Below are 63,909 nucleotides of genomic sequence, written 5' to 3'. Positions count from 1 at the left end.
GATAGATAGATAGATAGATAGATAGATAGATAGATAGATAGATAGATAGATAGATAGGTCTTGGAATTAAAAGGTGTGTGTGTGTGTGTCTCAAAATTAAAAATCCCTCTTGGAAGTGGGAATGAAATGTGTGGATGCAGCCTGGGTTCGTAGCTCAGCTCAGATGTTGGAATACAGTGTCTCAAAGCATGAGCAGAGTGCCTCTGAGCATGAACAGAGTGGCTGCCGCTCATTGCTTGAGCAGCTGCACTTTGCTTTATCGAGCTGAATTTATCTGATGTAAACACCTTCAGAGGAAGGACTGTTTGCATCTGCACTGAAAAAATAATCCAGTTTGATGCCACTTTAATTGCCCTTGGCTCCATGTTGTGAAATGCTGGGATTTGTAGTTTGTTGTGGCACCTGACAGATGACTCAACTACAGTTCCCAAGATTCAATTGCACGAAGCCATAATGGAAGTTAAAGTGGTGCCATCGAGGTGTCGCGGGTAAACGCTCGACCCTGTTTTTGTGTCTTGGGGGGGACTCTTAGCCTCTCAAAATGGTGGCACTTAGTCTTGACCCCCCCCTTCCCAAAATCCTGGCTACGTCCTTGTACAGAGCAATGTGAAATGTCAGATTTTAATCAAATTTCATCTGCTACGCTTATCTCAACACTGGTGTTGTCAACTGGCCTTGAGTCAACCCCAACTTATGGCAACCCTGTGTATGAGATATCTCCAGGACCCCCATCTTCCACTGCTCTGCTTAGGCCTTGCAGATTCATGCTCATGGTCTAGCCATCTGGCATATGGTCTTCCTCTTTCTAGTATCTTCTACCTTTCCTATCATTATTGTCTTTTCATGCCTTCTCATGATGACAAAAGTACAACAGTCTGAGTTTCATCATCTTGACTTCCAGGGACTTTAGGCTTGATCTGTTCTAGCATCCATTTGTTTGTCTTTTTGGCCATCCACGGTATCCTCAGCACTCTTATCCAGCACCACATTTCAGAGGGGTGGATTTTCTTTCTGTCTGCTATCTTCACTGTCCAGCTCTCACATCCTTATATGGTGATGGGGAATACAATGACTTGGATTATTCTTACTTTAGTGCTCAATTGTATAGTTTTACAATTTAAGAATTTTTCTAGTTTTTTCATATTGTCCTTCCTATTCCTAGTCTTTTCCTGATTACTTGACTGCAGTCTCAGTACTACTATTTGTTTGGTACAGCCAAATTGACACAGAAATCTATGTTGGTTGTGTTCGTTTAAGGATGCTAAATGTTAAGAACGAGTTTCTTCTTCTTGTTCACAGAGTGGTTAAGGGAAAACAGTGAACCTGTATATAAGACTATTAATATGGTCTTAATTCAGACAATGCTTTCAAATAAACAAAGCACAGAATAAGTCTGGACTCATGGCTGGAAAATGTGATCATCAATTCAATTGCCAGGAACAAAACCATAGGCCAAAGTGGCCCCTGAGCCCTTTACTGCAGTTTCTCATTGTCCCAAGACTTGTTGAGACTGCATTTAGTTGGTGACATCTGGCAGCAAACAAAGTGCTACAGGCAGTGAGACAATCAATATAATTGATTGAACTAAAAGGACAATTTAGGTCCTTTTAGTTCAGTATCAATGATCAATATAGGTCATAATACATTAAAAGTATGTTTAAATAGGTAATTTATATATCAAATACATTTAATAATAATAAGGTGTGACATGGGATTTTACTTGTTAATAATGAGTGGACAGAATTGTAATGCAATATTTAAATAACTGTTGTCAGCTATTTTAAAATACGTTTTATATATTTGTTGTTAGTTTTTTGAATATCTAAAAATTCTTTAAAAACAAATTAAACCAAAACAATGTGCCCCAAAACATCTGGATCTGATTTGTTGTCATGTGCATTCAAGTTCTTTCTGACCTATGATGACCCCAGGGCAAACCTATCATTGGGTTTTCTTGGCAAGTTTTTTCACAGGGGGTTTGCCATTGCCATACTAAAGCTGAGAGTGTAACCCAGTGGGTTTACATGGGCGTGTCTGGTTTTGAACCCTGGTCTCCAGAGTTCTAGTCCTACGCTCAAACCACTATACTACAATGACTCTTTACTGGATCTGATGTTGTCCCTCAATTTTCCTGATTCACTTTGTAATCTTGAAAATCTTGGCCTGATGGCAAACCTCCTTATGTAATTTCTTCTTCACTGGATCACCTTCTGGAGACTGCATCTTTGCCATCCTTCTACTAAACAGGATGATAGTATATAAAGAATTAATACCTTTTCTTCCAGAGCGGCTCATAACTTTGTGGGCAAACTCTGCATTCCCCACTACTCCAGGGAGAGAATCATCTATTAGAACTTGCCTTGAAACCAGTGATTTTTCCCCCCCTCTACAGCTCTCTTTCACCAAGTCCTATGAAGAGATATCAGCTGGCCATTGCCATACTCAGAAGTCTGCATGTATGACTATGTACTGGAAGAATAAGTTTTACTTGTGCTTTCCTGAATTCATGTTCATACAAAACAGGAGTGTTAGTGCCACAAAAGCTTGTTATGAACAATATATGGGGATGTCTTAAACTCAGAAGACAAAAAAGGGGCTAGAAAGTACGGGCTTCCCCCACATTTAATACACTCCTTATTTTGAGTTTTTCAGAGAAACTAAAGAAAAAGCAACACAGGGAGAAGGCAAAACTACAGCATACTATACTTTACCTAGTCTCTGAAGAGATGTTTCTGGAAATGCACCCTCTCAGAAAGAATGTGTTACATTAAATAAGCATGTCTATAAACCATGAAAAGATGGAAATAATTGCTCGTCACTGGAAAGTCTGGTTTGGGAATGGGAATTACAGTAATATGTTCTGGAAGAGGCTATGTATGAATCCTGGTCTCCAGAGTCCTAGTCCAACACACAAACCACTCCACAACGCTGGCTCTCTGAAAGAGGCTATGCTCAACCCTAAAGTGTCAAGACTGTAATCTGTTACTTAATTCTGCAAGTGGCAGTAGTGATGAAGAATGTTCTGCTCTTCCCAGAGCTGATCTGACCTGGCAACATAATCCGTGCCTTAATTACACAGTGTCTTGAGTATATGAGGTTACCTCTGAAGAGTGGTTAAGAGTTTCAGGTGGTGCAAAATATGGCATTTGAGTTACTAAATGGTGCAGGATCATATCATATTATCATATTAGTCTGATACTAAAATATCTGCAGTTAGGTACCAACTTCTCTCTGGACCTTAAGCTCTTTAAGAGTTTGAGGCCACCTTGTTATGAACTTAGCTCACCTTGCTATGAATTTTGGGGCTGTACAAACGGGCAGCAGAACACCACCCCTTTTTGCCCAGGATTGGAGCTGCGGCAACTACATGCCGCAGCTTCCGCAGGGAGCAAAAAGAAGACGTGAAAAGCGGGTTCCTTCTGCTCCCTGGAAGGGGCGTCATAGGCGTCATGATGATGCCCCTTCTGCACTGTGCCGTTTGGGCAATGCGCCACAGTGGTGACATCATGGCATGCACCGTATAAACAGGTGCGCACCAAAATGGCTCCATGGGGGCAGCATCATGGCATCAAGCATGCGGATGCTACGCCGTGACTCTGCCCACGGGCTGGCGCTTTTTGTCTTGGTCACAAGTTCTTCAGGAGAGGCTCACTTGAACACTTGGGAGAGCTGTTTCTCCCAGATTATTGAATGCACTCTCCACAGTTCAGTTCTTACTCTTTCATGTTTTAAGAATGTTGCAAAGATCCTCTTCAAACTGCTCTGATGTTTTTGATGGGGCTTTATTATTTCTTTTACTGTTTTATAGGTTTTTTGTGATCATTTTGTTTATGGTATTTAATGAATTTGGTAGCTAGCTTAAGCACTTTTTTTGAGTGGAAGAAAAAAATTCAATTTAAAAGAAGCTGGCTTTTACATGTGAGGAGTTCTTTATAGACAGAAAGTGTTTAAACTCTATTGGCAACACATTTAGATATATGCTAGAAGATACATTCAGACTTTTTTCACTTCATTCCAGAACCAAGCTTACTGTAAGGTATATTTGGATCCCATTCCTAGTTCACTGCATTTTACAGAAGAAGTGATCAGCCTATTCATGGATTTATATTTGCCACTGAAAATGCTGTTAAGTTCAGAATTTGCATTTCTACTGATAACTGTGTAATAATGTACGAAGTATTAGAGCTACGGACAAAAAACAACAACAAAGGCATGTTGAAACATTCACCCTAAGGTGGGTGAGGAAAACTATTACTGAGATTTGTCTTAGACAGAACTCAGTACAGAAAAATCCTGCTGCAGATAAATAGCACATTATCTATGGAATAGGGAAAAATATTTAGGAAAACTAGTCCCAAAGTGGTGCTGAAGTATTTGTTGGCTGGCAAACTTCAGTAATGCTGCATTTCAACACTGTTTAAATTAACCAGGATGTACAACTGCAGCAAACTGCAGAGTCTTGAATGATATTTACACTAAGAAATAAAAAGAAATACATTATGTACTGTGTGTTTGGAACCAAGCTTGATTCAGTGTTCAAACAATTGATATTTTATTGACTAATTGATAAGAGTGATTTTAGTATATAATAGATGGCAATTAACATAGCTGAAACAACCAAGATGATACTGTATCTATCTTGGGATTGAACCTGAAAGTTTAACAAAATTCATTAGTGCAAATGTTAACCAAGACAGAAAACTTTTTTCTAATGTTTATTATTTTTTTCCACCTGCAAACTGTAGCAAAACATGATCAGCTTTATTATGCAGACAGGTATCCCTCTACATTATAGAGAATTTAGGCATGTATAAATAGAAGAGCTCTTTAGGAAAGGGAAAAAAAACACTTCAAGAAATGAATAAAACCTTCAATTTTGAACTCATAACTCCCAACAGCAATGGTTAAAATAATGTAGGCCATTCATTCCAAGAGATATGACAGCACCTTAAAGTGGCTGATCTATTTCCCTCATTAACATTTTTCACATAACAATGTGCTAAAAGTTACAAATACTGATATGCACAAAGAACTAATTTCTAAGAAAAAATATGTACAGTACGGCAGCATAATGAATGTGGTATCTGCAATAACTTAATATTAGCCAATTTTAATATACATGATACCTTTAACATTCTCCTGCCAATGCACAGATTAAAAGATGTTATCACAGCCCCCTGTTTTGCACATTACCTGGTGTTCCTCGGTTTTAATACACAATGCAGGCTTTTTTTTTTTTCTTGAAAAACTTGTGTTTAAAGCTAAGGTCAGTGAAACAAGACAACAGTGCAAGAGGCGCAGAGATGTTATGTGATCACATAAGAGTTCTTTTGGGTAAAGTGTCTATAAGGCTATAAGAAAGGATTGGTTGATGAACTTCCTGATGGAAATTGCCCTGCTGGTGCACCTGCCTAGTGGAAGAAGAAAAATTTTTTTACCAAAACAATCACATAAAGCCATTATACAGAGCATAATATCTCAACAGACAGAAATCAGTAGAAGCTGAGGTGATACCACTATGTGAGAAATATCAATTTGCAAAACAGAAAGCACCTTTTACATCATATGTTTTTCTTTCTGCTATGCTTCAAAAAGTACTCAATATGATATCTGGATCAAATAGTCTAATGTTCATTTTAAATTAAAGACAGTTTTAATACCCTGTTGATAACTGAGGGATAATCATTAAAATATCATTTCTAGCAACCTCCTGTTCAATGTAGACAAAAGTAAAGAACAACCATCCATAAGAGCAAAATACTTTGTAGCACAAGCTTTTGTAGACTTGGCTTTCTTCCTCAGATGCATGCAATGAACTACTACAATGTCTTTTGCTCAGTTAGTCTCAAAGCTGTTACAAGATCTCTCTGCACATTGGTACTCCAGACTAACACAGTTATGTCTGTGAACTGAACCAACCCATCAAAAACCATCCCTGGGTTCCTACCCCCTGAAGCTGTTTTCTAGGCTGCAACTGCAGGGGAGGGAACTGGAATGGGTGGGAATCAGTTGCTTCCCTGTTCTGTTGATGAAAGGAGATCTGCCAGGAGAAACACTACCATTCTGGATTTGGCCTACAGAAGACAGAACATACAATACCAAGCAAAAGTTCCATAAATCAGGGGAACAAATGGCAGTGAAACTGCAAAGGGAGGAAAAGGTAAACTTTTTAGTATCCCTTTTGGGACCTGACATGACCTCCAATATGCAGAGTGCTGCTTCCAAGAGCACAGTCATTAATCATTTCTCTATTTCTTGCTGAGTAATCTTAGGGATCTAAGTCAGTTCTTTAATAAAGCAACAAAGAACTCTCTAAATTTAAAGACTACCAGGCCATATGGGATCACTTACCATGAAAGGATTACTAGATACTCCAACAGCTGTAACTTGCCCAAAAGGGGTTGCTACTGGTTTTGTCTGTCCAAATGCAGCAAAGCCTGCACCTGTGTAGCAAATTATTTAAATTTATAACTTTAAACAGACAGTAAAGTATTGTATTAGGATTTGTTCCCAAAAATTAATTTCTCCATCAATTAAAGTTTTTATCCCAATCAAAACAATGGAATCAGATCACATAACACTGGTGGCGCAGTGGTTAAATGCCTGTACTGCAGCCATTCACTCAAAACCACAAAGTTGCGAGTTCAAGACCAGCAAAAGGGCCCAAGCTCGACTCAGGCTTGCATCCTTCCGAGGTCACTAAAATGAGTACCCAGACTGTTGGGGGCAAATTAGCTTACTTGCTGTTCACCGCTATGATTTTTGGAATAGCGGTATATAAATAAAACAAATTATTATTATTATTATTATTATTATTATTATTATTATTATTATTATGCCCAGCAAACATCACTTTTTTGATTCACCTTCCAGTTTAGTTTTTTTTCTTGTCCCAACAAAATAATACAGTGGTCCCTTCCCATCTGTGAAGGTTTGTGGACAGTCATGCCCTATATTGTTCAGTGGTGGCAATGCGCATACCCATGTGTCAGCACACCTGTGTGCATATACTGCCACAGAATAATATGTGGCAATCCATGAGCAGTCAAATCCATAAATTTGCCAGCCTGCCAATATGAAGGATCCATGTATAAATAAAAACAAAACTCAGAAATGTCCTGTATACTCAAAGGACTATTAATATAAATCATACCTAGTAAAGTCTAAGAAATGTAAATATTTGATCTTAGTAAAGTTTAAGAAATTAGTAAACCATACGATAAAAATGTATGCAGAAACTAAGTCTTTATTTCATTATTTAGGGCATGTACAGACCAGTACTAAATTCCGCTTTGCGGGCGGTGTGGGACCGTGTCATGTGCATGACACATGCCCCGATGCCGTCCAGAAGCCACCCGCCTGCCCACATGTGGGCTGGCTTCACGGCACTCCAGTGGTATGGTATTTAGATACTTCACACCACCTGAGCACTGCAAAGCCCCAGCAGCAGGGGAAAGGGCATCCTTTTGCTGGCTCCAAAAGGAGTGGTATTTTGCCGCCTCTTTTTGAGCTGGCAAATAGCCAGATTAGGGCTGTGGTGTGCAGTTGCCACAGCCCCAATCTAATGCTCAGAGGGGAGGCATGAAGCCACCCCTTTATGGCCGTCTGTTTCAGCCATACATTTGTAGATTGTTTTCACTTAACTAGATGTATAACTAGATGATAAAATAAGTAGTTTCCGCATAACTTGATATCATGACATTTATTGGTGATTAATGCTATAAATTAATTCAAATAAATTCCTGGTATTTGTCAAGTCAAAATTTACCTAGGATTACCAGGTTTTTCTAAGCCCTATACTGTACTAGGGTTGCCATAATTGTCCCCTAAAACCCTGGACAAAATGTGGAACAAAATCTAGACCAAATTGTAGGACAACTGCAGGACAAAACTCAGCCCAAAATGTAGGACATTTAAGAAAAATGGAGGACCTTAAATGTCCTACATTTTGGGCTGAGTTTTGTCCTGCAGTTGTCCTACAGTTTGGTCTAGAATTTGTTCTACATTTTGTCCCAGGTTTTAGTGGACAATTATGGCAACCCTATTATTACTCATATCAACAGTCTCCTGTGCAACAGCATTTCTGTGTTCCAAGGGAGGGAATGCGGGAATATAAAATATGCAAATAGCTGGACAGGGTGCATTCCCCTTTATCAGTTAAATCCTGAAGCTACAATATAACATTTAACTGATTAATGAATGAAAACATGGGACAGGATAGGCAAACTATCTCAAGATTAAATGACAAGCAGCCAAAATGTGCAACACAGTATTGTACTACCATGAAACAAAATGTAGCATACAAGTATTTACCATTAGGCTGTTGAGTGAATGCAGCCTGAGGAAAAGCTGCCTGGGCTGGGAACGCAGGTTGCTGGAAGTTACCACTAAAGCTAGTAGGAAGACTGTATGAGGCAGTTGTTCCAAATCCTGCAGGCATACTCATGGATCCTGTGCCAAATGTTGCTGCTGGTAAGGGAAATATAATGTTCAATTACTTTGAAATGTGTTCTACTGCTACTGTGAAGTCATACAAGCAGCATTTCCACAGAATCCATTATGAAGAAGCAGCCACATGGCTAGCCTTTAAGCCTTAAATTTCTGGTTATTATAGGAACTTAGCCAAAATGTGTTTAGTCTGCTCCTTTTGCTAAATGTAACATTTGTCAGTATCTCTTCCTAGATATTTTCCACTTTAAGCCCCCGCCAAAACAACAAAAACAAAAACAAAAAACAGTGTATAGATGTCAGAAACAACAGCTAACTAATTTCCAGTGTTTTTCAGCAGACAATAATACAGTGAACTAAGAAGTGGGAAACACAGCTAATTTCAATAGTGCCATGGAAGCATCTGATGTAATAGTTCAAGAGTACTTTCAGAAACAGACAAGAGAGAAAAAATGAGAAAGTGTTTGCATGCCAGTAACTATTACTGACCGCTCCAGGAACAAACTTCCAAGAAATTTTGTCCAATTCACAGCTGCACCCAAGAGCTGGCTATCCAATGGAATTTTAATTTGACAAGTGACTCACAGTTCAGTCATCTAATTTTTTTAAGAAGGGTGCTGTTCAAGAAAAATTGCTAAATTCCCCACCCTGCCTCTCATGGATTCTGGCTGGGCTGGTAAAGAAATATTGTTCCACAGCATCACTGGGTAGGAAGCAGTCCAATAATTAAAACATCTTAAATGTCACATGATGTTACTAGATACATTAATAATCTTTTGACTAGATTGTCCAGAGAATAATTTTACTTAGCTAATTATTTTGTTTGTTTATAGAATATATCCACGCTATGTTTTATAGAACTGGCACTACTTTAATTCTATGTCTCCACATTTCTCAAACAATAATTATGGCTAGCCAGGAAAGACATGGCATAAGAACATGTAAAGGAAATTGTGGAATAAAGAAGCACATATGAATATAGAAATAGACAAGATACAGACAGTGCACCAACAGAACTTACACAAGCTTCTATTAGCAGGGAGGATAGTTGAACACTGAAGCTTGCAAAAATAGCAAATCCAAACACATTGTAAAAGTACACAATGGTTTGGTATCATTAGTTTCACTTGAGCTACTATGAGTGCAAGCTTCAAACCCCATTTTTAAGCATCTACTAACATGACCATGGAGGTACAACATAACATTTTAACTCACAATCTTAAGCATACTTACTTTATAGCAAGTCCAATGGAACTAATGGCATATATTTTCAATACATGTGTTTAGGACTAAGGTGTAAGTTTTAAATTTACACCCAGTAATGTCAACACATATTTGAAGTGAACCACCTTCCATGCCCACTCCATTTCAAAATATGGAAGAAGGATTGAAAAAGTTGTACATGCAAAGGAACCACTAAGTGTCAATAAGCTTTCACAAGCAACATTTTAGCCACATGAAACTTTACATAAAATGTGGCCACCTACCAAAGTGAGCCTGAGGAAACATGTGAGTATGCATTGCTCCTGAGAGGCCTTTTGAGAAGTCACAAAGAGACCAGACAGTGTCAAATGATTTGAACACATTTTCTTAAAGAAATATTTTTGCTTGATAAAATATTCAATATTTAAATACTTTTTTTAAAACCTCATAACACTGTTTGGGAGTTATTTTGCTGATCTGAACAGAAATTGACAGATTAAATTATTTTAACAAAAGTCATATTCATTTGTTTTAATACAGACACTGTAAGTTTTTATTAAGTATAAGGGCTAAAGAAGCATGATAATAAAATACATTAATTTTATTATATATATTGGATGCATTAAAGGATATTCAAATATGATATCATACACAACAGAAGTATTCTGTGAGCATCTAAAGCACAGATATGTTATTGAATAGATTTACCAAAGTAGTAAGCAGAGGATTTGTATATGAATGTGAGCATACTAGTTGTTTTTAATTGCCTGATTCAGCTGGAACAACTAATAATCACAATAAAATAATCACAACAAAATCACAAAAATGTGATTTTATAAGAGCACATTTAGCACGTTGGTCAATTCAGAAATTACCAATCAATAAAAACAGAAGATTAAATCAAGTATAGCTACTAAACATAACTGCATTGTATAGTTTTACCACTCACCTGGTGCTCCTCTGTTATTTGTTTGGAATGGGTTTGTTGAAGGTGCTACTGCTGCTACAGGGGCAGCTACAAATGGATTTGTGGATGGGGCTGCTGAAAAATGAAACATTAACATTATTAAAACACTATACATCTTCAAAAGGTCAATCAAAAGAGCACTATATGACAACCCAGTTGAAAATATGTTTTGCCTGTGCATGCAGACACTTTGTGCAACCCACAATTAAAATGGAAAGTTTTCTAACAGCCAGTTTCCCATTCCATAAGAATTAGAAAAATATGGTTACCAAATTTCAAATGAATCATGATTTGGCTTGTTTGCCTACACCTTAAAGGGAGGAGCAAAGGGACTCTACATGCAGGCAGAAGTTCACATGTATCTCATTTCATTAAGCTTACTTGCTAGAATAAAGAGGAGATCTGCTTGGAATATAAAAGAGTACAATTTGTGTTCAGGAGTAAGGTATAACTATGGCTACCGGTTAAAAAGAGAAACCTCTTTATCCACGGACTGGGGACTGCACACATCCTTCACCAGACCCGAGACAATAGCATGGTCTACCATTGCATCTCCTTATAACCACTCCAAATATTTATTATTACACTAAGCACCTCTCTGCATCATCTAGGATCTGGACAGAATTTGTGCCATGTTTCTATATCCCTGAGCTGTTTAAGGCCCATGAGAGACCTTTTTAAATCTAGAAAGTGCAATCATCCCTCCTTATCTGCTGATTTTTTATCCATGGATTCAAGCATTCACAGTTTGAAAATATTCAAAAAAAAGTAAAATTTCCAAATAGCAAACCTTGATTTTCTATTTTATATATGGGACAACATTTTGCTTTGCCATTATATTTAATGGGACTTAAGCACCCACCGATTTTGTTATCCATGGGGAATCCTGGAATCAAACCCCAGCAGATAACAAGGACCCACTGTACACTGAGGTAGGGGTAGTGTTTTGTCCCAAGAGCGATGCTATGGACTTTGGGTGTAGTAAGGTCTCTGGCTCCTAGGAACACAGCCTGAACAAAAGACTTGTCCACAAATTTCTTAAGTTTTCAAAGCTTTACTGGTTATAACACAAAAACATGAAACTGATCTCCTTTTTCTCAATAGTCCTTCTTAAATACCTTGCTCTTTCTTCTTGGTGGTTTTATCTTTCTTCTTCTGTGGACTTATCTTTGTCAAAGAAAAATACTCTCTCCAGATCTGACTTGGCTGAAATCTTACTACACAACTGAAACTAGCTAGAGGGACAGTATAAGACCCTGGAATTTCCCACAATCCTTGTCTTTCTTAAAGCTGTAGATCTCTATTTTCCCTCCCGAACTGATATACAGAAAGCCTAATATAATCTCACCTAAATATATGTCTCAAGAGCATCAAAGATGCTCTGGAGGCATGACAGGTAGAAACATGACAAATTACTCCCACATGCTTGATGGTCCAGGAGGCTTTTAAATATAATTCTCAATTTGGGGGAAAACAATTGCAGCCCCCAGAACAACTCTGGGGTGTGCATGCAGCTGACACAGGCAATGCTTTCCCCAGCCACTAGATCTTGCAAATACCAGCTAACATGATTTTGAAATGTTTTACAGTACCTCCAAATGGAGCAGGAACACTTGAGGGTGCTGGTTGTGTCTGTGTATTAGCACCTACTGGTACTGTTCCAAAAGCATTACTGAAAATAATTAACATTATTCAACATCAGAACCAGTTATTTGACAATTATAAATCTTCAAATTATTTTACTGGAAAATACAGAAGGATTCTTAACTGGTTTAATTTAACTCCAATATTCTTAAAAGCACATTCTTAAAATATACCTAAATCAGAAACCATCAGTAAGCAAAAGTTTGCCCACATAAGTTTAGATATGGTACAGCAACCTATGCTTCCAGATATTTACATTATATTCAATTTTTTCTAAACTAAATTGTACCTAGCTTTGCAAATATCTCATGAGTAACAGATTTAAGCTAGCTGTGGTATAAGAGTCAATGTAAAATATTAATACAAATAATTTATCAATGAAATAATATAAACATTTATTAGACTGAAACCTTCCATTTGATACATTTTATTCTACCAACCTCTTGTTGACAAAATTTGTGGAAAGTTTTTATCCTACTGTTCTGGTAAACCATACTGTCTTCACATGCACCCTATATGTCCCACTGATGCATGAGGAAAGGTGGTTTTCCATACACTGCTGGAGTACAACTCACATCATCCCTAAACACTGGCCATTTTTGCCAGAGACTATGTGAGCTGAAGTCCAGTCATATTTTGGAAGACCAGTTTTCCAACCACATCATAACTGAATCAACTTTTAAACTGTGATCTTTTGAAAGTTCTGTACTTCTTCAAAAGTGTATCACTTTATTTTGCTGTTTGTAAACACAACTGGTTTACATTAACTTCATTCAAGATGGAGTACCTGCTAACATTACTGGTGGAAGTATATGCATTACTAGAAGTTGCTGTGGAGCTGAACACACTGTCTAATTCTGCTAGAGCTGCATACTTGTCTGAAGATGCACTTGATTGACTTGGGGCCGACACAGTAGGACCTGCTGGTGTTGGATTGGCAGAAAAGCCACTTCCTTGTTCACTACCACCTAGGAAAAAGGACAGTGGATTCAAAGTTCAAACAAGATTCTAAAAAACACATCCTAACAAACTGAGCAAAATGAAATCTTCATGTGCAATCTACTACTGTATAAGAAAAATTCAACCATGTGCTGTTGTTTTCTGAATATTATTTTCTGTCAAACATACACACCCATACTCCCAATAAATGTTATTACCTTCAAGGAACAAGTTGGGGGGGGGATTGCATTTCCAACATTTTATCAAATTGAGTAATTTATTCTCCTTTTCAGAAGTATGAATCCTGTAGAGAGACTCTGGAGTCTAGAGTTTTCTAGTTTCTTTCCTTAATGCCATTGTATTATAACCAGTCCTATAAAACTACAGACATAATGTATCTAGGCGAACAAGGGCATGCAATCCACCTATACCTAAGTGCATCAAGGTGTATAGGTACATTCAATCAAATTCATACCTTCTGTATCCCTTTGAGAGGTAAAATCAAAGTCTGTGGTAGAATGAAGAGATGATGTGAACAAAATGAAGAACTGCTGTATATGAATGACTCATCATATATCAGCAGCCATTTGAAGCAAACCTCACATGGTGAACCACCCAACAAGTGTCTTAAGTGTCTAGAAGGAACAGGCCACTGAGTATTGACAAAACATGGACTAAGATGTTGGCGTTTCAGGGGAAAGTCCCTCTACTGTAATTTATATAGTCTTTGAAGAAATAATTTTCCAGACTATTCTTTCAGGCTACAAGAAGACATATTGCATGCTTAATGTGATTCTGATTATCTATTATTATATAGCTAGAAGTGTAAATGTAACAGCATCTAACCAGGAATATAACTTCAGTATTGAGGATAGCAATCTAAGGTGGGTTACAGACCGCCCGTTTGGGGCGGCCTGCACCCACCCCTTTCCCCGCTGTATCGGGTACTCAGCTGCCAGACCGGCAGCCTTTGAGGCCCCGATCCGCTGCTTTCCAGGCCGCGGGGAAGCGGCAAAAGGCCGCTTCCCCGTGGCCTGGAAAGGGGTGTCCTTTGGGCTTCAAGCCCCAAGGACACCCCGCGGCAGCAAAGAGGAGGAGAAAGGGGCTGCTTGGCCCCTTTTTCCTCTGCGCCGCTGGCGCAGCTGTCTGAAAGCTACGCCAGCGACGCAAACTCCAGAAGGAGCTCCGTTTCAGAGCTCCTTCTTACGCTGGGTAAAGTGCGTTTGGAGGCGGCGCGGTCGTGACGTCGTAATGGCGTTGGCTGTATGGAACAGCCGCCGCCATTTTGTGCGTGCTCCATGCGTGCTAGGGTTGGGAGCATCTGGAAAGGACACTCCTTTCTAACCCTAGCACGCGCGGAGCACACACTTTTAGGCCCATCTGTAATGGGCCTAAATTGCTTAAACCCCAAGCAGATCAACATAATTGTTTTTATGCAGGGTTAAACTTAGCATAACACCATCAAAATCTTTAGTAAGGAGTGCAGTAATAATTATCAGTTTCTGCTTAATAAACTATTTTCTTATTTTAAAAAATATCCCACTGTCATGAGCCTCCACAATCCTTACACTCAGCAGGAGGTAATTTCTAAGAACTATTGCCTGAATACCCAAGATGACAGCAAGATTATTAAATGAGTCTACATTGCTATTTCCCCTATTATTAAAGAGTTTTTCTCTCAACTTAGTTGCAGATGTTAAGTCCTTTTTGATAAGGAAGGATTTTATTGATAAGAGTAAAGATCTTATCCACAAAATTTGGATGCAAGTTTAAGACTGAACATATGCAATTTCTATTTTTAGGTGAATTATTATTTACCAACTATCTCAGTTTCTATACTAATATATGGTAATTTATGCATACTGAAAAGAATGCTACTGGCACTGACCCAAAAGGTACTGTAATATTGCTGATGTAAAAAAGACCCTCAGTTATAAGAAAAAGAACAATGTGTCATACAGAAACTATGGCCCGGTACAGACAGGCCCTGAATGACACCCTCATCACGTGCCAAGGTTGCCTCGGGGCGGAGTGCTGACTAGGGCATTATTGCTGCGCAGTGCCATATAGATGGCGGGCACAGTGATGATGTCGTTGCTGTGCTGCGTCCAAATGGAGCAGTGCAACAGTGATGTGTCTGCGCTGCCACAGGCTGCTTGTGGCGGCGCAAAAAGGAGCCACTTTTTAGCGCTCCTTTTTTGCTGCACAGCAGCGCCACACAATTTGGTTGCTGCAGTGTGGCAACGAAAGGCAGCCTTCAGCCCGCCCTTTCGGACCCATCTGTACTGGGCCTTTGGCTTTATTTTGAATCTCTGCATTCCTAAATCTTCATTTGCTACAGAAAAATATGGCCTGAATTCTACTGACTGTTACAACTACAGTACACCCATTGAATCAATGGGATACCTACAGGTGATGACTCACAATTCAACAATTGGTCCAATAGGACTACAATAACTGAGACTACCAATTAGATTCAGGTCACAATTCTAATTCTAAATCCAAATCCTAATACACTTATGCTTGACCTGAATATAGTTAAATTTTATTATCCTCCCTGTCAGCATTTAAAAATCAGATTACAAATTCCAGCAGACATTCAACACTGGGTATATACTGTTACCTTTCTTTTTATAGTTATGAGTAAAGACTCTTTAGTATTTTAATTCTTAAATATTTGTGCAATGGATATTAAAATTGATTTTAATTTTAACTTATTTTTAAATTGGATTTTAAAATTAAAATTGATTTAATTGCATAATTTATGATTTTTGTGATTTTACTTATTTTGTTGTTTCATTTGCATAATAAACTGTCCAGAGAGCAGAGCTAAATATAAACACCTGAAAAAATATGTAATTGGAGTAACAGAGTTAAGAAACCTGATGATATAGCTGTTATTATTATTAAACAAGGGCTAGGAAAATGTAGGTTCATACTACACTGTCTTGGATTTATTGTTTATTTGTGTATTTGATATATATCCCACCTTTTAACAAGTTTACAAAGCAGGTTAAAATGTTAAATTTACAATAAAATAAATTAAAATAACCTCAAGGCAGCAATGGAAGGAGCTGAGGAAAAGCTTTGTAAATTACCTTGAGCTATTTGAAGGAATTATGGCACTGAAATATAAAGACTTTGAAGATAATCACAAATTCAGCTTATCTGTGACACTATCTCATTCTGCCCTACAGCTGGTCCCTCTGAGAATATCCATTATGAAGAGTGATCCACAAATATAATTTAGAACTGTACATCTTTAACCAATGTGAAGGACAAGCAAATTATTTTTCCCACTGTGCCAGGAACTGGTGCCATATTCATGCCCATTGGCTATAACTGTTTCTTTTCCTTCCTGCAAGCTCTCCAGGGACCAGCAGCAGATGGCCTGGGGACTAGCACCAGTCCATGGACCACCACTTTGAGAAGCACTGAACTAAACATTACACTACATAAAACCAGCTGCTCCTCCACTTATGAACATTACAGACTTAGAATGATAATACTTCACAGAATTTGCTGTCAATTTTATTTCCCTGACTTTTAGAGGGATAGGAGTGCATAAGCCCTTCTGGCTTTTTCAGATTATTTTGTCTTTCTACAGTTTGAGATAGAGACAGTTATATCAGCTCCCAAATCAGTGTCAATGATGAGATAATTCGAATACCTATAAGTGTTTTTTGTGCCATGGATCATAAACACATTGTAAAATACACCAAAATATGTACAAGATAAAATTATCTGGAGAATTAGTCATTCTAAGGCCACTATTTCTAGCATCACCACTATATGTCTCTCATGAAATTAGCTACATTAAAAAGATGTTTCCTTGGAAGCTTCATCCTCAGTAAGATTAAATAATCCACTACACTTTCTGACAAGATTCAATAAAATATACTTGCATCACTGCCAGTGTACCAGATCTGTACACAAAATACCATTGGTATTAGCATTTTATCCAGCAGAAAGCATTAAGTACTTTACTTATATCTATGAGAACATCACAGAACACCACTATTGCCATGGTATATAGTGTAAGAGAACAGGTCAAAGAATAAGAATTAGTACCTTGCCCTGTGCTGAAGATATTATCTAAATTAGCAAGAGCTGCATATTTATCTGCTGACTGGAGATTCGGTTTATTCACTGCAGCTTTACTGGCTGCAGTTGTGTTGCTCTGAGAAGCACTGAAGGCTCCAAAATCAGCACTGGAAGATTTGGGGAAGTTATCAAAGTGTGCAAAGTTAGCATTCACTGATCCAGCGCTCCCACCTGCAAGAAGATAAGTAAACATGATGGATACTTCCATGTTCAATGAATGTTTTTTCAAATGTTACTGGTGACCATGTGTGTGGATATTTTTAAGGGTCACGTATATTAAGAAACTTCCCATATTCTCAAGTACTGATCAGCTAAAATAGATGTATTCTACTTCCCAAATCTGCAGGTCCTAGCTTACTAACATAACAACAGAGCACTACAAGAGTCAGTGTTGCAGCCAAGCAAACATCAGTAATTCACATTATAGGGCATTCCATTTTAAGCCTCCTCCTACTGTAAATTTAAATAGGGATTAAATAGGAATCCCTTTTCTAAAACAATCTTTGCCCATTTCTGATAGCAATGAACTATCTTTAAAGAACATAAGGTTGGGAAGTTAAGTTAAAATTAAGGTTCCTGAGGATTTAGTGTTACTTTTAAACTTTTTTATTCCATGGATTCTTACTGTGTACACATGAAGCATTGAAGAACAGCTTCTTTTCAGTACCTGTGGTAGAGCGGTATTTAATATTTGAAAATTTAAAACACAAAGTTCCAGTCAGTTATAGCTGTGCGTCAGTTAAAGAAAACAATGTGTTCCACTGGTGGAAATTTTAAGATGACCAGCCTCCTTCTTCACAGAACTGGCATTCACCTTCGCCTGACTTGGGACATTTTGTAATGCTTATTTATATGGTTTCTACACAAGACTATGAGACTAAAAATTTCTTGGCTCTAGCACCTAAGCCAGGGGTCGGCAACCTACGGCCTGTGGGCCGCATGCAGCCCGCCAAGGCCTAGGGACCGGCCCCAGCCAGGCCCTGCCACAGATTGCCGCCGGGGCCTTTGGCCTCCGGTACAGGTGCGCAGGGCCTTTGGCCTCTGGTGCAAGCGCGCGGGGCATTTGCGCGCGGGCAAGGGGGACAAGGAGGAGCAAGTGGGGGCAAGGAGGAGCAAGTGGGGGCAAGCGGCGGACAAGGGGGGCAAGGAGGAGCAAGTGGGGGCAAGCGGCGGGCAAGGAGGGCAAGGAGGAGCAAGTGGGGGCAAGCGGTGGGCAAGGGGGGACAATTGTCTATAGAAGCCTCAGAAACATGCATTTATATTAACATTTTTGTAAAATTCAGCAGATTTTTTTTTGCATGTCCTCCATTTTTTTATTAAAAAAGTGTCCTCCGTTTTAAATTTTTGCCCTGCATTTGTCCCGGTTTATTTATTTATTTAATTTTTTTAAAAATTTATTTATTTATTTATCCCCCCCCCCCCAAGTTTTATGAGGGACAGCAACCTGGACCCCGGGTCAAAAAGGTTGCCTACCCCTGACCTAAGCTATTAGATGGACAGGTTTGATACAGATAACCTGGTATTATGAGATTCTCCTAAATGCTGATAATTCAGTTACATTTTTAATTTACTTGCACAATTTGCTTGACTCTCTCTCTCTCTGTGTGTGTGTGTGTGTGTGTGTATAGGAATGACTTTTAATCAGTTACAAACAAATTAATAAATTATGAGCTAATACTTTTAAAGGAGGGGCTAATATAAGAAAACTTGGATATGATAATGGAAACAAAATATGGCATTGTAAATGAAGTGAGCTAAATTTCCCACTTCGGTGGAACTTACTGCGCATAGCCTGGAGAGGAAAAGCGGAAGTAGTAAATTCACCAAAACTGCAGCTAGATGAAAGCGTTCTGAACGCTGGACAGCCAGAAATTGTGTGAGGGGTTAAAGTTAACAAAAGGGAAAAACGAAATTTTAAAAGGAAGCCTTAAGACAACACACTTAAAAAAGGAAAAGGGAAAAAGAAAATAAGTCAGCCATAGATCAAGACAAGCAGCCTGTCATTCCAAGCAAACATTATTACAACATAACCAAATGAAAGAGCAAAGCAATAACCCTTACACATGAGATTTCTTTTACTTCTAAAATATTCCTGCTGGGTTAAGTAAATTTATTCTGTAATTGAAATGCATTTACTGTTATTTTAGAAGATGAAAAATAGTCTCCTTTTAACATAGATATGATCCAATATGCAACAGTGCCAACAAATATGACACAAATTATTTCATGTGTAGGGAGAATTAAGAAGATACAGTGCAAAACATTCATGCGAGAAAAAAACAACCCACACCAAATATAGCAAAGAAAAAGAAGCATTCATTTCAGGTTTCCCCAGAGCTTCAGAATGTGTGTGTATGTCACAAAAAGTAGATGCAGAAAGGAGTTAAGATATAGTCTAAGCTATGCATCCAGATTAACTGATATCAGAAAAGCTAACAATGTTAGAGCATTTCTACCTGTATTTTGGTGCTGAAAAGCAGACTGACTTGCTGTGGGGAAACCACCAAAATTACTCGAACCACTAGACTGTCCAAATGCATCAAAGTTTGCAAAACCTGCATTTGCAGAGTTCTGCGCTGTAAATTGCAAATGAACAAAATATGTTAATGGTATGAAAACAAAAGCAGATCATAAACGGAAATCAGATTATGGCAGCTTTGAGGGTAGCTTTACCTCAAATATGCCACTGACATAAATTGTCTATCATGAAATTATAGAATATGGGGCAAAAGTTCTCTTAAACATAGCCTCCAATCCTACCTGTCCTTTATGGGGAATATCACTTATTTCAATAGTATATACATATGCTGAAGTCTGTCTTTCTCAAATGATCACAGTACATCCAAATATTTTTCTTTAGCTAAAAACTCATAAGGAAGATGCTAATCTTTTCCTGAAAGCAACCCCCTCCCCAACATTAAGAAAAACTAAATATGGCAAATTTTAGTTCACAAAACTAGCTTAAAGTGTCTTCTATGCCCTGGAAATCTAGAATATCAACAAAATGTTTTGTTCTACTTACTAAACTGCTGGTCACTGTCAGGGAGCAATAAACCACCACAGATTTATGTTTATTGCTACTATGTCCTTAGTGTAAGACTCATTTTTTCAATGACAAGTAATTTTTCAATTTTAAAGCATTTTGGTCAAAGTCCACAGCAGCCTGCAAGTTCTGCGTTGTGCTTCTTAAACAGCAATGCCCACATACATGGCAAGCAGTTTTTGAAACCAAGGAATTGCACAATACATCAGGAAAAGTCAATAACACTACTAAGCATACACACACTTGTGAGCTCACCTAAGGTAGCTCTCTTGATCTTGGCCTTTAAGAAGGCTCTCTGTCATACAAAAGGGACAACACAGCCAACAAAAAATTTAAGCAACTAATCCATAAAAGGGCAATTAATACCTGAAATATTCTGCCAAAATCAAAAGAGAATCTTTACGATTTTAGCTGATTTACATGGTTGCAAATTTTAAAAGGCAGATAGCAAGCCACAAACAACTACAGAGAGTTTGATTATGGAACATATACAAAGCTCAAACATGTATTCTGGATTAAGATACCTCAGAATCACTTTCCTGTCACTGCTGCATTGTGACTACCAGATCACATCTGCACATTCTACTACATAAGTCACATTTCATAGAATTCCCAACAGGACCCAAATTTAGCAAGTCTGTACCTTTTTCTGGCATCCTAGTATCCAGCCTCTTCTCCAGACTTTCATCTTTCTACAGCTATCCTTTCCATCCAACTACAGCACTAACTTCACCTTTCACTTTCTTTTTATCAATGCCTGATTTTCATCAATGTCACCATCTATTATTTCCATTCATATCTTCTTTCTTGCCAGTGCTTTTCTCCTACTCCTTGCTCTAACTTCTGGATGCCTACAGCATCTGATATTTGTTGGTGGTTTCTCATCCAAGTACTAACCCAGGCTGTCCCTGCTATGGTGCCTTTAGGGTATTTAGGCCCTACATATGTATTATATTCCTTGTATAAAATTTTCATCTTAAGACCTTATAATGAATCGGGAATGTTTTTTTTAATAAAAGCATCTAACAGATAGTATACAAACAATACTAATACACAAAACTACTGGGGACTGCCATCCCTCTCCCTCTACAATACATTATGATGCAAAACCACGCCAAGCAAGGCTTTATGGAGGAGCAGGGACATGGCAGGCTAAAGGAGAGATGATGGTAATCACATTGTTAAAAAGAAAAAATATATGTCTCAGGAATTTGTCACAAAAAGCATCCACCCTTGAAAATATTCACCTTTTTTCCTTTGATGAAATCATCACAGATGATACCCCTCTTCTACTGCATGTGATGGAACAATGGAAATTGGGAAATCATTTTCCATTACCATTGGTTTAAATGGGTACAAAGGCCTAAAGGTAAGTTTTACTTCTAATTTAGACTGGGGTTGGGGTGGGGGGCATTCTCTCTTCTGAAGGTAAATTTCCTTCATGGATAATCAGTCAGAGGCTGCATTCCAGCAGAGGACAGGATAAAACCCATGGCTTTCTGACCAAAAGTATTATTGTTGCTAGTACCATTTCTCATTCTAACATTTATTCAGTGTCACCTTCTTTCCCATCAGGCGGCCCTGAAAAAGATAGATGATTCTTACCAGAGGTAATGATTGCCAACAGAGGGCTTCTGAAATTAGGCCAATTCTCCAAAAATACATTTTATCCACTTTTAACCTACAGAATCAACTCACAAACTAAGGATATTTTATGATTATTTATTAATTGTACTTATATCGCACTTTCCCCCCAAAATGGGATACAGACTATATGACTATCCAGAGTATCCAGGCAAAATTAAAGTTCTTCAAGATAAGAATGCAGAAATATTAAATTGATTCTGCATCAATCAAATGCATTATGACACATCTCAACTAGGTTATTGCAGCACACTCAACATAGGTTGCCTTTGAAATATCTTCAGAAATTACAGCTGTTCCAGATTGCAAAAGCAAGAATACTGGTGAATGCTTACTATGCTTCTCTTACATCTATCAGATACCTATTTGTTTCTGAGCATAATTTAAAGTGCTAATTATGATCTTTAAAGCCTTAAATGGCTTTGGCCCAGGATATGTGAATGACCCTGTCCTTCCATACCAGTCAGCCTAGGTCCTTATATATCTGATGGAAGATATCTGATATCTTTGTATCCAATCTATGATAAAAGGACAAGTGGTGAGAATAAGAGAAAGGACCAGGGCCAACAAAAATTATGGAATTCTTTGCTTCAGCAGGCTAAATTGGCATCCTCTCCAGAAGCATTTGTCCATATGGCAAATACCTTGCTACACAGGTAGTTCTTCCTTTAGACAACTAACCTTTATAGTACTTTTAAAAAAATTACATCTCCGTTTTTCAATTTTACCATATTATATATAATTCTATTGTTGTGTTTTAACTGTTATTAGTCTCTCTGAGTGGTGTGAAAACAATATACGGGTAGGACAGAAGCTTCTGTATAAATAAACTACAACTATCTTTGGTGGGATATAGACCGCCCTTTTGGGGCGGCCTGCACCCACCCCTTTCCCTGACAGATCAGGGCCTCAACGGCCACAGCAGCATCCCCGGAGGCCCTGATCCACTGCTTTTCCAGGACTCGGGGAAGTGGCAAAACCCAAGGCCTGGAAAGGGATGTCCACAACAGTGGCGGGGAGAGAGAGAAAGAGGCCACTTGGCCCCTTTCTCTTCCGTATCACTGGTGTGGCCGTTTAAAGGCTGCACCAGCGATACGCACAGCAAAAGGAGCTCTGCTTTGAAGCTCCTTTTGGTGCTGCTGAAAGGGCGCCACAAGCACCCTGCAGTGGCGTGCGCATGTCACGCCCGTGATGCACTGTTTGGCTGCAGCGCGGCCGTGACGTCGTAATGGCAGTGCCCATGTGGACAGGGTACCGCCATATTGATGCCATGGTTACGTGCTAGGGTTATGAGGCATCTGTAAAGGACTCCCCGAGGCAACCTTAGCACGTATCCAGGCCAGCACAAAGCACCGGTCTGGATACCGCCTTTGTCATGTAAAGCAGTGGGCTCCAAACCATGTGGGATTTCTCACTGCTGTTTTTTAAATGTTAGTTCAGCCACATGCTTGGCCAACATTAACTGTACTCCACAATAATCTCTATAAATAACAACTACATCTTCTTTCCTTTAACTCTGTCAAATCTTACTAATTATTTTAGAACTAAGAGGGACAAAATCACTCCAGTCTACTTTTTCACAGACCAAATTTCCTGCTTTCTTTACATACTCTGATAAATTCATATTGTTACTTGTTCTATAATGACTAACTCCAAAATGATAATGCTATAATCTAACAATTCTTATTGAAACAAATTACTTAAACAAACTACTATATTTTCAACCCAGAGGTATTCTATTTATATTCCAAAATGCTGGATTTCAGGGGGTTTTATCAGTAAGAGAACAGAATATTGTTCAGAACAGAACAAATATTGTTACCTGTATGACTATTGAAATGTGCAAAATTAGCAAAATTTGCTGTAGCCGTGGAATGAGGAGCAGGAGCAGCAAATATGTCTGAACCAAGGTCACTGAGAAGATCAAACTGTTTCTTTTCTTGGGACTGTCCTTGAGACCGAATTACAACAGGAGACTGTAAACAAGAAGTTATAGTTGTCTAAACAAGCATGAATACAAACCAATCCAGTTTTTCTTCTAACGTGGAGGGACACACCACTTTTATAAACCAAAGTACTTTTCACCCAGATTGTACTGTGTAATAAATTAAGGGATTTGTGACAACAGTAGCATTAACAATGTCCCTCACTTACTAATTTGATGTGTATAACATTCAATCATTTTTTTTCAGAAAAGACATTGTTACAGTCAACTTTTGTGCATTGTAGATTTAACCAAGAAAAATTTTCAATCAGGAAGGTTCCTAAATACAGACATACCTCTGTGAACATGTTAGGCAGATTAAAAATTAGGAACTTGAACTTGGAAACATACCAGAATTCAAAAAACATAATGCTGAGAGTCTACAGACAAGTTGTACAACTGAGCTGAGTCACATATAGGTAGAAAACACAACATCTTAAGGGCAGATGTACCGTATATACTTGACTATAAATTGAGAAATTTGTGCCCCAAGAAACCTGAGTCAATTTATACACAGGTCAATACAGGGCTGGGCTGAGGAGGAGTGTGGGGAAGAGCAGGCACTTATCCCTCAAGCCTTCTTTTCCAGCCTGACTGTCTTCCTAAGTTTTATCTTTGACATCCACGGGTCATGTCAAAATCCATAATTTTGGCCCCAAAACCTGACCTCAACTTATACATGAGGTTGACATACTCAAGTATATACGGTAGTTCAGGAAATGAGGGGATAATGAAAGTATGAGTGGCTATGGAAAAGCTACACTGTAGTTAAGGATTTATGCGGTAGACAGAAAAGACAGGAGTGCTTAGCAGGCAGTTAGGATGACTGAAATTAACTGTAAATGGAAGGAGCAAGACAGATCAGGGAAGAACAGAACAAAATGAAATTAAAGGAAAGTCTGAAATTGGCATGGAGCTGAAGAAAAGGCTGGTCAATGAGGAAGTGGAAATGTGACCTACATCTCAGAGGCTGAGAGACAGAACACACTGTGAGCTGAAAACCACCACTAGATATGTTTAACATGTCAAATTCACATTAAGTAGGATTGTTGCCATATTACTCACTTGGGTAGGTGTGCCTTTGTTTAAGTGCAACGCTGGTGCAGACTCTCCCAGGAGAGATTTAAGTGGCTTGACTTCAGGTGTACTGCTTGTACTACTGGCAGAGGACCCAGATATCGATGCATGGACAGATGCCACAACTTTTGCTTGTTCTGGTGGAACATACCTAATGCAAATATATGCACTGCATATTTAACAGACTGTATTTCCAAAATCTATTGTTAGCAAATGATAACTATTCCAAACATTATATTGTTGGCAGCTTCCAATAACCACTAAAATCCAAATGCTGTTTCTGCTAACCTTCACCTCTGAACAATATTATGACAAGAGGCACCAAAGTCCAAAGTCTTCAACAGTTATGTTCAAGACTAGTCCACTGTAATAAAACTCCAAACAGGTTACTACAGTTGCCAAGTATGCAATTTGTTATAAATCATTTGAAAACCTGCACCAATCCTGGTTTTAGGGTATCAGGTAAACAGTAAATGGAAGCAAGATCAGTTGTGTTCAGTATGTTTACAACTCTGAAATGCTACACTCGTCCCTTGGTACCCATGTACCCATGTAATCCATGCCGGCTGCATGAAAACTCAGGGCGAATACAGACTGACACTTTATGCCAGTCTGTACATGGACTAGGCCAAGATAAGGGTTTACACACTCAGAAACCCTAGTCTGCCGCCCGGGCACCATCCTGGTGTGCGTCCACTCAAACAGTGCAAAGCATGACAACGTTCATTGTGCGCAGCATCCAAACGGAGTTGCGCCCATTCTAGGGCACAAATAGGAGCTGCATTTTGCGGCTTCTATTTGCACCAGGTCGGGGGCGTAGTGTGTGGCTGTCATGCCCCCAACACAGTGTTTCCAGGGGCAGCACAGAGCTGCACCTGAATGGGCTATTTGTACGACCCCTCACTTTACCAGAAGCATTCGGGGGGCCAGCATGCTCACAGCCTGGCCCGCCCACTCTGTTGCAGCCAATGAGTGCACAATACGTCAATTGGCTATGGCAGAGGGGGTGGGGCATGTACACACCGGGTCCCGAGTGCTGCTGGGAAAGCGAGTCCTCATGTGGCCAGTGTGGATTACAGGCCCCAGCAGCCTTGGCACCAGGGAGAAGGAGGGAGGGAAAAGGGAGGTAAGAAAGGAGAGAAAGAAGGGAGGGAGGAGTCCCACTGTACCCAATGGTGGCCCACCATTGGGGACAATGGGACTTGAATATTTGCAAAATTTTGGATTGATGGGGGGGTAGGAACATATCCCGCGCGAATCCAGAGGGACATGTTTATGTCAGTGGTTAATTACACTTGCTCCAAGGTGATCAAACAGAACACATTTGAAAAAGGTTACAAAAGTGGATGGTTCTGAGACAAAATTTTAAGGTATATATTTAACAGCATACTAAATTAAAATCATAAAAGAATTCTACAGGAACTTTTCTATTTCATTAGAAGCATCCCTATGGATTTCTCCATCAAATTCTCTCTCATATCAATATCAATTTCACAGAGGAAAAACCATGGTATATTGCACAAAATAAGATATGTACTAACCATCTTTTCTTTTCATATTTTTCTTGTAGAAATTCCTTGACCTTTTGAGGATCCCTGAAGTCTGGAATTGCTGATGATCTATCATCAAATAAGCCTAGCCAAATTTGTTTACATACCTTTTGAAGGAAAAACAACTCACTATTAGGTTAAACAGATTTCAACCCGATAATATAAACAGCTCATCCCCCTCCTAAACAAAAACAAAAACAAAACCTTTGACTGACATTCAGTTGCCAGGGCTTCCCTGCAAGGCTATGTATTTTCTCAACAGCAACAACTATTTCTACCAAGACAGTTACATTAGTTGGATTTGAGAATGTGCTAATATTGCTCATCAATACCTCTGGTCAATCTTCTGTGTCTTGACAGCAGAGGTTTGAATAACTGTTTGAGACTACTACACCAGACCAGTTTCTTTACAGTTTATATAATTTTAATTAATATTTCAATGCTAAAAAGGTCCCCCAAAGACATTTAAAGCATATATATGGGAAGATCACCAGATTTTTTTTCTTTTATTTCAAATGCTGAAATAAAGATCTGTTAAAGTGAGTTTAATCTGTTACTTATTATCCAAGACCGCATTAAAAACTTCTATATGAACACAAATGCTAGGAGGACGATATATTCTAACTCAATACAGAGGGGCTAAATCTAATGTTTACTCTCAGCCACAATAGGCCCACTAAATCAATGGAAATTAAGTTTATTTAATAATCCTCATAAATCATACCATGCATTCTACTGTACTTGAGACTAACAACTGGATTTAGACCAGATTCTTTATTGCAAAAAGGTATCATAAACAACAGTTTTTCAAACTGATCATGACTTTGCAGAACACATAAAATATGTTTACTAAACTAGCCTTAACAGCTGGAAGCAACAGAAAGGATCCAGTTCAACTACAAAGAGGAAGTCTATGCCTGTTGTATTTCTGTTCCCAAGTTGAAGCCCAACATTATGTCTTTAAAAATAATTCCTAATTATATTTTGATCTGCCTGTTCACTCCCTCATAATTGTTTGTTTTCACAGGACACAAGTATCAAACATATACCTTGTTACCCTAAATATATAGTTCAAAATAAATCCCCATCACATTTTTTGATCCACTTAATTGTATGGGCTAATATTTTTAGATTTCTAGTTATACCCCCCTCCCCGTTTTTGGCATGTTATGCAATTTTAATGAGGAGTCAAATGCTTTTTTAAATTTTGTAATGTGAACAACAGAACTAGGATTGAGAAACTGAGTACCAATTTATCAAAGTTCTCATTCTTCACTAGTCTTGCCTATAGAAAAGTAAGATCTGGATGCTGAATATTAACATTTAACCCCAATGCCCAACTTGTTATCTGAACAGTCAAGCTGCCACTTTTATTTTTTAAAAAAGCATTTCAAAAGCCAGTGAGAGAACAGTCTCATCTCATTAACAAAATAATAACATAGATAGTAAATGGGTTTAAGTTAGTGAAACAAAATGAAGCTTATAATTTACCCTTATTTATTTTTAAAATAAATCTTTTCTAAGTACTGCCTTCATTTTTGCCATCACAGTAAAGGTACTGTTTGAAGCTCTTTATGTATATGCCAGATTCACTGAAGTGAGTACATGTACAGCATACTGACTTCACCCACAGCTCTACCTCTGCATATGCTTTCATTTTAAGGCCTTGTATGGTTTCCTCTCCAGTAAACATCAAAAACTACTGCTACCACAATAACTTGCATGTACATTGAATTTACAGTAGTGTTTTTATTATGGCACAAGGTAGACTTTTGGCATGATTTACACATTTATTCTTTCTTTACATCTGACCTCTGGGGATAAATAAATAAGAGCATTTGGGAGCACTCTAATGAGGAGGGGGGGTTAGAGCAGATATGTGCTGTGGAACTAAGGAAAACCAACAGTGGTAGAAAATCAGGCTGTTGGTACATCTAATGCAGGGGTAGGCAACCTTTTTGAGCCGGGGGCCGGGTTGCTGTCCCTCAGACAACTGGGGGGCCGAAGCCAATAAATAAATAAGTAAATAATTTTAAAAATAAATAAATAAACCGGGACAAATGTAGGACAAAATTTTCAAATGGTAGACTTTTTTTAAAAAGTGGAGGACACGCGAAAAAATGTGCTGATTTTTAAAAAAATATTAATATAAATGCATGTTTCTGAGGCTTCTATAGACAATTGCCCCTGTGCGCGAGAGGCCAAAGGCCCCGGCGGCAATTGGTGGCAGGACCGGGCTGGGGCCGGTCCCAAGGTCTCGCCGGGCCGCTGGTTGCCTACCCCTGATCTAATGTGAAATCACAGTTACTGGCTATAACTTTACAAACACGTAGAGTAAGGAGGCAGACCTCATCATGCCTGAAGAAGGCAGTTGTAAGACCATTGCTGAAAAAGCCCTGTATTGATCCCACCATATTGGATAACTACTGGTCATTTTCTAGCATTCCATTTCTGAGCAAGGCACTGGACATGGAGTAACCTCCAATCTCCAGGGATTCCTGGATGAGGCTATTTAGATAAATTTGATTCTTTTTCAGGCCTGGCTAAAGGACACTTTTTAGGGTCCCCTCAGAACTCAGTTCATCACCTCCCCCATGTTAAATATGCTGTTTAACATATGGTGAGTCTGCGCCATACATGGGCTTCACTTAAGTGGCTTTCAACATTATTTTCAATGGGACATGAACATACGCAATTTCCCCCTTACGTGGGGTGTGTGTGTATGTCCAGAACAGATCCCCTGTGTAAGGGAAGGAAGGACTGTACATGAAACTACGAGAGGTATTCTGGTGGTATGGAGTCTGGTGTCACTGGAATGCAGGTGACACTCAATTCTATTACTCCTTTCCATCCCAACCAAAGGAAGCTGTTCTACTTCTAGCCCAGTGACTGTCATCAGTAATGGACTAGATGAGAGCAAACAAACTGAAACTTTATCCAGAGAAGATAGATGTTTCTGATCAGTCAAAAACAGGGAACAGGGTTTCAGCCTGTGCTGGATGGATTTACACTCTTTTTGAAGGCATGAGTTTACAGGCTGAGAGTATACCTGAACTAGAACCTCAGGTTTCTGCAGTGATCAGGAGTGCATTTCCACAATTAAGGCTTGTGTGTCAGCTTTACCTGTTCTTTGAGTTGTCAGATCAGGCTACATTGTCATACGTCTTAGTTGTATTCCATTTGAAAGATCATCTAATGGGTTTCTATGGCTGAGCAGGGATTCAAATCCTGATCTCCAGAATCATAGTCCTACACTCAGACCACTTTATCATGTTGGCTCCACACTATAATTCTATTTACAGTTTAATTATAATTTAACTTTTGTATGTTTTAATGATATAGGATTAACTGTGTACCCGATTTAACTTTATAAATCATCCTGAATCCCAGCGCTGGGGAAAAGGTGGAATATGCATACATACATACATACATACATACAAAAAGGAAGGGATTTTGCTCACAATTATTGTTGTCATTCAGCAATGAAGAAAACAAAAATTCCCCAGGGCTCATACTGACTAATGTAAACTAGGAAGATGACCAAGAACAGTTGGTGTCATGAGCAGGGGCAGGCACAGAACTATGATTCAGTGTTTATTTTCTATGGTTCTGTCTCAGAATCCAAAAGAAGAAACTTTAGTAAATTTTTAACCTTAAGAAAGGTCTCTTTAGCCCATTCTGTATATGGAAAAATTGAGGTAACTGTTGAATCTTTAAAAGTGTCATAAATCCTAACATAGAGTAAACTAAGGAAGTTAAGTAAATTACGTTTTTAATTTTACCAAAAAAGAATGCCTTGATTTATTTATCGCACTACACTCTTAAAAGCGTTGCTATTCCACTTTAACTGCTCTGATTGCCTCCTGTTGCATTTTGTAGTTTGTAGTTCAGTGAGACCTAAGGGCTCTCTGGCTGAATATCCTAAATGCCCCTTCCTAAACTGCAAATCCCAAAATGCAACAGGAGGCAGCCAGAGCAGTTAAAGTGGAATAGCAATGCTTTGAGAGTGTAGTGCAATAATCTGCTATGAATTTCCTCATTTGTACTCCAGCTAATTCATAGAAACACATTCACTAATTGATACAAGTATGGAAATAGATTTGTAAATTATAGGATACTCATCAGATACCTGAAGTGCTATGCAGACAATTATAAGATAGACTCTCCATCAGATGTAATACAAAAGCAAAAACAACAAAGAATACAAAGCAGTCTATTTTACAACATATTCACATGCAAGAACTGACATGACTGCCTATTTCTTAAACATAATGGCCAGAATCCTCTTGGTGATGTGCCACAGCTTCCTGTTACACTAGTGTATACATTTTTGGTCACTGCAGAAGAAAATATTCAGTATCTCCTTGCAAAAGGATCTCATCCAGATACAACTTCAATGTGAATATATTGTAAAATAACCCTCTAATTCTGGCCTCACTGCTCCTCCATTGTTTGGTTTTGTTTGTTTGATTGATTGTTTTAACATTTTTATATCATATCTATTTGCTGGTAAGTCATCAAAGTACATTCCCAAAGCCAACCAATGGCCAGAGATGGCATCATGTGGCTACTCAGCACTATCCAGTTGTAATTTTCCAGCTAGCAAAAGGAACAGCTATCACACATCCAAATATCTAATATACTTACTAGATGTCTAGGAAGTTGATGTCTCTTCCTTTTTCCTAAATGCAAAACTACAGCTCGCTGGTCCATGGGAGCTCCAAGCCACTAATTGAATATGGCAGTTTGCCCTACTGCCTCAAGCTAAGGTTGCATGCAGTGAGGAAAGGAAAGTAGTATCTCAGCTAACATTTGGAGCCAGTTCACCTGAAGTTGCATGGCAGAAAAGTCTAGTTGAAGTGGCAACAATAAAAAGTATTATTGATGAAGTACAATTTTATCCTGCTTTTAACAAATGACGGTGGGAATATTAATATAGCACAATATTCTAATCTGTATTTCATGAAAGGAAGATTCCACCATTCATTGCAGATCAGTAGATCAAAGATTTTATAGGACAGCAGCATCTAGTGGTCTATAGTATTATGCCACAATGTATTTGTTTTCTTGGTAGTATTTATTATACAAAGGAGGTTTGCTATTGCCTTTCTATTAGGTGGAGAGAGAATGACTTGCCAATGGTCACCCAGTGGGCTTCCATGGTTGAGTGAACCCCAGCCTTTCAGTGTTCTAGTCTGCTGAAGGCGCTACCCAATGTTGGCTCTATTGTAATATATACTAAGTGGCTTTTAAAAAAAACCTGATATACGTATAGCACTATGTGCCAAAATCCAATTAACTAATTCAAAACAATGTATCAATCAACCATATAAGAGCTTTAAAAAAGGATTCACATTTGAACACTATCTCGTGGAAAGGCAGGACACCATTTTCATATATAATAAACATAAATTATGTCTTCATCCTGAGATGAAGATAGACTTTACTATGCAAGTTAGGCGGCTGGGTTTGTAGCTACTCTCAATCAATGAGAGAAACTCCACAGGTCACCTACACTAGTTGGGTCTCTTTATTCTGCAGGTATAGGAAAGTATGAGCCCCATGTTCAATACTTTGTCAAGCAAGGAAAACATATCCTATGTGGTTTTTGATGATACATCTGACCATGATCAGAATATTAGCCTGAACTTTTATTTAAGAAGTACAGATCAGTTAAAGACTGATTCTGCCTGATAGCTAAGATTCTACAGCATAATGCCAATCTCTTTTCAGACACACTACTCTACAAGATGCAATAATTAAAGTATATGTTGTATTTCATTCAAATAAGGACCAACAGGTTTTAAAATAGCTTGGAGATCAAGCTAACAAATATTTTACCACAGTTTAAAGAATGTATATTAATTATTAATAAGTGATAGGCCAATTCAAACAGAACACTAACGATTTCAACCATTTAACTGGACAATGCAGCAGAACTACAACACTTGCCACAACGAAGATTGTGAAATAGCGATCCTATGTAAGGAAGCTACAATTTAGGTTCAGTATATTGACTATTCTCATCTGTCTTGATCAATAATTTATTAACTAATATATATTTCTGAGAAAAGCAACAGTTGAAATGTTAGTTCAGAACATTTACTCAGTTGCCTTTGTAGGACACTGAAATATTCTTTATATGTCACTGATATTCCTACACTACATTATATTCTACTATTTCTATGACAGTTATTCTGCCCATGGTCTGTATTCATAATAATCTTTTTTTATAGTTTCACACTGTCTCAAATTGTTTTGATGGAGGGGTGATATAAACATTTTAATAAATAAATACAAAATTAACTTGTGGTGTCATTGTATTTCATTATGTTTTGATGCAGCTTATTCCTTTGCAAATTCTGTAATGGGAATAGCTTTTGCACACCAAATAAAACAAAAAGAATATCAAGGCTGTACTTGATCAAGACTTGTTAAATCCTGAAACTGCACGAACACTAACTCTTGAATATTATTTGCTGGGAGAAACTCAGAATTTCTGAAACCTTCATTAGTAACTACTGCTGTTCATATTATGATTCCCTAGAAACAGAGGAAAAATACAGCTGAGAATTAGGCAACTGTACAGTTGACAACTCTTACTTCACTATTATTATATACTATTTATACAGTGCCATCAGTGTACATGGTGCTTTTCATGAACAGTTTATAATTTTGACAGTTCCCTGCCCTCAGGCTTCAGATGCTGGCTGCAGTTTTCTCCCTTTGAGGCCACAGCAGTGGCATTTGGAATATACAGAGGGCCTTTAATTATTTTGCTGGGCTCAAGTATGGTACCTTTGTACAGAAGCAGACAGTCTACATGAGTTAAAAGTCTAAGACACCTTGACAACAAGAGAAATTTGAGGGAAATTGTTACTTTAATGGCTGAGCTTTGATACTCTTACACCACATAATAGCAGGTAGTATTGACAAGGCATAGTATCACAAGTCACAAATGGAATGGAATGGCAAAACATGCAAATTCTAGTCCCATAAACAAGGATGAGGTCCAAGGGCCAGAAACGTTTCTCACTGGAACTAGGATAGTCTGCATGCACTTTTTAAAAAGTCCTCCTGCAACCTCTAGGGAGAGGGACAATTTGACCACAAATTTTGCCTTCTCTGGGCTGTTTTAGGCAAAGAAAAGCCTTTTTTCCAAATCAAGAAGTGAGCCAGAAAACACTTTCAGTTTTGAAAAAAGATTCCCACTAAAGGCTGTTCGGGGCATTTAGAATTCATGGTTTTTTGTTTTGTTTTGTTTACAAAATCTAACAAGAAATGAGGCTGGAGATGCCATTGGGAACTGGGGAAGGGGGGGAGGTATTACAAGAACAAAGACCAAGAAGCTTGTGTCCTCTTTATCTAGCAATCTTTTTTTAAAAAAATCCTGTGGACAAGTACAAATGGACAAAGCAGCAAACTGAGGCTCAGTGAATATGAGTACTGGAAATTATTAAATCATTGTGTGGAGGTCAAGGACAAAACATGAACACAAGGCTTATTCTTGTAATGAAAAATATAGTTTGGTATTATGTTTGAACAGCTCCTTGGATTACCATTTGTAGTCAAAAAATGAATCAATACATGTAGAATGAAGACTTTTCTGCCTTATCTTAAAACTATGGCTAGATTTTACAATTTGTTGTGTTGCTTCAAGCCATTTCTGACTATGCCAAGCCTAAGGCAAACCTATCATGGAGTTTTTTTATTTATTTCTTACATTTATTTATATCTTGCCCTTTTCCCAGGACTGGGACTCAGGGTGGCTTACAACATTAAAAACAATACAATTAAAATAATACAAAAATAATACATTAAAGTAATATTAAACTACTGCAATAAAATAAAAATAAGATAAAAATGTATAAAATACATTAAAACAATATAGCATCCTAGGGAGTTCTTTACAAGTTTTCTGTTTTGAATGCCTGTTTGAAAAGGAAGGTTTTTTCCTGTCGCCAGAAGGCTAACAAGAAAGGGGTCATTCTACATAAAATGCCCTCTCTTGTGTCCCCACTAACCATGCTTGTGATGGTAGTGGGATGGACAGAAGGGCCTCTCCTGAGGATTTCTGAGCCCTGGCCAGCTCACAGAGGCTTAATGATCTTAATGGACAGAATCACTAGGAAAGCCACTTCGTCTCTTTCCATGTTATCTAAACCTATGAATTTGCTTTTTACTACAGTTGGCTGTCAACTCTATTCCTACCCTTTCTTGGGTTAAATGTCCCTTTAAGGAAATATAAAAATAATTATATGGCTGTAATGAGGGAACCACCAAGTGCCAATCCTTTGTAATTAGTTAGATATACAAGGACTCTGAAACCCAGAGAAGGTGTGGGTTGAGGATAGTAAATAGGAGAGAGGAGTTGGCGTGTTAGGTTGGAGAGTGGATTGTAAATATATCAGACAAGTGTATGTCAGAGCTTTTGTTTTACATATTGTACATATTGCACCAAGTAGATAAAAGCCTCCAAGGACTTTGGAAGAAGTCAACTGCGTCCGTGCCTCATTTCGAGTTGGTCAGTGCCTTGTTGCCAAACACTGCAATACTGCATAGTGGGTTGTGGGCTTGTGCTTCTGCACTCTGCTGTATGTGAGCTACTGTTGAGGTCAAGTACCTCAGCCAGTGCTGAATGTTGGCATCTCTGGGCCTAGTTTTTGTTTGTTTTTGTCACTGCACACCAGTACACAGAGAAAAGCCAACACCCTTCAGTCAAAGTTGCCTCCTCATTGGCTTCATTTCTCTCCTGGATGGGCCAGGTGCAGTGGAAAAACTGCCCACCAAAGCTGAATTCAGATGGGTGTAGGTCTTCTGGTCCTTCTGCTTTAACTTCAAGCAAGGTTTGGTTGGAGTAAGTTAAAAATGTAATAATAAATAATAAATAAAAATAATAAAAAATTTATTTTTATACCGCCCTTCCAAAGATCAGGGCGGTTAACAGCAAGGTAAAATCATTCAATACACAGAACAATAATCACATACATCAAAATATATACAAATACAATAAAAACAGAAAAAAACCCCGTTAGCCAGTCTTCTTGCCAGTAAAGAGGAAGGGAGATCAATTGGGACTTTAGTCGGGGAATGCAGCATGGAATAGGAAGGTCTTTAGATCCCTTCTGAATTGGGCCAGGGAGGTGGCCGAGCGGAGCTCTGTGGGCAGCTTGTTCCAAAGGGCCGGGGCGGCAATGGAATATGTCTTCCTCGTGGTGGAGGTAAGCCTAGCCCCTGGAACCCTAAGTAGTTGCTGCCCAGAAGTTCTGAGGGTGCGGGGCGGAATGTATGGGGAGAGGCGGTCCTTCAGGTATCCTGGGCCCAGGCCATTTAGGGCTTTATAGGTAATCACCAACACCTTATATTGTGCCCGGAAGCGAATAGGCAGCCAATGCAGGTCTTTTAGCACCGGTGTAATATGGCTGGCCCTGGAAGTACCAGTGATCAGCCTGGCTGCCATGTTCTGTACCATTTGTAGCTTCCGGGTTTGGTATAAGGGTTGCCCCATGTAGAGTGCATTGCAGAAATCCAATCTCGAGGTTACCAGAGCATGTACCACGGTTTCAAGGTCCCTCTGGGCCAGGTATGGGCGCAGCTGGCGAATAAGCCGAAGCTGATAACAGGCGTTCTTGACCGTCGCATTCACCTGAGCAGTCAGGTGAAGCGACGAGTCAAGAAGCACCCCCAGACTGCGCACGGAGTCCTTCACAGGAAGCGTGATCCCATTCAGGGCAGGTGGAACCATGCATAATAATAATAAGCATAATAAGCATGCATCCTTACATAAGATAAAAAGGAGCTGGCACCTGAGTCTAATGGGAGCAGTAAAAACACAGTATCTCCTGGCTATTTTGATGGCTTAAACTACCTGCTCCCAATTAAGAGATGGCTCTGACAAGAGGTAGTATGGTGTAGTGTTTGGAGTGCTGGATTATGCCAGTCTAGGCTCCACAGCCCACTGAGAAATGCAACCTACTCAGTAAGCTTGCATTCCGTACAACTATCCTAATTTGGCAGGGATATTCATGATTACTTTTCTGCCATCTCATCTCCAGGATGGGCTGGAGGAGAGTGGAAAAACAGCCCAGCAAAGTTGAAATTGGGCAGGTGTTCCTCTTCCAGTCCTTATTTTTAATTATTTATTATATTAATTTGTATCCCACTTTTCTCCCAAAATTGGGAGTAGAAGAGTTAAAGGAAAAGCTGTCTCACATGCTGCTGATGGTCCACAAACTTTATTATTTTCATAGAATCATAGAGTTGGAAGAGACCGCAAGGGCCATCCAGTCCAACCCCCTGCCATGCAGGAAATCCAGATCAAAGCATCCCCGAAAGATGGCATTCCAGCCTCCGTTTGAAGACCTCCAAGGAGGGAGACTCCACTACACTCCTAGGAAGTGTGTTCCACTGTCGAACAGCCCTTACTGTCAGGAAATTCCTCCTAATGTTGAGGTGGAATCTCTTTTCCTGCAGCTTGCACCCATTGCTCCAGGTCCTAGTCTTTGGAGCAGCAGAAAGCAAGCTTGCTCCCTCCTCAACATGACATCCCTTCAAGTATTTAAATAGGGCTATCATATCACCTCTTAACCTTCTCTTCTCCAGGCTAAACATCACCAGCTCCCTGAGTCGTTCCTCATAGGGCAAGGTTTCCAGACCCGTCACCATTTTAGTCACCCTCCTTTGGACACGCTCCAGTTTCTCAATGTCCTTTTTGAATTGTGGCGCCCAGAACTGGACACAATATTCCAGGTGGGGCCTGACCAGAGCAGAATATAGTGGCACTATTACTTCCCTTGATCTAGACACTATACTTCTATTGATGCAGCCTAAAATCGCATTGGCCTTGTTAGCTGCCGCATCGCACTGTTGACTCATGTTCAACTTGTGGTCTACTTGGACTCCTAGATCCCTTTCACATGTTGTCTCCTTAAGCCAGGTGTCCCCCATCCTATATCTGTGCATTTCATTTTTTCGCCCTAAGTGCAGTACCTTACATTTCTCCCTGTTGAATTTCATTTTGTTAGCTTTGGCCCAGCTTTCTAGTCTATTCAGGTCATTTTGAATTTTGATCCTGTCCTCTGGAGTATTAGCTATTCCTCCTAATTTGGTGTCATCTGCAAATTTGATAAGTATTCCCCCAATTTTTTCCTCCAAGTCATTGATAAAGTTGTTGAACAGTACTGGCCCCAGGACAGAGCCCTGTGGGACCCCACTGGTCACTTCTCTCCAGGATGAAAAGGTGCCATTGTTGAGCACCCTTTGGGTTCGTTCAGTCAACCAGTTACAAATCCACTTAACAGTTGCCTTGTCTAGCCCACATTTTACAAGCTTGTTTGCAAGCTTTTTTAAAAACTTGTTTCGTCCTTGCACAAACTGGCTTCTTCAGGCGCTATTATCAGAGATTTCTGGAGTTGCAGTCTGCACTCTACCAACAAAGTCGATGCTAAGTATTAGAAGGAAGGGAAGGCCCTCTCTCATATCCCCACCAACTGTACTTGGGATGGTGGTGGGACTGAGAAAAGGGCCTCTTCCAAGGATCTCAGAGCCTGGGCCGGTTCATACAGGGAGATACTGTCTCCCAACTAGCCTGGGACCTGAGCCACATAGGGCTTTATAGGTCATAACCAGCACTCCGAATTATGCCTGGAAACAAACTGGCAACCAGTGGACCTGTTTCAACAGGGGCATTGTGTAGTCTCTATAACCTGCCCCCATTCACAGTTTGGCTGCAGCACTTTAGACCAGTTGCAGTTTTCAAACACTCTTCAAAGGCAGGCCAAGTAGAGCGTGTTACAGTATTCCAAATGGGATGTAACTAAGGCACATTCCATCAGGGCCAGATCCAGTGTCTCAGAGAACATGTGTAGTTGGTGCACAAGTCTTAATTGTGCAAAGGTACTACTGGGCACTGGAAAGACCTGGGCCTCCAGGTTCAGAGCTGTGTTCAGGAATATCCCCAACCTGTGTACCTGCATCTTCAGAGGGAGTGTAACCCCATCTAACACAGGCTGGATCCCTATTCCCTGATTTGCCTTCTGACTGACCAGGAGCACCTCTGTCTTGTCTGGATTAAGGCGACCCAGAAGGATACCATGGTCGATGGTATCAAAAGCTGCTGAGAGATCCAGCAGAAGTAATAGGGACACACTACCCTCGTCCAGCTCCCTGCGTAGGGCATCCACCAAGGCTGTTTGTTGTCATAGGCCTGGTAGGGGGTGGAGTTGGGGCATAGCGTCTACACAACACACAGCCCAGCTCCACTCCCAGGGTGGCATCACGGCGCTCCTCAGGTGCTGTGTCCGCACAACACAGCACTGAAGGAGTGTCGTAAAGCTGCACAGGCACGGCTATCACGCCCTTTGCAGGGTGCAAAAAGGAGCCGCAAAGGCCAGATCGGGGCCGCAGCATGTGGTTGCCATGACCCCGATCTGCTGTAAAATGGATGGCTGGAGGCCACCCCTTTGGGGCTGTCTGCACAGCCCCATACTTAATTTGAGGGAATGCCACTCATCTTAAGCCGGAAGTCCTATCCTGAAAATGCAATGCAGCAGAATGTATGGGTGAGGAGGGGGGAGTTTTGAGTAGTAATTCAGCAATTGTTCCCTATGAAGAATTGCTGCAACAACCTAGTCACAAGCAACAGAAAGCCCACAGAACAATGTAATGCTTTTCTTTATGCATAGTTCCTGAGGATTCCAACAGCAGCAATAAACTTATAGTACTTCTTCATTTATTCATCATCATAATTCTGTTAGAGATCATTCCTTAAAGAAATAAATTCCAGAACCTGCATTTTGATAACTAGAATTGCACATTTATCTTTTTAAATAATCCATTACATTATTGGAAATTTTACAGAGCTTATATTCAACAAATTCTGTTTCACTTGATTTAAACTAAACCATTGTGATACTATTCTGTTATGCAACATGAACAGGAGTTAGTTTGAGGAAATACCACCCATCTTGAGCAGGAAGTCCTATCCTGGAAAATGCAATGCAGCAGAATTTATGGGTGAGGATTGGGGAGTTTTGAGTATTAATTCAGCATAAGGCTGAGAGAGATCATTCCTGCGACAAAAGCAAATTATAACACAAAGGGCTAAAAAGCTTCACACTATTCACAAATAAATACATGCACTTCTTTTTACTTCTAGTAGCAGAGAAAATCAAATTCTTATCTTCAGAATGAACGTTTAAGTGCTGCTATCTTTTTAAATAATGGCAAGCTACATTCACTGAAGGAATGTATATTATTTTAAAAACCATTTCACTCAACTAAGCATTCCACTATAAATACTTACTTCATTTCCATGCTTCTGAAGAAATTCTATTTCTTGCTGTGTAAACGTGGTCATGGAAATGGACTTCACTCTGTGAGGTGGATTTAAACCTCGCCTATAAAACAAGACAAAGATAGTCACATGAGTTGCCTAAGAAAACAGAAGTTTTAAGTACTCCTGAATACAAAGTTATCACTGGCCAAAATATAAATAGACTTGAGAAACGATAACTGACATAAAGAAATCCACTTACTCCTCAGTGTTTTGAGTTATGTATTCAAAGGTTGATGAAACCATGGTGCTGTACAGACCAGCGCTTTGTGCCGGCCTGCACACGTACTAGGGTTGCCTCGGGGCATCCTTTCTAGACGCCCTGCAACCCTAGTACGTTAATGGTGGCGCCCTTTCTACATGGGCGCTGCCATTTATGACATCACAGTCACGCTGCCTCCAAATGGGGTGGCGGGGACGTGACATCTTGGCGCTGCTGAAGGGTGCCTGTGGCACCCTTTCAGCGGCGCTGGAAGGAGCTCCAAAACGGAGCTCCTTCCTTTGTTTGTGTCACTGGCGTAGCCTTTACACAGCTGCACCAGTGACAGAAAAGAGAAAGGGGCCAAGTGGCCCTTTCCAGGCCGCGGGGAAGTGGCCTGGAAAAGCAGTGGATCGGGGCCTTGGAGCTGCCGCTGTGGCAGCTGAGGCCCCAATCCATCAGGGAAAGGGGCGGGTGCAGGCCGCCCCAAAGGGGCGGTCTGTACACTGCCAAATTAACCTTACTATTGAATTATTTTTCTAACTCTTTGAGAGCTTGTTTCATATTCAGACTATCAGAGCATCAATGCACAGCTACCCTTTTATTTTGAGAGGCACTATACCTTCTAATGTTCTGACCAAGTTATTCTTAAAATATATATATAATACTGACCTATCAAAATGTCCCAATAATACAATGGTTTCAGTCTACTGAGTTCACCAGCAATTTTTTAGCAATTTAAAATCTGTTCAATAAATGGAAACAAAACTGTAGAAATGTTACAGTACCTTGTTCTTTTGATTTTACTGCATCAAAGTATGCAAGAATTAGGGGTATTTTTTAGAGTTACCATGATCTGTTCTAGGTTAGTGATTTTATTAATTAGGCACAAAGAGAGTGTTTATTTTACATGCCATGTTCTACAAATGGATTTGCCCCACCATCCAGATTCTATTGTGTCTTTAGACTTACTATAATTCAAGTTTTCCCTTAAATAAATAAATAGATACATATTTTGATTTCAGAAAAAAATACTGATTACAATAGTGTCATAATGGCACAACACCACTTAACTGAGCTCTATGGCGGGGGGGGGGGGGGAAAGTTGTTGAAATCTAAGGCAGTTCTGGAGAGACAAAAATTCAGTTTTCAATTTCCAGAGCTGGATGATGGAAACAGGGTGAATATTTAGCCCTACTGTTTTTACTTTCTTCTACATGAGTGGCTGTCACATACAGGTAGGTGTCCACAGGAGAAAGAGGGAGAAGACTCTCAATTAAGAGCCTAAACCCAACTGCTACTACTCTCAAGCACAGTAGATCTATTCAGTCATCTGTGGGATGGTAAATCAACATGAATGAAAATTCCAATGATTCTGTGGATCTACTCTAGTTGAGAATAACACCTGGATTAAGACCTATTTGAAAATGGGTAAGGAAATATTTTTATGGAAGGTATGAGCTGACAATAGAATTGTTACATTAAATCAGATACTTGGTGCTGATGATGAGATTTTGCCCTTTTCAGTTTTACAAGAGTGGTTTAAACTACCTCTAACAGTTAACTGGCAATATCTACAAGTGAAACATCTGTCACAATCCAGATTTGGCCCTGCAGCCTTAAGTGAGTTTCTCTTAATAATATAGACATTAGTGCCAAACAAGTATTCAAACGATCTCTCTCTCTAATAATAAATCTTATATATATTTCCCGCCTCTCCTGATGGATTGAGGTGGGATTACAACCATAAAACAGCAATTACATCTAGATTACATACAGTAAAACAATACATCACTCAAAAAATGCAATTTAAAACAATAAAAACATCATCTAAAATGCACAATTACAGCTAGAGTGGGATTTTTCTTAGGTTCTTTATAAAAGATCAGGTGGGTAGGCATCTTCTTGAAGGCATCTAAGGTGGTAATAAGACAGATCTCTTCCAGCAAGTTGTTCCATAACTTGGGGACTATGGCTGTATACCCTCTATGGGACATTGATGTTAGCCTGGTCTTTGAATATTCTAATAGATTCTTCCCAGATGTTCTGACTGTGGGGCGGATTATGTAGGGAGAAGCGTTTCCTCAAGTAACTCGTCCCAAGCCATGTAGGGCTTTAAAGGAAATAACCAACACTTTGTATTGCGCCCGGAAGCTAATTGGCAGCCAATGAAGAGATTTTAGCATTGGTGTTATTTGGTCTGACCTGGATGTTCCAGTGACCGGTCTGGCTGCCACATTTTGAACCAAATGAAGCCTCCGAACTTGGTACAAAGGTAACCCCATGTAGAGCGCATTGCCGAAATCTAAACAAGAGATTACCAGTGCATGTACCACTGTTTCAAGGTCCTTGTGGTTCAGGTAGGGATGCAGTTGGCATATCAGCCGAAGCTGGTACCAAGCATTCCTGGCCATCGCATCCACTTGAGATGATAGTTGTAGAGATGAGTCCAGGAGTATTCCCCAACTGCAAACTTTGTCCTTTAGGGGAAGTGTGACTCCGTCCAGGTCTGGTTGACAAATCTCTGTGCCCGCACTTGGAATACCTATCACAAGTACCTCTATTTTCTTTGGATTTACCTTGAGTCTGTTTTCCCTCATCCAGCCCATTACTGACCCTAGGCAGGCCTCCAGAGGAGAGATGCCATCCTTAGTCATTGTAACAGTCGGAGACATAAAGAGATAGATCTGGGTGTCATCAGTGTACTGATAACACCATGCTTCATGTCTCCAGATGATCTCTCCCAGAGGTTTCATGTAAATGTTAAACAGCATGGGGGATAGAATGGTGCCCTGGGGGACGCCAGATGTCAGCTCTCTCTTAGAGGAGCAGCTATCCTCCAGCCTCACCATCTGGAATCTGCCCGAGAGGTAGGAATGGAGCCACTGGAGCGCAGTGTCCCCAATACCTAACTCCCTCAGGCGTTCCAGAAGGATACCATGGTCAATGGTATCGAAAGCTTGCTGAGATGTCCAAGAGCACCAACAGGGTCACACTTCCCCTGTCGATACTCAGACGGATATCACTGACTAACATGCTCATGGCAGTCTCAACTCTGTATCCCACCCTGAAGCCAGTTTGAAAAGGGTCCAGATAATGGTTTCATCCAAGACAACTTGGAGTTGGAAGGCAATTGCCCTCTCAATCACTTTGCCCAAGAATGGTAAAAGGAAGACAGGTCTATAGTTGTTTCTCCTCAGGGGTCCAGGGAAGTTTTTTTCGGAAGCTGTTTCACTATCACTTGTTTCAGTTTTGATGGAAATATTCCCTCTCAAAAGGATGCATTTATTATAAGTTGTAATTATGTTTTTATTGCATCCCCTCCCTGAGCGGTCAGCCATGATGGGCAAGGATCAAAAGGGCACATTGTGTTCTTTACACTTCCAAGGAGCTTGTCCACTTCATCGGTATTTACAAGCGCAAAACGATCCAGTTTAATACAGTCTACAGAGTCACTGGATATTTCTATAAATAAATATTATATGAGTGGTTTACAACAAGATTGTAACAGAGAATTGGAATATCTAATTCTGACTAATAAATAACCATCAGTTTTAACATCCATAATTAGTATGGCTATAGACCTCGCACTAAGTCTTGTAAAGCAGAAATTATTCTTTCAGGTATATTGCATATACTGGATACGTACTGTATTTAATACCAATGGAATTAAAAGAACTAGCAGAAGAGTTATTTGAGAATTCCTGGAAAACAGGAGAAGTCCCAGCAGACTGGAGGAGGGCAAACTTTCTCCCCACTTCAAAAAGAGAAAAACAATTACTGCCCAGTCAGCTTGACATCAATATCAGGAAAAATTCTAGAGCAGATCATGAAACAGATAGTCTAGAAGCACTTAGAAAGGAATAAAATCAACATGGGCTTCTCATAAACAAGTAATGCCAGACAAATCTTCTCTCCCTCCCTCTCTCTTTTGGACAGAGTACAAGCCTGGTAGATAAAGGGAATGCTGTGGATTTAGCGTATCTTGATTTCAGTAAGGCATTTGACAAGGTCCCTCAAGATTTTCTTGCAAACAAGATAGTAAAATGTGGGCTAGACAATACAACTGTTAGGTAAATTTGTAATTGGTTGACCAACTAAACTCAAAGGGTGCTCAGCAATGGCTTCTCTTCACTCTTGAGAGAAATGACTAGCGGGATGCCACAGGGATCTGTCCTAGGCCCAGTGCTATTCAGCAAATTTATAAATGTCTTGAATGATGGAACAGAGGTCATCTTTATTAAATTTGAAGATGACATCAAATGAGGAGGGGTAGCTAATACCATAGAGGACAGAATCATAATTCAAAATGACTTTAACAGATTAGAGAACTGGCCCAAAAATAACAAAATGAATTTCAACAGAGAGAAATGTAAGGTACTACTTTAGACACAAAAAATGAAATGCACAGATATAGGAGGAATGGCACCTGACTCAACAACATTATAGTGAAAGGGATCTAGGAGTCTTAGTAGACCACAAGCTGAATGTGAGATAACAAGTGTGATGCAGTAGCTAAAAAAAAAACCAATGTGATTCTAGGCTGCATCAATACATCATAGTGTCTAGAGAAGTAACAACAAAATCATATTTTGCTTTGGTCAGACCTTACTTGGAACACACTGCTTTCGAGTGTGGTGCAGTCTCCTCCTCTGGAGGTTTTTAAACAGAGGCTGGATGGCCATCTGTTGGGAGTGCTTTGATTGTGTATTCCTGTACAGCAGAAGGGGGTTGGACTGGATGGCCCATGTAGTCTCTTCTAACTCTATGACTGCCACAGCTTCTATTCAAGAAAGGGCATACCAAATCAGCAAGTGGTTGCAAATATAATGCCACTGATGCTTCCCTAACACATATCTTTAGGCGTTGTTCCATAGTACAGTTCCCCTTAGTATCAGTGAGCTTCCCATCAAGGGATTTGAGCGTCTGCTGATTGCCACACCCCATATTATCTAATGGTGGCATGTGCACATAAGTGTGCTGATGCAGGCATGTCACATTTGATAATATGGAACTTGAGCTTCTTTGTTTTCTTCCTATCCATGTTGTGTGTGTTGGGGAACTGACCCCCCAGGATCAGAACAACTCACTATAGCTACATTTTGGAAAAAAGTAATCACACAAGTAAATTTGGTATTGGGAAGTTCTTTGATATTCAAGGATGTGCAAGTTCTTTTGAATTATTCACCCTTTTCTTGGAAATTAACAAATGGCCAACAGAAGTAGATTTTATTTATATTTATTTTTTGCCCCTTTGACTGCAAAAAGATGGCTAATTCATTACTGGAAAGATAAAAATTTTGTACCTGTTATACAATGGATAGAAGATCTAAGAATGCTTGAAACTTTTGAAAGAATGATGTATAGATGAAATTTAGAAATGGGCTTATATTTGGACATTTGATCAGATTTTATAGAAACTACAACTAATGTGGTTATTTCCCATCCTTTTGTGTTTTTATTTTTCCATATTTATTGCCTATGTTTCCTGTATTTGTTATACTGAAACAGCATTATATGTAACTTTGGGCCCGAACAGACAGGCCAAAATAAAGCTGCTTCAGGTCACTTTAGAGGTATGCTGTTCAAATGACACATGCATCTTAAGAGGCCAGAAGCTGCACCAAAGCTGCGCTCCAGTCCTTAGGAATGGGAACATGGCTTTGGCATGGTTTCCGGCCTCTTAGGACGCATGCAGCATTTAAACAGCATACTTCCAAAGTGACCCAAAACAGCTTTATTTTGGCCTGTCTGTTTGGGTCCTTTGATCCCTTTTTAATGTCCGTAAAAGGTCTATTTTGCCAGTAGAAAGGTAAAACCGTTATTTTATGTGCTCTGTTCTTTAACATGGACTTGTTGCACAAAGGATAGTTAGGTTAATTTCTCCTACAGAAGTTTAAGACCAGCCATACCACCAATAAAATGTACAAACTGGACACTGAAGGCCAAGGGGTGAGAAGCAATTATGCCTGCAGGTACAAAACCTTTGGAAAAGCTGTATCTCTATATAAAGATTATAGTTTACTGCAGGAAGAATTGGTGAATAAATGAAAACTGTAATATCATAGTTTAGTCCATTTGTGTTTACAAAAGAAAGCTCATAAAATCAGCTAAAAATTAAAGTGTTTCACTGTATCAGGAGGTACCACTGACAGCATATCTTTCAACTTAGATTTATGTGAACTACTTTATCTTTTCACATAAAAATTGTTACGAGTTGCAAAGACTGATGACTTGCATTTGGTAAACACAGGGAATACTGTTGCTTTAATTATCATCAATATTTTTTGAACAACAACTTTTTACAAGTGAAGTAATCAAAATATTAAGAAAAATCTAAAATTGACACAAGCCAAAAGATTAAGATTCAACAAGCAGTTTATAACATTCAATTGCAACTTTCTAAAAGCATTTATATAGTATAGTCAGCTATTACTATCCATACTTCCCCACAGATGCCAAAAACCATGAGACCTCAAGTGGCGGCACAGCCGCATGCACACGCCATCACTAGGGCCAATGGGGCTTGCATTCTGCAGATGCTCACATCCACAGATGGCAAGCCCATGGCTGGAATGGATGGGTTGTACAGGAAAAAAAATTTGCAAAGAAAAGTTAAAACTATACTTGTACTTCAGTTAGCAAAGCTTTTGAGAAAGAAACTTCTTTTTTGTCAAGTTGTTTAAGCTTGGCCAGCCCCACTTTTCCTCGTCCTCTGTCTAGTTAGACTTTTTTTTTTAAAAAAAATCTGCCTTGGGAGGAGGATGAAAGAAGGATGGAGAAACACATATTTCTGGTATCAGGTTTCAGTAGCATGGTACAGAAAAGCAGGCAAGAAACAAGTTTGAGCTGGAAAAGGAGAGGATTCTACTCTAGCTGATCCTACTATAGTTGTCCATGCCAGATCCACCAAGCAAGATAAATTACAGCCGCTTCCAAAATCACTTGCTGAGCATGTATGAACTGCAAAACAGAGAGCAAAGGGGAGAGCACATAAGTTCACCAGCTGCCCCAAACAAATTTTAAAAGCACAGCTCTATTAGTCTGGCAATCAAAATGGAAATTTACTGTATATACCAGGGCTGGGCAGTAGTGGTGATTCTGGGGTTACTCCTTGACCTACTCCAGAGTAAGATATATTTTTCTTAATGTTATTTCTATTCCTATTATACTCCTCAATAAAGTTTTTTTTAAAAAAAATTGTGTTTCCATGTACAATATAATGACACGAATAAGGAGTAACAAATATATTGTTACTCTCTATTCCTTTTTCTATAAAAACCTCTTACTCCTTTACTCCTTAATCCTTCTCCCAGCCATGGTATATATTCATGTATACATCTAGAAATTTTAGTCAAAAAATTGACCCCAAAAAACTAAGCTGACTTATCCATGGGTCAATGTAAGTACTGTACTTTAACTCTTATTTTAAAAAGGAACCTGGTGAAAGGCAAGAGCATAATCTCTCCTGGAATCACTGACCCCCTCTATTCTCTCATCCATCCAGCCTTCATGCCTGCTGGAATTTTTCTAAGTTTTTTGCCTTTGTTTTCCATTGCTTCATCATTTAGATCCTTTATGCCTCATGTCAAAATCCATAATTTTGGTCCCAAAACCTGCCCTCAACTTAAATATGAAGTTGGTTTATAGTCGAGTATGTACGGTATAAAAAGGTGGAGAGTGGAGAAAGTCATACCTGCATAAGTGGTTGTTTCATTAAACATATGCATTATATTATTTTTGAATAAAATTTTTGCTGAAATATATTACTGCTCTTATTTATGGTGTAGGAACATAGTCTTTCTATGTTATTTCTGTCCCAGTTACCAAGGAGGACCTTGTACTTTTAAAGAAGTACAGTGGTCCCTCCACATTTGCTGGGGTTAGGGGTGAAGGACTCCCATGAATGGGGAAAAGCCCCAAATAAAAAAATACTACTCCTTTTGCCTAAAAGAACACCTCTCTAGGAATCTCCAGGTCCTCCCAGGCAACTCTATGGTCAACATCTGCCAGAGGTTAATCATAGAATCATAATGCAGGACCTACAAATGCCCAGAGAAGTGCTTTCTCTAGGATCTTCTATGTTCTCCAGCACAACTCTATGGTCAACTTCTGTCAGAGTTGTACTGGAGGACCAAGAGTTTCTAGAGAACATATTAATCAAAACTGCAAATAATCAAATCTGCAAAAGTCAAAGCCACAAATGTGGAGGGCCAACTGTAATGCCCAGAACAAATCTACTTTGTTAACTGAGGTATACCTGCACAATTGTATGACATTCAGATTCAGTTCTATTAAATATAATGGAATTTAATTCTGAATAAGTTTCAAGAACATTTTTAAAACCTGAAATCTAATTCTACTCAATTTAGCAAAATGGGGGAAATTTTTTTATTTAATCAATAACGATTCCATTATTATCTATTATATATAAGACCAAGGTCATAAGACTGTTGCAGATTCATTATCGAATAAGATCTAATTGTTTCAACCATTCACTTTGAAGAATTCAGACCTCAGTTACACAAAAATTCAGCTTCTCCCCAAAGTATAATAATCTGCCTTAAAAGGTTAAATCATTGTTCCAGCTACACCAGCACTCCTGATTGGGAGCCACACAGTTAATTCCAAATAGGAAAATCCAAGGTTGGAACCATCTTAACAAAACATATGTTCTACTAATGAACTTTAATCTAGCAGCAGACCCCAGCTGTTCTCATACATATGATTATAACTATCCATGCAGTTTTACTAAGTTGTGTGTCTCAGGTGCTTGAGCTAAAACTATCATGTACAACACTAAATTCTTGAATAAGATGACTCTTTCAAAGGGTAAGCAAGTTTACTATACAATCTACATAGGTATCCAATCTCTTCAAAAATAATGGACACAGTCCCTGGAAAGCTTCGAAGAAGTAAAGAAACACTTTTAGCCGATGGATAGAAAAAAATCCTGCTGGTCCCCTACATCAGGTAACGCAAAAAGCACAGCTTCAGATGTTACTGAAATGCACCCTCCATTATTTTTCATCCTTAGGGCTGTTGGAAGCTGCACTTCTTAGGGGTGGGCAAATAACTCTCATCTCTGTTCTGAATGAATAACTGGTATCATGAACTCAGGGCTAGGAAGCAATCATTCATCTGTTTCCTGCTATTAGCCCTCCAGTCAAACATTTAGTGCGCTTGGTTAACTCACTCTCAGGAAGTGGTAAGCATCTACGAACTAAGACAACAACTGCAGGAATAATTGCAACAGAACACTAAAAAACTGTACTGGCAGAAAATATTTGACAAACTTTCCCCACCCATTTTACATACTTTGAAGACTAATGTCAGACCTGGCATTTGTCCACCTCTACACTTGCACATATCCTGAGAGACCATGACAGAAGCAGCTGACCAAGTCTGCAAGCTTTCTCCCCAAGCCAGTACTGTTTTGAACAGTCTATAAACTAACATAAACTAACTTTTTTGAAAACACATGGCAATCTTCATTACAAATATCTCATGTGCTACAGGAAATGCCCACTACCCATACACCCAAGCAGAACATTAGGAAGGATAGAAATTTCCACAGAGCCCAAAATCATTTTTCTCCATATCTTAACCTCATCAGCTTTTTTCCCTTTCCTCCTCCCCCTTCCACTTCCCATACTTGTCATAGTGGGCTCTTGGTATGGTTCCAAGACCCACCATGGATACCAAAATCTATGGATGCTCAAGCCCTCTTAAATACAATGGAGTAGTAAAATAGTGAGCCAGCATGTTGGTTTGAGCTTTGGACTAGGGCTCTGGAAACCAGAGTTCACCTCCCCAATTAGCCATGGAAACCCACTGGGTGACTCTGTACAGGTCGTAATCTCTCATCCTCCAAGGACGGCAAACCCACTCTGAAGAAACTTGCCAAGAAAACCCATGATAAGGTTGCCATACATCAGAAATGACTTGAAGGCATATAACAAATATAAACAACAACAACAACAACAAGCTGCTCTGAGAGTTTTTGTGGCAGAAAAGTGAGGTATAAATATTCTATAAATAAATAAATATCTCCATTTCAGTCTTCTTCAACATTGCCTCCCAGAGGACCCCACAACCATCCTCCGAGGCCATTCCCACCCAGCCAGTTTTGGATTGGAGAGGGGAAAATGAAAGAATGCCTCTCTGAGAACCTTTCTGGTAAAAAGTGGAGTAGAAATTTTCTAAATAAATAAATTTAAAACATTTCCCTTTCTGTCTTCTTTCACGTTGTCCCCCAGAGACCCTCACCTCCACCATTCAAGGCCATTTCCTCCAATTTTGGACTGGAGAGGAGACAGGAACGTCTTCTCAATACAGAGTAACCAATGTCCTAACCACAAAGGAGGACAAGGCACCATAAAACACAGGACAGTCAAGAAAAATGCAAGACATTCCAAATAAAAGCTAAAGAACACTAATATAAATGTAAATTCATTCTTCTTAATCCTACTCAAAATGGAGGGCATTTTCAAATTCCTCCTGAACAGAAAATGCTGGAATGTAGGGCATATCATGGAAAAGGAGGACCCTGGTCACCCTGAGCTAAAAGCACCCCATAAATGTAAATTCTTCTTAGTTCTGCTCAAAGTGAAGGACATTTTACAAACCCTCCTGGACAGAAGGCAATGAAATGGAGGCCATGTCCTAGAAAAGGAGAACCTCTGGTTATCATGAACTGAAAACACTCACAGAAATATAAATCCATGCTTCTTAGTCCTGTTCAAAATAGAGGACCTTTTGTAATCCCTCCTGGACAGAAGGTAATGAAATGAAGGATATGTCCTGGAAAAGGAGGGTGCCAGGTCACCCCGAGCTAAAAGCATACAAGTATAAATTCATGCTTCTTACCCCTGCTCAAAATGGAGGACATTTTAACATTCCTTTTGGACAGAACATGCTGAAATGGAAGCCATGTCCTAGAAAAGGAGGACACCAGGTCACCCTGAACTAAAAACACTCACAGAAATATAAATCCACGCTTCTTAGCCCTGCTCAAAATGGAGGGCATTTCCAAATTCCTCCTGAACAGAAGGAAATGTCTTGTAAAAGGAGGACCTCTGGTCAACCAGAACTAAAACGCACAGAAATATAAGCTCATGCTTCTTAGACCTGCTCAAAATGGAGGACATCTTCAAATTCCTCCTGGACAAAAGGCAATGAAATGGAGCCCATGTCCTGGAAATGGAGGACCTCTAGTCACCCTGAACACTCAGAAATATAAATCCATGCTTCTTAGTTATGGTCAAAACGGAGGAAATTTTCAAATCCTCCAGGACAGAAGACTGAAATGTAAGCAGGGTGTAACTAGATGTCCTAACCACACAGGAAGAAAAGGTACCACAAAATGTAGGGCTTCCAAGAAAAAATGGAGGACATGACTAAACAAAGGCCAAAAACCCCCCACTAATGATTAATATAAATGTAAATCCATGCTTCTTAGTCATGCTCCAAATGGACGACTTTTTGGAATTCCTTTTGGACAGAAGGTGCTGAAATATAACCAGATGTCCTAACCACTGAAGAAGAGAAGACACCACAAAATGTAGGGCTTCCAAGATAAAATAGAGGACATGGCCAAACAAAGACTAAAAAAAAACATGAATAATTAATATAAACATAAATCCTTGCTTATTAGTCATGTTCCAAATGGAGGACCTTTTGGAATACCTCCTGGACAGAAGGTGCTGTAATGGATAAAGATGGAAAAGGGAGGCTGTATGGTCCAAATTTGAATTAGACAACGAAGAAATAGAAATAGTAAAAGAGTTTTCATACCTGGGATCAAACATTGATAGAAATGGAGACTGCAGCCAGGAGTTCAGAAGAAAATTAAGAATGGGAAGGGCGGCTATGAAAGTACTAGAGAAGATTCTAAAATGCAAGGATATACAACTGAGCACAAAAAGTTAGAATCGTGCAAGCCACTGTATTCCCTATTGCCAAGTATGGATCTGAGAGCTGGACAGTTAAGAAGGAGGATAAGAGGAAAATCAACTCTTTTGAGATGTGGTGCTGGAGAAGAATGCTAAGGATTCCATGGATAGCCAAAAAGACAAACAAATAGGTCCTGGAGCAGATCAAGCCAGAAATCTTTCTGGAGGCCAAGATGACAAAACTCAAGTTGTCATACTTTGGACACATCATGAGAATGCATGAATCATTGAAAAAAACAGTAATTCTAGGAAAGATAGAGAGAAGTAGAAAGAGATGAAAGCTTCATGCAAGATGGACTCTTTTAGAGTTTATGAGTTTTCAGTAGTTGAGTAGAGTAGTGGAGGGCAGAGGATCTTAGAGCCCATACAGACAGGCCAAAATAAAGATGTTTTGGGTCACTTTGGAGCAGGGGTAGGCAACCTTTTTGACCGGGGGGCCGGGTTGCTGTCCCTCATACAACTTGGGGGGGGCTGAAGCCAAAAAAAACCAAAAAACACCCCTAAATATTTTTTTTAAAAAAATTAAATAAATAAATAAACCGGGACAAATGTAGGGCAAAAATTTTAAACAGAGGACACTTTTTAATAAAAAAAATGGAGGACACGCAAAAAAAATCTGCTGATTTTAAAAAAAATGTTAATATAAATGCATGTTTCTGAGGCTTCTATTGACAATTTCCCCCCTTGCTCCCCCTTGCCCGCTGCTTGCCCTGCGCCAGAGGCCCCCGTGTACCTGCGCTGGAGGCAGAGGCCCCGGCGGCAATCTGTGGCAGGGCCGGGCTGGGGGCTGGTCCCTAGGCCTCGGTGGGCCGCATGCGGCCCACGGGCTGTAGGTTGCCGACCCCTGCTTTGGAGGTATGCTGTTTAAATGATGGATGCATAAGAGGTTGGAAGCCAAGCCAAAGCCATACACCAATCCTAAGGACTGGAGCACAGCATTGGCACAGCTTCTGACCTCTTATGATGCACATGTCATTTAAACACCTCTCTAGGAACCTCTAGCTCCTCTGGTGGTCAATGTCCAACAGACACTGACCACAGAACTGTCCTGGAAGAGCTACAAATGCCTAGTAGAGTATTCTCTATAGATCTTTCAGTGCAGCTTTTAGTTAATGTTGACCATAGAGTTGCGCTGGAGGACCGTCCTAGACATTACTAGAGAAAACATATTAATCAAATCTGTGACTAATCAAATCCACAAATATCAAAGCTGCAAGAGGAAGGCTGCATATAAGATGGCTGGAATCTTATTAAAGGGGTCACAAGTATGGGTTTGCAGAAGTTGAGCAGAACAGTGGAAGACAGAGGGTCTTGGAGATGTCTCATCGGCAGGTTCGCCATGAGTCGAGATCAACTCAAGGGCATTTAACAACAACAACAATATTGGCCTCAATTAAGAAGAGGAGCTCTCCCTCCAGTCCATCTGCCTTGGTCCAGGCCTCGGAGGTAGAGAGGAACTGCTGGACCTCATCCCCTTCCCCACCACCATTCCCTTCTCCTTTTGTGTCATGTCTTTTTAGACTGTAAGCCTGAGGGCAGGGAACTGACTAATTAAAAAGATTGTATGTACAGCACTGTATAAATTTACAGCACTACATAAATAAAGCTTAATAATAATGATAACAGTAACAATATTGGGGCCCCACGTACAAAATGGTTTTTTTGTTTTTGTGGGGAAGAGGTTGTCAATTTATTATGAATAAGCACCTGTTTATAAAGAAAGAGTTAACAAAACTCTCTTGAACTGTATGCATGATCTAATTAAATGTTTCCCTAACCAAAAAGATATTTGCACCTTGAAAACTAACAGGTCAGAAAGAGAAAATCCACACCTTGCCCTCTCTCTGACATTCGGATTTTTTAGGAATGGGGATGTTTTCTTGCGAAAAGCATTCAAATACGTTAGTCACAACTGAAGATGGAAAGTTTTCTTCAGGCAATGCCTATTTAATCGGCAGATGTATGGGAGCAGCCACTATTTTTTTTAAAACAAAGCCTATCTGTACAGCAAGTTCATAAATGTATCTGTAGACATATTAGGAACATAAATAGATGGTACAAAATGGTACTGGAGAGAAGGCCATGAAATGGAGTAAAGGATGAAAAGGAGGACTGGATGAACTCAATGACTGCTCTTCATCCTGAAGAGAAGTGACCAGTGGGGTCCCACAGGGCTCTGTCCTGGGCCCAGTGCTATTCAACATCTTTATCAATGACCTGGATGGCAGAATTGGAAGCATACTTGTCAAATTTGCAGATGACACCAAATTAGGGGGAATAGCTAATACCCCAGAGGACAGGATCAAGATTCAAAATGACCTGAATAGACTAGAAAGCTGGGCCAAAGCTAACAAAATGAAATTCAACACGGAGAAATGTAAGGTATTGCACTTCGGGCGGAAAAATAAAATGCACAGATATAAGATGGGTGACACCTGGCTGAATGAAACTACGTGTGAAAGGGATCTAGGAGTCCAAGTAGACCACAAGTTGAACATGAGTCAACAGTGTGATGCGGCAGCTAAAAAGGCCAATGCTATTTTAGGCTGCATCAATAGAAGTATAGTGTCTAGATCAAGAGAAGTAATAGTGGCACTGTATTCTGCTTTGGTCAGGCCCCACCTAGAATATTGTGTCCAGTTTTGGGCACCACAATTCAGAAAGGACATTGAGAAACTGGAGCGTGTCCAAAGGAGGGCGACAAAAATGGTGAAGGGTCTGGAAACCATGCCCTATGAGGAACGACTTAGGGAGCTGGGGATGTTTAGCCTGGAGAAAAGAAGGTTAAGAGGTGATATGATAGCCCTGTTTAAATATTTGAAAGGATGTCATGTTGAAGAGGGAGCAAGCTTGTTTTCTGCTGCTCCAGAGAACAGGACCCGGAACAATGGATGCAAGCTACAGGAGAAGAGATTCCACCTGAACATTAGGAGGAACTTCCTGACAGTAAGGGCTGTTCGACAGTGGATTGCATTCCTTCCTCGGAGTGTAGTGGCGTCTCCTTCCTTGGAGGTCTTTGAGCAGAGGCTGGATGGCCCTCTGTCAGGGATGCTTTGCTTGGGAGTTCCTGCATGGCAGAATGGGGCTGGACTGGATCAGGGCCCTTGGGGTCCCTTCCAACTTCCCACACGCCTCTTCTTCCCCTTTAACCCTCCCAGCCACTGTGGCTTGTGTGCTCTTTGTGGGTGAGGAGGAGAAAGGGCCGGCTGGCGCTCCTCTTCCTCCCGCCTTCCCCTCCATACGGCTCCCCTCTCTCCCTTTCTCCTCCTCCCGGAGACTCACAGGATTCCGGAGCAGGAGGTGCAGACGAAGCTGCCCACCGTCATGTCGGTGTAAGTGGGGCCGCGCTGGTCGCAGTCGAAGCACTTGCGGTTGGGAGGGAGGCTGCTCATCTCCCGGAGCAGCTTCAGGTGCTTCTCCTCCTGCTTCCGCTTGGCGCTGGCAGCCATGGCCGACGACGCGGGGGAAAGGGAGGAAGGAAGGAAGGAGAGGCAGAGGACCGAGGACGAGGACTGTCCCGCCTGAGGCCAGGCGAAGGGGGAGGGGGAAGGGGAGGGGAGAGGCGGAAAGGCCGGCGCGCGGCGCACGCACGCAGCCCAACCGTCGACGCCGAGGAGGAGGAGGAGGAGGAGGATGCTGAGTGACCGCGCTAGGCGACACCTTTCAGGAGCGACGAGACGACACGAAAAGAGCGCCCCCTCTCTTTCTTTCTTTCTTGCCTTTCCTTTCGCCAACAGCGCCATCTCTCGGCCTGGAGGGCTAGCTGCACTTTCTCCCCAGCTCTTCTCTTCATGGCTTTGGTTTACCTGGCGCGACCCTCTCTCTCCTGAGCCCTGGCTGGAAGGAAAGGGACCATAGAGTCTTGGGACTGGGAGGGAGACCGTCCCCACAAGGGACATCCGGTCCAACGCTTTTCTAATCCTCCCTCAGATGATCATGGCCCTCCTCCTCTTGGCTCTGTGTTTAGAGACCTCCAAAGGAGGAAGAGGGGAGAGTGACCAGAAGGAGCCCTTTTTCAGGGCCTTTCCAAAAGGGGTCCTCCATTTTGAGCAGGGCTTAAGAAGCATGGATATACATTGATAGGAGTGGTTTTTAGCTCAGGGTGACCAGAGGTCCTCCTTTTCCCATGACTTGTCCTACATTATCCAGGAGAAATTCCCAAAGGTCTTCTTTGAGCATGACTAAGAAGCATGGATTCACATTTCTGTGAGGATATTCAGCTCAGGGTGACCAGAGGTCCTCCTTTCTCCAGGACATGTCCTACATGTCAGCCTTCCATCCAGAATTAATTTCCAAATGTCCTCCATTTTGAGCAGGGCGAAGCATCATGGATTTACATTTATACCAGTGTTTTCATCTCATGGTGACCAGAGGTTGTCCTTTTCCAGGACATGTGCAACTTTTCAACCTTTTCTCCAGGAGCAATTCCATACCGTTCTCCATTTTGAGAAGGGTTATGAAGAATGGATTTATGTGCATAGCAGTGCTTTTAGCTCAGGGTGACCAGAGGTCCTCCTTTTTGAGGACATATCCCACATTTCAGTCTTCTGTCCAGGAGGAATTCCAGAGGGTTGTTCGCTTTCAGCAAGGCTAAGAAGCATGAATGTAGAAATTTATATTAGTGTTTTTAGGTGTTCTTTTGTAATGTCTTCCATTTTTCTTGAATCCTCTATATTTTATGGTGCCTTGTCCTTCTTTGCACTTAGGTCCTTTGGTCACCCTGAGAAAGAGGAGGGATGGCGGTCAAGCAGAAGCCCCTCTGGATGGTCGGAGGGGTTGTTGTTAGCTGCCCTTGAGTTGGCCTCGACTCATGGCGGCCCTGTGAATGATGCATCTCCAAGATCTCCATTGCTCTGCTCTTGTCCTGTAGGTTGAGGCCCATGACCTATCTGATTCAGTCCTGCCACCTGGCGTGTGGTCTTCCTCTCTTTCTGTTACCATCTACCTTTCCTAGCATTATTATTTTTCTTGCTTTCTCATGATGTGGCCAAAGTACGACAGCTTCAGTTTCATCATCTTGGCTTCCAGGGAGATTTCTGGCTTGATGTGTTAACGGACCTATTTTTTCTCTTTTTGACCATCCCTAATACCCACAGAATTGTTCTCAGCCACATTTCCAATGAACTGATATTCTTCTTATCTGCTTTCCTCACTGTCCCGCTCTCGCATCCGTACATGGTGATGGGGAAAACTGTGGCTTGGACAATTTTAACTTTCATGCTTAGTTGTACTGCATATTTTTACTCTTTAAGGTCTTCTCTAGTTCTTTCATAGCTAGTCTTCTGATTTCGTGACTGCAGTCTCCATTCTGATCAGTGTCTGATGCAAGGCATGGGAACTCTTTTACTATTTCATTTTCCTCATTGTCTCAGTTGAATTCGTGTAGCTCGTCTGTGATCGTTATTTTTGTTTTCTTTATGTTCAGCAGTAATCCTGCCTTTGCACTTTCTTCCGTTGTAGTTGTTCCATGTCTGTGATGTTTTCTGCTAATAGTATGGTGTCATCTACTTATCTTAGATTGTTGATATTCCTCTACTTTTCCTAGAATTATTGTCTTTTCTAATGAATCATGCCTTCTCGTGATGTAGCCAAAGTACAACAGCCTCAATTTGATCAACTTGGCTTCCTGGGAGAATTTAGGCTTGATCTGTTCTAGGACCCACGTATTTGTCTTCTTGGCTGTCCACGGTATTGTTAGCACTCTTTTCCACCCCCACATCTGAAATTAGTTGATTTTCTTATGTATTTTCCCCCCATTGTCCAGCTCTCACGTCCATACATGGTGGTGGGGAATGCTATGGCTTCCACGATTCTAACTTTAGTGTTCAGTTGTATATCTTTACTCCTTAGTAAAGATATAGTTGTCTAGTTCTTTCATAGCTGCCCTTCCCATTCCTAGACTTCTGATTTCTTGACTCAGTTCTGGTCAGTGTTTGATCCAGAGTACAGAAAAAAAATGATTATTAGATTTCCACATTGTCTAGGTTGAATTTATGTAGCTCCTCCATGGTTATTGAAGTAGGAGAGGAGTTGGAATGTGGCCGAAGGACTACTTTTCCATCCTTTTTCCTACTGTATCAGTGGGCTAGCTATCCATGGTTTGGAGTGTCTGCTACACATAAGTCAATGGCAACATGTGCACACAGCCATGGAGATGTACATGTTACTGTCAGTAGACTTACATGGATTTGACATCTCATGATATTTCCAGTATTTGAGATCCCATGAGGGCAGGAACCAAATGCACAGCTGCCAATACATTGTTGATTCAGTGACCTTTACCTAATGATGACATTGGGCTAGATCAAAGCCCAATAGGCTAGTGGTGGCACATTTTCAGAGTCAGTAGAAGCATGATATCCAATAAAATTAATATTCTAAACCAGTTGTTAGTCTCAGCGAGAGCAGACCCCTGGAATCAATGGGAATTTGATGTGACAAATCAACACCTACGTGAGCTCCATTGATTCAGTAGCTGTTATAGTTGGGATTATTGCATTTTGGCTTTTCTTATGCAAACATTTATACAATCATGTGTACAGTGTTACAATGTAATACAAAGCACTAGAAATTGTCAGGGATTTGAAGGGTTAAAACATAGCACACAGGGAAATGCTTGATGTGCGTGTGTTTGGCCATGAGCATTCAGCAGAGTGGTAAGGCTGATCAGCACAGCTGAAGCTCATTGTCTCAAGGACTCTTCAGTGTCCAAGTGCACGTAGCCATGGATGATGAAACATGTGTCTGAATTGCACAGGAGACACATGACATGGTTACACACCTGAACTCACTGGGTTTGGGAGACCACATGGTCTGGAGACTATATAAACCCAGGGGTTGCAAGGGGATAGCTTGTGGGTTTGTAGAAGGAGTTGGATTGGTATGGTTTGGAGTTTTAGAGATCTAGTTTTGTATAACAGCACTGTGAATAAAGAGCACTTTGGGAGACTTAGTTTCTCTGGTGGTTTATCAGAAGAAGCTATAGCATTGTTTTGCTGTGTGTCCCCGGAGGTTCCTGCATTGCTGCAGTTCCAGGAAGACATCCAGTTGCTGTCATCCCAACTTGGACTTTGGAGCCACGCTTCGGCTTCTGGAAGATTGCCAGCTCTGCTACAAGGGTCTGATTTAACCCCAGGACTCGTTGGAGTTGCTGACAGTGGTTGTTGGACCCCAGCAGTTGCGCTGACAGAAATTGTCTTCACTCTGCTGGTGTAATGGTGAATTCAGGCTACTATGTTTATGTTCAGTCTTTTTTATGCAAAACTGAAAGTTTAGAGTACATACTATTTCTAGACTATCTCTTGTCTAGACATTCACTGAATCCAGACTTTCTTACCTTTGGTGAAGGTCCTGCATCTTGTAATTTCAGACATTCTGGATTTTTTTAAGACTATGAAACATTGTGCATTGATTGCTTTGTCTCTTCCAAAGCAATGTACTGTACAAATGGTTAGCAACAGCAATAGTAGTATAAGTATTTTTAAAATATGAAACACCTTGTTTCTTATCCCATTCATCTCATAACCACTGTATAAATCAGAGCTGGGGAGTAGTTGTGATTTTGGGGTTACTCCTTGTCCTGCTCTGGAGTAAGACATTTTTTCTTAATGTTACTCTTACTCCTACTCCCACTGGTGGTGCAGTGGTTAAATGCCTATACTGCAGCCACTCACTCACAAACCATATGGTTATGAGTTCAGTACCAGCAAAAGGGCTCAAGCTCGACTCAGGCTTGCATCCTTCTGAGGAGGTCGCTAAAATGAGTACCCAGATTGTTGGGGGCAATTAGCTTATACTTTCTAAACTGCTTAGGGAGTGCTTAAATGCACTGATAAGTGGTATCAAAATGTACTTGCTATTGCTATTATAGTCCTCAATAACAATATTTCGTCATTGCCACATGACTTATCAGGTTACTTTTTGTAATTATGATTATATGGTTATCACTAATCAGAATTCCCTTCCCCAGTGCCATATAATAAAATTGTTTTTTAGTGTTTGCATGTACAATATAATAACAGGAATACGGAGTAACAAATATATTTTGTTACTCCTTATTCCTACCCCTACTCCTGTAAAAACCTCTTACTCCTTTACTGCTTACTCTTACTCCCCAGCCCTAGTATAAATAAGTGACTTGTTCATATATATATATATATATATATATATATATATATATATATATATATATGACTCAAAGACATTCCGGTTCTTTAACTGCTAGATTGGGTTACCAATGAAAATGAAAAGTATTTGAACATAGTGCAATCAAATTCTCAATAATCCACAGGTATTATTTTGCTATGAGTCAGATGAATATGGAATGCACTTCCTCAGTTTTTATTTCCGTTGCTTCTTACTAAGGTATGCCAGTCTGCTGAGCATGCCAAATAGTTATCGATACAGTTTCTTTTGTAGTGATGCAACACACATTCTCTAGAAAACAACATAGTTAAAGTTTACTGATTACATTCTTCACATTCCAGTGGGATTTAATGGTTTTAGCATTTGACTGCAGAACTGCTCTGTGTGATATATACCTCTCATTTTTACAGGCTGGGTTACAGTCTAAAAGTGACAAAAGATACCCAAAATCAGTCCACTGCAAAGTTGTGCTTTAAAGGGAGGTTTGCATGTAACAAATCCAGCCCCCCTGCAGCATCTTTGCTGCATGTGTATCTGAACAGCCAGGGAGTCAGTTTGCATTTTTATGTGCATTCCAGACTGACTCAGCCTCAGGGAGAAATAACACCAGCATATCCTTTTAACTCTTTCATATAGTACTCAAGGACTCTTGATTGTTTTTTTTAAAACTATTTTGCCTTTCATATTTGTCTAAGGCAGGTGTTAGGAAACCTTGTAAAGAAATAAAGCAGAAACACCGACAACAATACTGTATTTGGGTTTTATTTAGACTTTGCTTCACATTTGAAAAGAGATGTTTCTTTTCTTCTGGGGCATCATACAGACACCATGGATTAGGTAATCTCTTAATGTTTTTATATTTATCTTTCTGTTATCTCTGATTTTAATTATTTTTATCTGCATTGACATTCAAATGTAGACTGCAAATATTCAATAAAATTTGCATTATGTACACTTTTAAAAAGATGACTAGGTGTCATGCCCAGCCTGGAGGACGGCTTGGAGGATTCAGAGGATGAGCTAGAGCCCCTGGGACCTGAACCTGTAATGGAGGAGCCAGAGCCCCTGGGACTTGAACCTGTAATGGAGGAGCCAGAGGCTGGCCCTAGTTCTGCTGGAGCAGAGTCTGTGGCCCCTCCAGAGGTTCAGCAGTCAAGTTTGCCTGGTGCCGAGGCTGTGGACATGGAGGAGGATCTGGGCAGTGTGCCTACCTTCAAGGAGCATCGAACAGAAAGAGAGGGCCTTCGAAGATCTCGGAGGCTTTATCAGAAGCGTGTTCGTAATCAGACACAGCTGAAGGCCGGCTCCTTGCCTTCTTAAGCACCTGGAGCATGTGTGGTTCTTTGCCAGTGGATATCTGACTCTTTTAGAGGAAAGACTCTGTTTCTGGCTCCTTTGGCTTCTTGTCTTGACTACCCGGAAACCTTGACCTTGGACTGCTTTATCGACCTGCCTATCTGCTACCCTGAACCTCGGACCGTCTGACAATTCTCTTGGTAATCCCTTTTGGTAAAACTACTGCAACTCTCCAGGACTGTGTAGCTTACACTGACTTTGCTGTGCTGGGAGGGGGTTGTTTGTTTGAGAACTAGCTGCCTTATCAGCCCTTTGGCTGCTTTCCCGGACACTAGGGCCCTGGACAGAAGGGCCCTTTAGCACGTCCTGGCAACATGGTAAGGTTGCCTCGGGGTGCTGTTTCCACACGCCCCACAACCCTAGGACATCACCAGGACATCATCACTGCACGGCACCGTATACACGGTGCACGTAGCGATGATGTCACTGCTGTGCGCCGTCCAGATGGGCGCGCACAGCAGTGTGCTCGCGCCGCCGCAGGCAGTTTGCAGCAGCAATAAAAGGAGCCGCTTTTCAGCCACACAATTTGGTTGCTGCGGCAGGCTACACGGAAAAGGGAGGTGGCTCCCGGCTGCCTCTTTCTGGCAGTCTGTACCCCGCCTAAGTCACCTAAACCTATTTATTATTCAGCTTGGATTTTGGAGCTGCCTTGGTGGGATATACATCCCACCAAGTATATCTTTGGTTATAAAAGAAATTTCCTCTGCCTTCATCTGGACAGCAGCGGGGCAAGACTGGCCAAAAACTGTCATGATGTCCCAACTCCTTTACCCTGAAAGCTGCTTTGGCAAATTGTTACTAGGATACTGGTTACTTTAGATAGCTGATTGTTTATCCTATTACAAAAGCAACAATGTATCTAAAGCTCTTGTGGGTTGGTTCTTAAATAGACAGAGATTGTGAGGAGTACACCTCTGGACCAGCACGAGAATCAGGTGTAGCTTCCTCGAAATTCTTAGACACCCCACAATGGCCCCCTGTTACTGAACAGGAAGTCAAAAGGTTAATTTCTTGCCTGAAGCCGAGCCAAGCTCCAGGGCCTGATCATATTATGCCAGAATTACTAAAGTGAATAGCACCTGGTGGACACCTCTACTGGCAACTCTATTCACTCATATCATCAGAACGGCCCAACTGCCCAGTAGCTGGTCCCAAGCCATCATAATTCCAGTTTACAAAAAGTGTGATAAAAGCGAGCCCTCTAATTATCGGCCTATAAGCTTGCGGTGAGTGGTGGGGAAACTGTATGGTAGATTTCTAAACAACCGACCCGTGGATTGGGTAGAGGATGAAAGAATCCTTGGGGATGAACAAGCTGGTTTCAGAAAAGGCAAGTCAACTATTGACCATTGTATAGTTCTAAGTCATCTTGCGGAAAAATATACTAGAGCTCATAGTCATAGTTTATTTGTTGCCTTTATGGATCTGAAATCAGCTTTCGATTTGATATCAACAGACAAACTCTGGGATAAACTTCTTGCTTCCTCAATTGATAAAAGACTACTTGGCCTAATCATGAAGTTATACAGTAACACCACTGTAAGAGTAAGATGTGGAGTACAGGGAAACCTAACTACAATTAATTACCCTTTATTAAATAGACATCCAGGCAGAACTTCTGAATGGTGCCTGAAGTTTTTATTGGCAGATGAGGACAAAAAGATCACAGAGGAAGTCGCAAAGTTTATTTTCTGTGCTATAAAAGTTCTTAAAGTCATGTGTTAAAAAAGCGAGTAATGATGTCCTCTCCCGGCTCAAACACTTTTGGAAAATTGGGGTGGGTTAGACTATGAAGTGGCGAGTCTGTTAACAAAACCCCTGTTATAATGTATTTTACATGTTTGTTTATATGCTGTGTATGTACTACTCTTACTGTTATTTAATTTGTTGCTGCTGTTGTTTTGCTTTTATACTGCCTATGGTTGGTTAACTGAAATAAAGGCATTCATTCATTCATTATTAATACCATTCATTCAAAGAGACAGCTATAATTAGAAATAAGTTGATTTTATTTTCTTTCCTAGTCTAAGTGCTGGCTTTAGCCATATGATGGACACACTGCCCTTTTAGTAAGAATTTTAAGGGAAGCTGTGAAAAGAAGAAAGTCCTTCCCCTTAAGTGCGTGTACTAGGTTTCTTATGTATTCGAGGGGTAATAGATATTAAAAATCTAAGTGGTTGGATCCTGTCTGAGAAGAATATGGGCCAGGGTAGGCAAAGTGCAGGCTGCTTTTGAAGCTCCAGCCTAGTATTTTTCTGACCAAGAAAGAAAGAAAAAAGAATTCTTTTAGAAAGCACTAATAGGGATGATGCAGCTTTT

General features: G+C 40.2%; 1 protein-coding gene across 18 annotated transcripts; it reads right to left on the bottom strand.

The window, feature by feature from the left end:
• Nucleotides 1-4,700: 4,700 nt before the first annotated feature.
• On the bottom strand, nt 4,701-55,856 carry AGFG1 (ArfGAP with FG repeats 1). Of its 18 annotated transcripts, none has more exons than XM_042458250.1 (15): nt 55,372-55,856; nt 39,907-40,000; nt 26,595-26,710; nt 25,042-25,204; nt 23,815-23,968; nt 19,762-19,881; nt 19,088-19,162; nt 17,273-17,476; nt 13,137-13,230; nt 12,211-12,290; nt 10,601-10,690; nt 9,936-9,983; nt 8,314-8,469; nt 6,352-6,443; nt 4,701-5,411 (listed from the first exon to the last, which is right to left on the bottom strand). In XM_042458250.1, the coding sequence occupies exons 1-15, from the start codon at nt 55,830-55,832 to the stop codon at nt 5,352-5,354; spliced, it is 2,007 nt and encodes a 668-aa protein (XP_042314184.1). In that variant the 5' UTR covers nt 55,833-55,856; the 3' UTR covers nt 4,701-5,351. The 18 variants fall into 18 exon arrangements, with proteins under 18 accessions (XP_042314184.1, XP_042314176.1, XP_042314183.1 ...); XM_042458242.1 differs by having other exon boundaries at nt 13,050-13,230; nt 55,372-55,852; XM_042458249.1 differs by having other exon boundaries at nt 10,601-10,693; nt 55,372-55,851.
• Nucleotides 55,857-63,909: the final 8,053 nt, after the last annotated feature.

This window comes from Sceloporus undulatus, chromosome 3, assembly GCF_019175285.1.
Source record: "Sceloporus undulatus isolate JIND9_A2432 ecotype Alabama chromosome 3, SceUnd_v1.1, whole genome shotgun sequence".
Classification (NCBI taxonomy): Eukaryota; Metazoa; Chordata; class Lepidosauria; order Squamata; family Phrynosomatidae; genus Sceloporus; species Sceloporus undulatus.
This window is presented reverse-complemented; position numbering and strand designations above follow the sequence as displayed.

Coding starts and splice junctions, on each gene's coding strand:
- AGFG1 (XM_042458240.1), bottom strand. CDS start 55,832: ATGGCGCTGTTGGCGAAAGGAAAGGCAAGAAAGAAAGAAAGAGAGGGG. Junction 19,163..19,761: donor TTTTCAGCACCAAAATACAG/GTAGAAATGCTC, acceptor CTGGCTGTCCAG/CGTTCAGAACGCTTTCATCT. Junction 9,984..10,600: donor AAATAACAGAGGAGCACCAG/GTGAGTGGTAAA, acceptor ACTTCTCAAAAG/GCCTCTCAGGAGCAATGCAT.